Below are 72,089 nucleotides of genomic sequence, written 5' to 3'. Positions count from 1 at the left end.
GATGCAGAAAAAGCATTTGACAAGATCCAATACCCCTTTATGATGAAGGTTCTGGAAAAATTAGGAATCCATGGAACATTCCTCAATACAATAAAGGCTGTATATGACAAATCTACAGCCAGCATTATACTTAATGGTGAAACACTAAAGCCATTTCCTCTTAACTCAGGCATGAGACAAAGATGTCCACTCTCTCTACTTCTCTTTAGTATTAGAATGCCTCGCTACAGCAATAACACAAGATGCAAACATAAAAAGGATCCAAATATTGAAAGATGAGGTAAAACTCTCCCTCTTTGCAGATGACATGAATTGTATTTAAAGAATCCTGCGGACTCCATGCCCAAATTACTCAAAAGTTTGGCAAAGTAGCAGGGTATAAAATTAACCTTCAAAAATCAATGGCTTTTCTGTATGCCAACAATGAGAAAAATGTGGCTTAAATTGGAAAAGAACTCCATTTGTAATAGTCCCACAAAATACAAAATACCTAGGAATTGAATTAACCAAAGAAGTGAAGGAACTCTATGATGAAAACTTTAAAAACATGAAAAAGGAAATCAAAACAGAACTTACAAAGTAGAAAACCTCCCATGCTCCTGGATTGGAAGGATAAACATCATGAAAATGGCAATACTTCTCAAGGCTATCTACAAATTCAATGCAATACCTATCAATATTCCAAACTCATTTTTCAAGGAAATAAAAGAGGCAATACAAAAATTTATATGAAACAATGAAAGACCCGCATAGCAAAAACGATCCTTAACAGAAACAACAGTGCTGGAGGAATATCAATACCAAATTTCAAACTCTACTATAAAGCCATAGTAATCAAAACTGCTTGGTACTGGCACAAGAACAGACCTCAGAACCAATGGAATAGAATTGAAAACCCAGAAATGAGCCTACAGACTTATAACCATCTAATCTTCCATAAGGGAGCTAAAAAAAAATAGAATGGAAGAAAGACAGCCTCTTCAGTAAGTGGTGTTGGCAAAATTGGTTAACTACTTGTAGAAAACTAAAGCTAGATCCTTATATATCATCCTGCACCAGAATCAACTCCAAATGGATTAAAGTCCTCTGAGTCAAAGCAGACACTCTGAAAACATTACAGGATGGAATAGGAGAAATGCTAGGTCTCCTTGGCACAGGCTGAAATTTTCTTAATAGAAACCCAGAAACACTAATCAAAGAAAGGTTGGACAAATGGGATTGCATGAAATTGCAGAGCTTCTGCATGGCAAAGGACATAGCCAGCATGATCAATAGAAAGCCCACAGATTGGGACAAGATCTTCACTAGCCATACAATGGACAAGGTTGTCATATCTAAAATATACCTGGAACTCAAAAATTAAATCCCCCAACAACAAATCCTCAAAGAAACAACAGCCCAATGAATAAGTGGGCTAAAGACTTAAAGAGAAACTTCTCTGAAGAGGAAAGAAGTATGGCCAATAGACACATGAAGAAATGCTCAACTTCCTTAGCCATAAAAGAAATGCAAATCAAAACATTGAGATACCACCTCACCCCAGTTAGAATGGCTATAATCAAGAACTCTAATAACAACAGATGCTGCAGGGGATGTGGACAGAAGGGAATCCTACTGCATTGTTGGTGGGAATGTAAACTTGTTCATCCACTTTGGAAAGTAGTATGGAGGTTCCTCAAAAGACTCCACATAGAACTCCCCTATGACCCAGCAATCTCACTTTTGGGCATTTACCCAAATGATCACAAAAAAGACCACACTGAAGCTACCAGCACAACTATGTTTATTGCAGCATTATTTACCATAGCTATGGAACCAACCCAGATGCCCAACCATAGATGAATGGATCAACAAAATGTGGTATGCACACACAATTGAATTCTATGACTCCATCAGAAAGAATGACATTGCCCCATTTGTTAGGAAATTGAAAGACTTGGAAAATTATATTAAATGAAGTAAACCAGGCCCAAAGAAACATAGGTCCCATGGTTTCCCTTATTTGCAATAACTAGTATATGTCTGAGTCAAGCAGAAAAGGTCAGATAAGTTGATGTTAGGCAAAATGAACCCCAAGATAAGGCTTCAAATGTTTTTTTCTTTCTTGCGATTTTTTTTTTATAAAATGATTTCTTTGTTGCTTTGTATGTCCCTCCCACACAGTATAACCCCTTTTCACTGTATTTGATGATAGTATACTTTGTGGAAGGGAAGGGAAAAAACAAATTGTTTAAATCGGGATACAGGTGGACCCATTGCAACACTGAGATATATAAGATGTTATGTAGAAAAACAAATTTTACATCTTTGTGGGGGGAGGGGCCACAGGATGGGAGCAGGTGGGGGTGGGGAGATGGGAAGATGGGAAGGGATGGGAAGGGGAAACAAAGAAGGAGGCAACAATTCTTAATAAGAAATGTACTCATTACCTTGCCCATGTAATTGTAACCCCTCTGTTCGGTATTTTCACAATTAAAAAAAAAGATCATTAAACAAAAAGTCTGTTGTGTTTTTTTTCTTTTCTGCACTTCTGAAAATAAAGATAGATGGTCTTATTGATGGACTCCTGTTTTAAAGAGTGCTCAAGAAATGGGACTTAAAAAAGGTTGAGAGTGGCTTATATAACACCTGTTCACAAGTTTGGTGATATGATATCTTCATAGTCCAGGTAATTTCAGCATTGTAGCTTTCAAGTAGATAATTACTCTTGAACTATCTTTGAAAATGGTGTAATGGGTAAATATCAAATTAAATGAAGTCATATGAACTTCATTATAAAAATTGCAGACAAAGTCTACTATCTCAATGCTAATTATGTTGGTAATTTGCAAAGGAGATATAGGCCCTTAAATTTTCAACCTCAGTAATTTTGGATGTTGGCACCAAAGTTTATATTATTAGGAAGAATCCAATTAATCAGTTTTACATGGATAATATGGACAGTTTAATAATCTATAGTAACAGATCGTTGAATAGCATATGAGATGGAAATTTTTCTACAAATGATCAAATAGGTATATACTTATTTTATGATTTTCAGGCCAAATGGTGTCTGTTGCAACTACTTAACTCTACATTTATAATGAGAAAAAAGCCATGAACCATGTGCCCATCAATGTAAGGCCAATTCTAATTAAAATTTATTCTTAGGTACAAAACTGAGTTTCACTTAATTTTTATAAGCAACAAGTCATATTTTTAAAAATTTCAACTCAATTTCATTTTAATTCTAATGAGTATACCTTGATATTTTATATGTACATTACAAGTATATTTCATTGTTATAGCACATTGTTTGCACAGGTGTATTTGAAACAAATATATCATTTAATTATAGTCCCATACCTTTCCCTTCTCTCCTCTTTTATAAACAAAGTTTAGTGGGTTTCATCATGGTGTCTTCAAACATATATATATATATATATATATATGAATCTATACATATATTTATTTATATGAATGTATAAGTGCTCATCACCTCCCAGATAATGTACCCCTTATATTCACACAAGAAATATACTTTTGATTTTTTTATTCCAAACCATTTTTAAAAAGTCATAATAACTCTTACTTCATAAACTGCATAAAGGAAGTAGCTGTGACTCTTTGGATATTTATTCTCCTAAGTGGATCAAGTAATTTGCATAGAAATGAATGACTAAGGACTATTCAAGTCTAGACCCTTTACAATGAAAGATAATCTAAAACAATTAAAATTGTATAAAATAGCTTCTATTATAAAGTTCTATAAACCAAATTATTTTTATAATGTTTGAGTTTTTGGAGTTCTAATGAAATAATTAAGGAAAACAATTTAAAGAAGCATCAGTTATGTGAATTGCAAACCAACATTTATTTTCAATCACAGTTAGGTCCAGAGGTTTCAGTCGATGATTGTTTGGCCCCATCAGTGTAGCTTGAGAAAAGTAAGACTGCAAGGCATGACATGGATGGAGGAGGAAAGATGATCAACTCATTGTAGCAGAAAGCCAAGAGGGAAATAATGAGTAACTTAAACTCACATTACAAGCAAAGCCAATGACATATTGAATCAAATCCAAATCAAAGTTTGCAAGCCTTGGAGACATTTCTAAACCAGTATATATTGAGTCTATTTATCTATCTATAGTGTGTGATATATATATATATATATATATATATATATATACATATATCAAAAAAAGTTTTTTTGAGTAAATTAAGGAAAAATCAGCATCAACTGACTTAACTAATAAAATATCTAGATGAGCTTTGTGCAGCATATTTGTAATGCCAATCAGATGGTGGCAGATAAGAGAAAGATTGTAGTTCAAAGGTAGCTTAGCAATGTTATAGGATGATCTCTATCTTAAAAACAAAATGAATGTGTTGATATATGCCTGAGATTATAATTACCCTGGATGAAGATAAAGAAAAATTGAGTAAGGTTAGCATGAGAGAAGGTTAAGACCCTATCCTAAAGACAAGAAGTAAAAGGGCTGGGGAGGTAGCATCAGTGAGATCAGGTGTCAAGAAAATTGGCTCTTATTTCAGTCTCTAAGTCCAAAACATTTAAGATTCATTAACCAAAATTTCTCTTTTGCTTCCACCAAGAAAGAGTGAACCTAAGGTATATGGTATTTTTCAATATGGTAATTTTCAATATGATTCTTTTGCTCTGTTGTATATTATGTCTGTTCATGTCTATTGTTTTTGTTTATTTAGTGATACTTGAATTTGAGGTCATAACACTGTGCTTACTCACCCACTAAGAGCCAAACCTCTACCACTTAATTTTCTGGTTGTTTTTTAAATAGCTTCTTATTTTTCACCAGGGCGAGCTGGTCTATAAACATTTCCTGCCATAATTGCTATAACAAGCATCCTGCTACAACAAGAACATAAACTCAACAGCTTTGTCTCTTGGAAATGGAAGATCTCATGAACTATTTGCCTGGGCTAGCCTTGAACCATGATCCTCCTGAAGTAGCCTGTAGAATAGCTGGGATTACACTTACCACCAATAATTTACATCTACATTAGTTTCTTTAATATAGACAAAAGATGGGAGCACTTCATGATGTCAGGTTTGTCTCTTTCTTTTCCTCACATCTTTTTCATCCTCTATGATTATATTTAACTTCAAGTCTTCCTCTCTGATTCAAATGCTTGAGAAGTTCTATTCTGATTGGCTGGAAACAATCAAGAGTTTATTATGATACATTATAAACTGCCCAGATGGGTTCTGCTATGTTCTTATTTTGCAGCTCAATAGATATTTTCACCTAGAAAATAATTTGCTTCAAAATATGTTTACATTTTATAAGACCTGTCTGGAGAGTTCTACATATGAAAGACTTCTAGATATAATATATTCTAGCTACCACTTGCATAAAAATAACTGTTAATAATATTTTTAAGCTCTAGTAGTATTCAGTGCAGGTAGAAAGGGTAATATAAAAGAATATAAGAAATGAATAGAGGAAGAAAAAAAGAATACTTTCTGTTTAGGAGGAGAGGTTAATAGGAAAGGAGAAACAATTGTCAATAAAAAAATGGAAAAAAACCATTCAAAACAACATTTGCTTCATATAGTTTTATTGAGTTGCTGTTCTCAGCATGATTTTGCCTTTTATTTGGTGTTCTAACTGTATGTGAAATGGTTAACAGAAGGGAAACAGAGCAATCTAGTTTTGGTCCATTGTAAGCAATCTAAAAATGTGTAGCAATGTAGCATAACACTGACTCAGAACTAGGGTGGCAGCCACAATCTACATGGTGTCCACTGAGCATAACGCTTCTGTTTATTCAGACAAATAACTTAGGCCTGGAAAACAGATTGTCTTTCAAATGAATTTAGCAGAATGGAAGGTAATTGACAGTCCCAGAGATGAAATCCTTGTACTTGTTCACACCATGGGCATCTCATGTGTGATATTCTGTCTATAATACTGTCTCAAGCAATGGATGCAACAGCAATCTTAGCAATTTACAGTATTTAATGAATGGAAAATATTTGTCTTTTTCTGATGGTTTATAATCCAGGGTGCTTTTAAAATTCACATGTGCTTATAGACACACACACATGCACACACATGCACATGCACACACACACAGAAGGACATAGCAACCTTACAATTGCCTTACCTACTCTGTCAAAGTAATTTATTAATGTATGTATATGTAACATGAATTAATATTAATTTTATAATGACAGTTTTTGGTAATCTGAATCATTGTTTTAAGAATATGAAAGTTTTACTTGAAATTCCTGTTTTTGATGATACTTGAAAATATTGGAATAGCTTACTAACATGTACCAATAACTACATCTAAAAACTGACCTCTGCTTGTGTCCTTAAGTGATTTCATTTCTTTCCAATGGCAAATCACATTCTCTGAGCAAGAGCATTCACTGCCTTACAAGATTTGCTGCTTACATAGATAATTTGACCTAAAAGAAATACCACACACGCATAGCATGTATTACAGTTAACAATAGAAGAGTCTCTAGTGTAAACTAAACTCAATTCTATCCAGGGCAAACATGATTGGGATTGCTTTCTTTCAACAGTAGTACTGAATAGTTGTTCAGTGAGATTCATCTTGACCTATCCAGATATGCATTCAATATACCTTGATCAGACTTACACTTTTTGTCACTCTCCATTTGTCCTCTTTCCCTCTTTCCAAACCTATCTCAATAGGAGTTCTTATTTCATTTTGACCGTAATCAACTTCATGATTGGGATCTTTTGAGAGAAGACAGCAAAAGATTAAATAAGAAGTTCCCAGCAAATGAAAATATTAGAAGAAAATAGGGCCAAACAAGTTATGGAGAAAAAAGTAAAGGAAATATTGGAAACAAAAGTCACTCAAAAATGACTGAGTAGAAAATTACTGAAAATGACTAGGCCTTGTGGATGAGCTCAAACATTTTGAGGTCAGGCAGGTTTGTAAATTGTTATGCAAAGCCTCTCTATGGAACTTTCATTCTCTCTATTTGTGTGAATTAGGATAGGTAGAAGGCAAGTTGAACAAACTGAAGTTGTTTAGACTCCAGGCAAAATTTTTTTTCCTTCTGTGTTGTAGGTCACATTTCAAGTCTTCAATCCCTTTGTTAAAATTTAGTCAGAAGACCATTGATCAACATGGAGGCCAAGGAGAGTGAAGTGAAATAGGTATTTGGGATCCATGACCCATGTTTGTAAAAGGATTGCTTGTATACATTGGCAAGGGGGGGAGGAGAGAGAGAGAGAGAGAGAGAGAGAGAGAGAGAGAGAGAGAGAGAGAGAGAGAGAGAGAGAGAGAGAGAGAGAGAGAGAGAGAGAGAGAGAGAGAGAGAGAGAGAGAGAGAGAGAGAGGAGACAAGAAAAAGAGACATAAATGACATAAATGATAAGGGATTCTGAGGTTATAACAGTTCAAATGATTATAATTGCTCTCTCCATTTTTAGAGGTCTCTTTTTACTCAATCTCTGGACTTCTTTCTTTTCTTTTTTTAAGGAAAAGCATTTATGATCTAATTATAATGTAGAGAAATTTACTAATTAAAAAGAACATTACTGAATGTTGTTTCCACACAAAAGTCAAGGTGTCAAATAGTCATTTGAGAACATTTTGTTAAAAATTGGGTTCAATTAAAATCACTTTCTAAGATGTTTGCCTTGATAATATATTCAGACTTTTCTAGTCTCCCCAATTTAGCTTGAAAATATGCCAAAGGGATATAAATTTCCCCCATAAATTTCTGTTCCCACTTGAAATACAAATTATTTCAGAGCTGCATCATGCATGATATTTTAACTCTTTCACTTCTACCTGTTAAACTACACACAGGATAGGAACTGTGTCCATGCTTTTTTGGCTTTTCTAATACTTCATATAAAGTAGATGCATAGAAATTTGTTCAACAATGGAATGACTGAGTTGGCATTTCTGGGGTTTTTGTTGATCTTAGAATTATATGACTCATCTTTCATGTTAGTGCACAGATCTCTATCAGGTGCATGTCTGCAGACATGTAAACTCTCATGTCTTCTTTTTAAGCCACACTTTTAGCTAGGGAGAGAGTTTACTTATTTAATTCATTCTGGGGGAGTGAAGAGTTCTGATAGTTACAGCTATCCTTTTGAAGAGTATTTTAATTTATTATTTTTATTTTAAATATCTTTTTGTGTGATAAAGTATTTCTTTATTACAAACTATAAAGATAATTTTCTTCTTTGTCTGTTGAACTACTTTAAGGAAACTATGCAATTTTTTTTAACTTTTGCGACTAAGGTAAACATTTTACTCTTCCCTTATCTGGAACATAGAAAGTCTAAAAAATACATCTGGGTTAAAGAGTAGTATTTATTAGGTATTTTGTTCTTAGGAAGACAGATAAAATGATCATGAATTTTTGAAAGAAGGCATTTTCTTTTACTTTAGTTTTATACAAAAGGAAGTTATAGAAGATTGCTCTTTAGGAGAACTTATCACTGAGTACCAAACGTGTCACTTTCAATGTGAATGTGTGAAGTTATATAATTAGTAGATCTCATCTCTTACCCTCAAAAAATCATATGTGGAAAGGGGAAGTAGGAGGGACACACATGCATTAACTCATTCCAAAAATATTCATGCCAGATTGCATATAATTGCCAATAGTAATGCAGAGTAGTCTAATTCTTTCTAAGGAAATTTGAGAACACAGTAGATATATGAGTTGAGATTGAAGAGTATGTAGGAATTCACAAGAATGACAAGGGAAAAAGAGGTTAATGGGAAAAGAGAAGTACATGATTTTACAAGTAATGTACCTGGTGGTCTTGGTTACATAACCACCTAAAGCTGTAGCATTGGCCAGGTCAGCAGAGCCTATCGGCATTGTGCAGAAGCAATCGGCTACCATCTGGATGAATCAAGAACAATGGTGAGAAACACAACTAGAAAAGACACGTTGTCCAGGGTTTATGTGTGGAAGAACCAAAAGAAGTAAAAAAAAAACAGCAGGGGAGGGGGCTTTCCTAATATATGAAAAAATGATATTTCTTGGGTAGAGTAAGTTCCAGCAGGAGACCTTTGAATATACTGCAACTTAGGATAGAAAGAAACTTAAGAAACAAATCTTCATGCTGGATCAGTTGCTATGATTTAGGAGTGTGGGTGGAATCAAGCTGCTGAGGAGCCACTTGCAGGCACAAAGCAGAAGGAGGACAAAAGTCTTCCAGAAGAAGATTAAATTCCCAAAGGGTGATGGTTTGGAGGAATATGGCAGCATGTACCAGGAGCTGTGAATGAGTATTCGCTCAAATCTAAAATTGGAAGTAATGGAAAGACTATGATATCAGGGAATTATCATCTACCTGTGCTTCTGTTTATCATCTACCTATCATCTACAACTATACCACTTACTATTCTATCTTTCTGCTATCTATAATATATTTCCATCTACCTAATACCTAATTATTATATATCTAACATTAACTATATCTATCTATCTATAACCTATTATTTACTATTATCTATCATCTAGTTGGCATCATCTGCATCTATATTTACATCTATCTATATATCTATCTTAATCTAGTATCAATATATCTACCAATCAATCATCTATCTTTTTTTCCTTACTCTTCTCCATGGAACTAAAGAAGTTCCCCTCCAGTTCAGTGAGGACCATACCAGCGTGTCTGGTAATTATTTTACACATGACTGCCACTCTATTTGTAGTTAAAGTTTTCCATCACAGAAAGAAATCAATCTGTTGAGGAGTTACAGCTTTCCTAGGGCTATGATGATTGGGAAGGAGATAATGGGAAAGTGCATTCCATGCTTTCTTCCTGTGGTAGAGAGAATGGTCCTGGAATAACCCTTTTGTGCTGGGGTCATCCAGGAATGAACAGATGAATGAGGGTATAAGGACTGTAGTTTGGGGAAAATGCAAAAAAATGGAGTTCTCACTTTGTGACACACATCCACAGGAAAAAAATTCTCATCTGCATGGGCTCAGCATTCTGCTTCACTGGGCTGGAGTACAAGGAGAGAAGAAAAAAAAAACACATCGGAAGATGAAGGGAAAAAAACATGTCTCATATTCTGAACACCAGGCAAGGGAATCCTGCTGAATAATTCACTGATGATAATGCAAACAGGCTCCAACTGGCAAACCATTCCCTTTCATCCTAATGATTTATCTGAAAATTAGCATCTAACTCAAATCCAAATAGCAGTATTAATTTACAGAACTCAGAATGTGAATTGGCGGAGAGCATTTAAAATGTCTAACAAGAGAATAAAACTAAAATAGGGCGATTTAAACTTTTTAAAAAATCTATAAGTATCTGCCATTTATATTCAGTTCAACGTGAAAATTAGATTACCATGATAGATAGATGTTATTATGGTATAGATGGGAGGGCTCCACTCTGTTCCCTGAGAGCCGCTAATTGTATTGTTTCTATAAAAAATGGATACGTGTTGAATAGCTCTGTGCAGAAAGAAGAAAAAATAAATAAATTTCCACGGATCCACTATAAGTTCAACCTATCGACAAAGCCAACTAAAGACATTCAGTACTTATTCAATCTCTACAAGTCCCCATTCTAAAGGTGAAATTTCAACCACTTTCCAAAAATGATGATAAATTCATGTATCTAAATGATGAAATTATTTTACCACACTTAGTTCCTCCATGGAATCTCCACCTAAGTATTTTCTGTCAAAAGTGAGTGGCCAAAGCAGACTTGAATTATGTTACCAGGAATAAAGGGAAATGAGCGAGTAATGCATGAAAGGTTTGATACTATCTCGAATAAGTTTTTATGTTCTGACGTAGGAGACTGGTGTTTCTCCAAACCATACTGATGTGTGTGTGTGTTTCTGTGTGTGTGCATGTTAGAGACAAAGAAGAAGAAAGAACAATCACACACATATGTTGCATGCATAACATACTCAAAAATAATTTCAGATTCTATGATTTGGATAATTCTCTCTTGATTTACAATAAGGATGAAAAATAAGTAAATATGTACTATAAAAGGTAATAAACATTTCTAGGATATGTGTGTATCAATCAAATAAATTCACACAACTTCAAGATTTCACTTGAGCACACTTATGAAAATTCAATAGCTTTCCTGAAACCTCCCCATCCATTGCTGCATGCAAATTTGGCACAGAAATTTTCATGCAAAGCAGGCTCCCTAGTGATATTCTTGGCATCTAAAACTTTAATACCTAGTGGATTCCAAAATGGGACAACGTGTTAAAATAAGAAAGTCTGGCAAAAATAGGTTCAAATAATTGTAACATAAATTAACACAACAGATGTGGAGCATTATATGGAAATTAAAAATTGAAGCAGCCACTTCCCTATTTCATAGAAAAAAATAAACTTATTATGTTCCACTTTTTTCCCCATCTCGTTCCCATCTCCCCCTCCCCCTCTCCCTCCTCCCCCACCCCCCCACCCCCTCCCCTGCCAAAGTTAAAGTTCGTTTTTCGACATAAGGACTTATACATCTCATTGTTGCAATGGGTCCACCTGTATCCCTATTTAAATGATTTGTTTTTTCCCTTCCCCTCCACAAATTATACCAACATCAAATACAGTGAAAGCAGGGGTTATACCATGGGGGAGAGACATACAAAGCAACCAAGAAATCATCTTATAAATATGTTAGAAACAATCGCATGAAAGAAAAAAACATTTGAATCCTTATCTTGGGGCTCATGTCACCTAATTATGTTCCTAAGTAACTAAAATCATCCTCCTTTCCTCCTTCCTTTGCAGTTTTTATCACCAACGTACACCAACTAATTCTTCCCACATTGGAAGTCTGTATAACTTGAATCGCTTATTTGACTTTACAGTAAATTTACTTTTGAAATCTTTACTGCTGCAAGCATTATCTAAATATTGTCATTTGAATAGCCTTTAATCAAGCCATTCTAGATTACTTCATTTCCTCACTACAGTTATTTAGTAACATATTTTTGGGTGTAATCTAATTCTATGTTTCTTTTCACCTCAATTATAATCTGTAAAGGGAAGTGTATTTTTGATTTTTATTTTTCGTTGTTATGGTAGAGGTGATATTCAGAGGGGTTAAGTGACATAAGTGAGGTAATGAGTAAACTTCTGTTTGAACCACGTCTACCCTTACCTTGTTGGCTCCTAGGTTTTTCCCTTCTGTCACCACCCACAAGATGCACACTTCATTTTCCACATAGTGTCTAGTATCACTCTGGTATATGTCCAATCTCTGTTCCACTTTTCTGTGTCCCACTTACCCTTCCAAAGACACACAAACCAACAAATAAGACAAAAGGAAAAGAAAACAAAGACAGCAACTACAAAATCTCTTGTTTCCTTTTCTTAGAAGTCATTCCATAAAATATTATTTTATATGAACCTGTGCACATAGTTATTGAGCTTTTACCATCCACTCCTTTGCACATTCTCTTTGGCCTCAATATGTGAATGCCTAGCAACCTGTATAATTTATCATGTCCCAGTATATGTACATACACATACATATGTACATACATATGTGTGCTTACTTGTATACTTATAGGCACATTCTAACTACCTTAAATGAGGAAAACCATGTAGCCTATATTTCTTTGGCTATGGCTTACTTTGTTTAATATATTTTTTCCATTTCTTTATGAATGGTACAATATCATTCTTTCTGATGGATTAGAATTCCACTGTGCATCTATACCACATTTTCTTGATCCATTTACCATCCACTGAGGGGCAGCTGGGTTGATTTCATATCCTGGCAATGGTAAACAATACTGAAATGAACTTAGTTGTGCTTTAGTGTCGTGTCATTTGTGCTCCATTGGATAAATGCCCAGGAATGGACTTGAGGGTTCATAGGGTGGCTTTATATTTTGTCTTTTGAGGAACCTCCTTACTGCTTTCCAGAGTGCTTGAAGAACTTTATATTCCTACCAACATGGCCAATAGACACGAAGAAATGTTCAACATTGAGATTCCACCTCACTCCAGATACAATGGCCATTATCAAGAAAATGAACAATAACGAACGCTGGGGGAGATGCAGCCAAATGGAACCTCTATTACACTGTTGGAAGAGATTATGTTTTAAATTGCCTCTTCCACAAAGAGAATACAGTTTGTACTTTATTTTATTTATTTTTTATTTTGGGTCCGGTCCTGGGGCCTGAACTCTGGGCCTGGGCACTGTCCCTCAGCACTTCAGCTCAAGGCTAGCACTCTACCACTTGAGCCACAGCGCTACTTCTGGCTTTTTTCTTTTTGCTTATGTGGTGCTGGGGAATCGAACCCAGGTCCTCATGCATGCAAGGCAAGCACTCTACCACTGAGCCACCTTCCCAACCCTCAGTTTGTACTTTAATATGAGATGTTTTCCTTAAAAGATCAGAGAAAGGACTGTTACAGTTTCTCCTTGTTATTACCCCAGGTTTAACCCTAGTTCTTTCTGTTGGAGTGGGCTCTGTTCTGTGCCACTGTATCTTGTGGATACATTAGATGATTTAAAAACATTACAGGGATTCATAGCTAAGAGATTGTCTTGAAGATAAGATTGAAGCTGAAGTTTTGGATAATATTGGAATTATTCAAGTTACGAGAATTCGTGGACAAAGACAGAATTTGGCATGTGAGATGTACCTGGATATTTTGAGTGGAAGGTTATGGTTTAAATATGAAATGTTCCCCAAGAATATTAATGTATACAGACAGCACTCTTTAGGGGAGTTCTTACTACTGTAGGAGAAGATGACTGGCTGAAAGAGGTAGCTCATTGGAGTACAACTTTAGGGGAATGTATCTTATTCCAATCTCTTCTCTCTAACTCTGTCTTACCCCCTCCCTACTTCTCTCCTGCCCCTGCAGGTCATCAGATGAATAGCCTCTTTCTTATGCTTTCATCCCCACAGTGTTCTTCCTCACTTTGGCCTCAAAAACATATGGCTCATTGAACATAAACAGAACCTTCTAAATCCCTCCTCCATTAAGTAGTATACCTTAAGTATTTGGTCAGAGCAATATATGCTACCTAATATCTGTGTATCCATGGGGCAATTGGTTTCAGGGCCCCTGAAGAAACCAAAATATACAGGTGTTCAACTCCCTTGTATAAAATAGCCTAGCATGTTCTTATTTTTTCTAAAGAATAAAATTATCCAAGGATATTATCAGATTGTAATAATCTTGTGACAATTATAAGCTCGAATAATTTTAATTATATCACTTAGTCTTGATGTAGGTCCAAAAATGTGGATTCATTTTAGAGACTGGAAATGGAAATGCATAGCAAAATTAATCCTCTACTCAGGGTAATTATGTAACTTAAAATATACACAAAGATTGATCTCAATCCAAAACTCCAACATAGAAGGCAGTGTGTTGTGCCAGAGTGTAACATTTCATATCAATGACCACTCAAGAGCCATATAACCTGCCCGAATTCTCCTCAGACTATTTCCCTTCAGAAAAAAAAGAAGGTTTGCAATATGACGTGTTCTTGTTTATTTTCCTTCATTCTTCATAGTTGACAATGTCATTTCCTGGCATTTATTTGTAATTTTTCCTAGTGACTTCTTTTACCTGATTATGTTCAGCATTATGCTTTCATAAAAATAGATGGTTTTTTTAAGCTCTATACAATTTTATTTGAAATATTGTCCTATCTTTAATTTTTCACTGTATAAACATTTAAGAAACTAAAATAACAAAACTAGAAGTGATCTGTGGTTATATCACTGAGGCAAGACAATTATTCTCTTTCAATACTAATGTAGAATATATTTTATAGAATACATTTAATGTTTGACAATTAAAACTTATGAACTCTTAAATATCTGAAAACAATTTTAGATAGAAGACAATGAGATGGACAAGACGCTATGTTGAAAAACTAACTTTACAATTTAGGCAGTGAGGGGAGAGGGGAGGTATAGCTGAGGAGGTGGGAGGGAAGGGATGGAAGAAGAAAAAGAAAGGAGGAGGCAACAATGCTGGATAAGAAATGTACTCATTATCTAGCTCATGTAACTGTAATCACTTTGTACAGTATTTTCACAATAAAAACCTTAATTAAATAAAGAATATTATTGGTATGAAAATTGGAAGATACATGAAATTTGCAGTTCACTTTCTGATAGCTACCTAATGCACAAATGAAAAGGAAAATTGAGAATTTTTACAGTGATTAGGAAAAAAAAGATTGCAAAGGTTAATGCCTTGTTTATATTTTATGGAGTTCTGTTTCCATTAGATGAGTCACGATAGGTATATTTGAGTAATAGTCATCAAGAATCTAGAAATCAATATATTGTCTTTAAAATCTTAAGTTGATTATGCGTTCTTTGACTACAAAAACTTTTATACAATGAACTTTTAGTAGATGAACATTGTGGGTCTCCATTCAGTATTATTGCAATGTTTATATGGAAGTCTTACAGAATTTAAACCTAGCAACCAAAGGGGGCATCGCTGGAACTAAATTTTAAGAGGCTGGCAGAAAGAAAAAGTAAAGAAAATATCCCCCGGTATACAAAATGTTCAGTGAACTTCAAATCATTTTTCTGAGGGAAAAATGACCAAGCAGCATGACCCAGGAGAAAGAATACACCAAGCATCAAAATTGCTAATAGCTCTACAAAGTCCTGTGTCAGCCACATATCATGGCAGCAGTGAAATTCCTTGATTGTTCAGCTGTCCACTGCTTTCCTTAACATTGTCTGAATACACCCCCTCTCCTCTTCTGTTGGTAAATTCATTTATTGACCCATAACTCAGAAACCAATGACACATCCATTTTGAAAACAAAATCTGCAGTTGTTCAAGTGTTTGATATAGAATTCTGACATGCACATGTTCCTATATAAGTCATGTCTAGAAATCATTCATTATAGTAACATAGCAATTGCTATGCAAGTAGGTGTTATTTTGCATTGTTGAAAAACTGACAAGGAAATATCTATGCATGATTGATTCAGATACATTTTTTTCTAATGTTTACAATCCCTGCCAGTGGAGAGGGAATCTGTAGATATGTAAGTTAAGCTGAACTAGGAGACTATGGTCCTGACAAGCTAAATGTGATTTCCATTTGTTAGTTTTCAATCACCAAAAAATGTTAGCACTGAATAGTAAGGCAAAAAGCAGCTTTCATGCACACAGTCACACACAAAGATACATACACACTTGCATTCACACATGCATACCGGAAGTGACCTATGCATGTAGAAACTGGAAAAATAAAATATATAATAAAAATTGAACGGTGAGAGGTAACTTATAGGATGCATAAAGTTACTTGAAGATTTTTTTTTTTGATCATGAGCCTGAACCCTGGGCTTGGGTGCTGTCCCTCAGCTCTTCAACTCAAGGCTAGAGCTCTACCACTTGAGCCACAGCACCAGCTCCGTTTCTTGAAGGATTTTTTTTTTTGGTTCTGTCATGGGGCCTGAACTCTGGGCCTGGTTGCTGTCCCTCAGCTCTTCAGCTCAAGGCAAGCGCTCTACCACTTGAGCCACAACACCACTTCCAGCTTTTTTCTTTCTGCTTATGTGGTGCTGAGGAATTGAACCCAGGGCCTCATTCATGCCAGGCAAGTGCTCTACCACTGAGCCACCTTCCCAGCCCTTGAATAATTTATATGAATAACAAGGTATGATTGGGAGGTTTAAGAACCTGAATCTAGGTTCAGTTCTCAGAACCAAAAAAATAAAAAAAAATGAATCAAAACAGGAAAAGAAGTTAAATTCTACTGTTTCACTCATCCATTTAACATAGGTGTTTATATCAACTGTTAGTGCATGTACGTGCTCAATGTAGTCACAGTCACAGTCTAGCCCTCCTGACAATTCTATTGCTGTGGGAAGTAATAGTATGAGATGGACTGAATTAGGACCAGGGACCAAATCAGTGAAGAAGAAGGATATAAAGTGATATAGAAATGGGACCTTCAGACATACGATGTGCTCCCTGGGAAGTATTAAAATCCTTATCACCAAATTATTTCCATAGAAGCTTATCAGTGACTTAAGGAGATTTTTCAAAAAAAAAAGTAGATTGACAATATATTAAGCCACAGCTCCTTAAGGTGCTGCCCAGATTCAATTTCCAAATGGTTTAATAGTCTCAATAAAGATAATTGACATACAAGTACATTAAATAGTCTGAGAAGAAATTTACAATTAATTTGTCTGCTGAGCCAATTTTCACTCTGGAGCCTAGTGTCTCTCTGATTATTAAACAGAACCTATATGGTACAAGTTGCCAAGTTTTGTTTTGGAATGCCTTTACGACAGTCTTTACCATCAATCTACATTTCTTGATCTCATTGTTAATGTTATAAATGTTCCCCTTTTTGTGATTGCCAAATGGAGGAGGAGGAGGAGGAGGAGGAGGAGGAGGAGGAGGAGGAGGAGGAGGAGGAGGAGGAGGAGGAGGAGGAGGAGGAGGAGGAGGAGGAGGAGGAGGAGGAGGAGGAGGAGGAGGAGGAGGAGGAGGAGGAGGAGGAGGAGGAGGAGGAGGAGGAGGAGGAGGAGGAGGAGGAGGAGGAGGAGGAGGAAGGCAAGCAGTAGGATGATCAGGAAGCATGGCCATTTGTTACTGGTAAGCAGAATTTAGTGGTTTGTGGAAATCATCCAGGGCTGTGGGTTTAGAGGATTTGTTTTTCTTAACTATGTTTCATTGTACAGCATTTTCTTTAAATCAGAGCATTTGGATTTGATCTCCGGTGTACATTGTGCCATTATGTTTATGAATCTATTTAATTGAGGCCCCTGACAAATGACATCCAGCCTGACTTGTGACAATTACCAGAAAAACAGGCTGCAAGATATGTTTTGATAACTCTTCATAAGTGATAAATGTGGCTCAGAGTTGTGCTCGCATAGCACATCTGGTGCAACAAACTGTACAGCTGTTAACAGGTGTGAACACTTGTTTACTAGCATTACCGACATTTTGCTCATTTTAGTCAGCTTCCCAGGTTTACCACTGCTGCTAAATGAGTCCAACTTATCTCAATCACAGCATCACTACTGTCTGTGCTTCTTAGCTTTGCTTAATTTAGAAGAAATCAGCATGATGGAGCAGTGACTTTCTTGCAGTTCATCTGGGTTTGACCTTCCCAGATTGGAAATTTGATTTCCTGGGCACGTATCTGTTTACTCTGGAGCTTCTGCAAAAGCAGAGAGCCTCCCATCCAGGAATTTATTTACTGTAATCAGACCTCGCTTGAGGGAAATATTCATGAACTGGAGAATTGCCTGGATGTATCCAGAAAGTTCAGAGGAGAGAAACAATGGAGACTCTTTCCCTTGGAACATATGAGACTATGTTGGATCCTAACAAGATCCCTAGCATTTGTCAAATTTCAAAAACCCTCCCTCTACCTCTCTCTTTCCCTCTCCCTCTCCTTCCCTTCCTCCCCCCCCCCCCCATCTCTCTCTGGACTTACTTCCTTTCCAACAACTCCTGTAACTTGTAGAATTAGCATTTCATGTTCACTGCAAGAGTTAAACTTTACCTAAACTTTCTAGGGAAAATAATTATTCCCCAAGCATTTTGATGCTAGCTCCTGTAGCTGTGCTGTACATGTTGAAGGCACTGAAATGACTTGACAGTGTTTGAGTTGTGTATGACAAATGAGACAACCACAAGATTTTCTTCTATTACTGAGAGGCATTTCCTAGACTTGAATGTGAAAGCTAGTTGTGAGAATTTCCAAGACAAGATTTCCAAGAAAAACCCAGAAATACAGAAGTTCAGCCAATTTGTTCTCTACTAGGAGGGGTTCACAGAACAACTACTAGTAGAATTCGGGGGATAAAAATGTGAGTGATATAGAGGTGAGGACAGAGAGCATCTTCCCTCCTCAGGTATGATTGACAAGAAAAGAGCAATGCCAAGTGAAGTATGACTATGTGTATGTACTTGGCAAGCCTTGTGTGTGTGTGTGTGTGTGTGAGAGAGAGAGAGAGAGAGAGAGAGAGAGAGAGAGAGAGAGAGAGAGAGAGAGAGAGAGAGAGAGAGAGAGAGAGAGAGAGAGAGAGAGAGAGAGAGAGAGAGGCTGAGATCTGAAGATGGAAATGCAAAGTCATACTTGGTAGAAAAGTACTTTAGACTCAAAGATTGGACTATGGATGTGGATCGGGTAGTAGAGCTCCAACTCTAAGCAAAAAATTGAGCAAATGTGTAAAACATTGAGTTTGAATACCAAAACTTATATACAGAAGTAAAAAACGGAATATATACTAGGCATATCATGAATTCCTGTGCCACATATTTGATATACAAGTTTCAGCAAAAGCAGAAAAACCCTGCCCCATCATGCAAAGATAATATAAAACAATTATAACCATGTTTAGAGAGAACTGTTTTGAATACTTACATTAGACAAAGACTTGACAAACCAATGGTAACATTTATTTTAGCACTTACAGAAGGGTTAAATCCATGAGTAGGGAGTAAGGTTTCTTAACTGAAAGTGATCTTATTATCTTTAGGCCACTATCTTCTTGTCAGTGTTTACTAATCCCTTATGCACTATTATTTTCCAATATTATTACATTCACTGTAGATGATTAAGAAGATCAAAGTGATGTTAAAGGAACAATCATTTGCTTTTGTTCTTAAGCCAAATTTGGCTTTTTTCATGCTTTTATAATTAATAGCCTTGGCTCCGATTGTGGCTTTGCCTCTCCAGAATGTGTCAAACGTTGCTGTTGCTGGGAAGGAGACAGGATGGCCTCAGTTTGAGCAAACCACAATTGAGGATGGTAAGGTCCCCAGAGAGAGAAGCCATGCTAAGTGACCTCTTAGAACTGCAGAATTCCTTATGTAAAGTTACTTCTCCTTTGTCTTATAGTTAATATTAGAGAGTGGTGTTGTCAGCAGATAACTCTTTTCCCTTCCTGAAAGAAACTTAGACATAGTAAATAGGTGAAAAATAGAAAGAAATTAGAAGAGCTTGTCCAGATTCGAAATGAGCTTCAAATCAGAAGGTAATGGGAAGAAGATTCCCAGGTAGTAGGCTGAGATTCTGTTAAACTGATTATTTGAAAATCAAATAGTTTTTCAGCAATGTAGAACAGTAAAAACAAATCATCCATCTCCCTTTCATTCTCTCACTCTCTCTCTTTCTCTACACACACACACACACACACACACACACACACACACACACACACAAACACACACATTTCCCATGTAAATTTTCCCAAATATCCCACTGCACTCTTTCCTCCTTCCAAGTTACTAAAAGAAGATTGTAAAATTAAGGGCTGTTGCTCCAATTTAACCCATAATTTAAAGGCTAAAATTTTAGTGCCCCACCTCAGAGAAAATGAGCAAATATTTTATGTTAAAGAAAATGAAATGTATGCATTTGCTCTGCTCAATTTTTTGCTTAAGGTTAGAGCCCTACCACCTGATCCACATCCCTAGTCCAACCTTTGTTTTCTTGATAACTGGAGTAGTTTTCTACCCAGAATGACTTTGCATTTCCATCTTCAGATCTCAATCTACTGAATTACAGATGGGCACTGCACACACACACACACACACACACACACACACACACACACACACACACACACACACACACACACACACGGCTTGCCAAGTATTTTATATAAATAACAGTCAAGCAAAAAGTCAATATGATATTTTATCTGTCAAGATGGGTGTAGAATCATCTATGACCTTCATCTTTTCATAAAGATTTTCTTGTTTAGGTGTCTTTTAGATAACCTAATCTCATCTGTACTACATTACCAATTGAATGCCTGATAAATATCTCTGGAAACGAGACAACTGATCCCTTAGAAGCATATAAAATGGCTTCATTGAAGAAACTCTTCATTGGGCCATTTTTTTCAAATACAAGATTACCATAAAGGAAAAGGCAAATATGTGGAAAATAGTATGGTATTGCTAATATTCAGGCAACTCAATTTTAAGGAAGCATGTAAAGAAAACCAGTAGGGAGAAAGGCAAGGACAAAGGCATTTAATTAACATATGGCAATATCCAATAAATTGATTGATTACAGAGTTTATAACTACATTAAGTCAGCACCATCTTAACTTACTTTAAATTACATCATTCCTTCTTTTTTCTTTTTTCTTTTCCTTTGTCAGTCATAGGGCTGAACTCAAAGCCTGGGTGCTGTTGGTGAGCTCTTTTGCTCAAGGCTAGTGCTCTACCGCTTTGAACAACACTATCACGTTTGGTTTTCTGGTGGTTAATTGTACATAAGAATCTCATGACTTTTCTGCCTGGGCTGGCTTTGAACTGCGATCCTCAGATCTCAGCCTCCTGAGTAACTAGGATTACAGGCGTGAGCCAACAGCACTCAGAGACAGATGATACCATTATTATGGGAGGATTTAGCTAGATTTTATGTAGAGGTCATGAACAATTTAAAAAATATAGGTAATCTATTTATAAAGCATTATTATTTCTAAAATAGTTACTTCATACCATTTAGAATTCCAATCATATATACATGTTATCTAATTTAATATGCTTTAAAAGTTCATGAGAGGAGATTGGTTATATTCCCATTTTATAAGTTCAGAAACTGAATTTGCACAAGTGTTCCACTGTTAAGAGGACATGCTTTTTCACTACTATGCTATCTGGAAATATAAGAGATTTTTCAAAATAGTAGGGCTAGAATATGTTGGTTGTATTATTTCTCCAAATTACTCAAATGCCCACAATTTCTACAACATTGTGTCTGGTGTGTTAATAACTTGCCTAAGGCCATATTGAAAAGCTAAGCTTGCTGGGTGATGCCAAAAGTTATTAAGAACTTTAATAAACTGATTTCACTGAAGGGCTCAGGGCTGTGATGTTTCAGAGTTTTGCTTTTTGAGACACACACTTTTTCTCTACCTAAGAAATAATGTAGTATTTTACATGACGTCTGTCTAGAAAAATAGTCCAAACCATGACCAACCATCTTTCCTTGCTTGAAACAAAGGAATCTTGAGGAACTCACATTTTGTACATTTAAAAGAAGAGCTTGTGTGTCTTGAAATCTTTACTTACTCACATGACTGCAACATAGCAGACTGGCTCCTCTGCCCACTGAATTCTTACTAGACCCCTACTTGTTTAAATCTATGACTGGCCCATCCGAGAAGTGAATGAAAATAAGAGTACATATTATCATTAACAAAAATCCTAAAAATGTCTTTTCCTTATGTCCCATGATATTTTTCCTCTTTGATTAAAAGAAAAATATACTAGATACCCTCAAAAGTTAATACTGAAAATATTGTAGTCCATTTTAAGTTTTTCTCTATTTGGAAATCACAGACAACTCAAATAAATTTTTATATTATAGGAAATTACTTAGTATTATAGGAAATTTTACTTTCAAAATATTAGATACTTTCTCAGAGCTAGTAAAATCAGTCATTTACTCAGTTAGTAATATACATCCTTTGTGTTTGATTTCTTGTGTTTTACAGAACACTGTGCAGGTTGAGGAAGATTAGCTTTTGCTTAAGTCACAAGAGAACTGAAAATATTTATTATGTTCTAAACATCAAGCCAAAGCACTTAGTGAGAGAAAAGGATGTCTCTGTTCTACACAGACACTTAGAGGTTCAGAATGATATGGGACCTACCAACTTAGAAAATTGCCACCATATAGCCTCCATTGTTGCTAGAGCACAGGAAGAATGAGGAAAAATGTATACTCATGCAAAGTACCTGAAATTGAAGAAACCAATCTTCTTCTTCCTGCCACCTATTGACCAGAACAACTCACATGATCTTGAGCATTGCTATACATAGAAAAAAATGAATTTTAGACAAAAGCATACGACATGTTAGACATACTACGACATTATCTGGCAGTTGCATAATGTTTAAAATATGGGCTTTGAATCTGGCAGCTGTAGATAGATTTGCCAAGATGTTGCTATTTACTTGCATGTATAAATTAATTTTTATAACCCTTCTGCTTTCTATCTTCTTAAGTGAAGATAATTTTATGTTTTTTACAGGGTTCCATGGTCTGGGATGGAGTGATACCCATAAAAGTGTTTATCACAGAATCTGCCACATAGTAAGAGCTCCATTCCATTAACTAATTAAAAATTCATTTGGCAATATTTATGGCCAGCGAGAAATTGTACCACAGTCATGTAATTTTGGTGTATCAGAAAAGGAAGATATGTTTATCACCATAAAAATATTTGAGTGTCCCTTTTGCGTTAAGTGTATCCTCAAGTCTTAGAACAATGAACAACAGAGCCAACTTAACTTTAAAGACAGAATAAACAAAGCAACATGGAAAACTTATGTCTTCTTAGCAGAGCAACGTGCTATGAAGCAAATATTCTTCTCAGAAATCCACTGTAAGTCACATTCATAATTTTGAAGGTACAAAATAGTCTTCCTTCTCTGATAGCAATAAGTTTATGTGACATAAATGTGAGAATTAGGTTCATTTGTCCATATGCCTGAAAAAAATGTACTACCTTTGTAAAATTATATGATTTGTTGTCCTTATAGGTTAATAAATTGCATAGTTATTAACTACAAAATGTGCCAGTTGAGATCAACTATGGCATGGTCAGTTTGTGTTAAGTTCTTCATTACAATTCAAGTCAGAGCTATTAAGCTTGGCTAGATTCCTCTATTCTAAAATAAATCTAAACAATAGTAATGAGTGAAAATATAGTGAAAGAACCTGAGGTCTTAAATAGTGATGTTTTCTACAGTTATAGATTGAGTTATACAAACTTTATAATTAGTCTTTTAGAAGAAAAGCCAGGTCAAATTTCAGTTCAATTAACCTCTTGACTGTCTCATTAATCAAAACTTACCTTCAGTGATTTTTTTATTCTAGGCATTATGTGCTCTGAACTACACCACATTCATTAAGTTCCTTGAAGTTCACTAGAACAATATCATAGCAGTCAAGTTTTGCTGGGCTCTATTCCTTCCGTTGGTTTGCATTGTATTTCCTCGCATTTCAGGATGTTTATGAGGAAAGAATAGCCTACTAATTTCATGGTGTGCATCTTTCTGTTTTGTAGTTCACTGCCTTAAAAATACTGCATACACACAAAAGAGAAGTTAGTTTAAATTTAAAATATGTAAGTCATGGTAGCTAAGCAGCTCAGAGATTGTATCAATGCTATTACGTTCACTGACAGATTTGGAGGGGAGGGGAAGAATCAGATCAGCAAAGTGAAATCGCCTGCCTTTCACTCTCCCATAACATTTATATATTCAGTTAGATATGACTGCAACAGTAATTGCAGAACTTTCTCAATCTGTCCATCACTTTACTCACTAGTAGCTGCAAGCATAGAAATGACACATCCATAGAAGTCATGATAATTGAATAAAAAATGTGTTGTGTTATATTGCATTGTGGGTAAAACGTGCAAATTATCAAGAAATAAATAATTAAATGATCTCAAATCAGAATAAATTAGCTAGTTTTTTGAAACTTTGTTTAAAGACACAACCTCACTGCACTCACTGATATAAGAACATGCTTTGTTTTAATAAAGACAAACTTGGTAGATCAGAGATTAATATTTAGAAAGGTTTAAAGCTGGGAAAATGAGCATATAGGTTAAGGCATGATAGATGATAACGTTCATGATATATGCCATCTTTACCACTGTATTGTTGTAATTATTTTGCTATAAAAGTGTAGCAGAGAATAGGACAGAGATAAACATCATGTTGCAAATAGTGACAAAGATGAACAAATGTGATGGTGTTTGTGTCTATAATTAAAAGCCTCATACAAATCTATAGTTATAGATTTCATTAACTTATAGAATTATGTCATGGTAAATGTATATATGCACATATAGCACAAATTTTCGCCATTTATAATTTTGCTCTGATGACATCTGGTGTAATATTTGGTAGTTAGGGACTCAGTGACTATTTCAAATTAAAGACTAAATAAAATAATAAAATATTATAGTACTTAATTCTTTACATGTGTTAGGTTTTCCCATTAATTCTTTACATGTGTTAGGTTTTCCCAAAGCTTTTCATGATTTTTAGGCTTAAATGCTTGTTTTATCTGAATTCAACAACCAGCCCCTCCGCCTAGCATAAAACTGGAACTTTACCATCTTCATTCTCCCAGGCTAAGTATTCCTTGCTAGAATGTACAGAAATTCTTAGAGCTGCTAGAATTTTCCACAACTTTCTCAACACAGTGACCTACTTAACCCTTCATATATGTGCCATTCTCCATATCTATAACTAAATTTTTAAAGGACTGATGTTCCCTATTTTCTACTGGACATGTCTTTCAGACTGATTTTCTTTCCTGTGTATATTACCAATCAGATCATGCAGATACTGTTAGTTGTCAAATTATGTTTCAATTCTATCTTATTCTGTTTTTACTTATTTCATTACCCTCATCAAACCCATCCGCTTTATGATGTGTTCCTGCTCTGTGGTATGTGGCCTGCGGCCTGCATTCCCTCCCCCTGCAAAATGTCTTGCTTGAATTTACCCTAATTTAAGTCACTTCTACGCAATTTTATCTTAAGTATGTTCTTTTGTGTGTGTGTGTGTGTGTGTGTGTGTGTGTGTGAGTGTGTTTGTTGTTGTTGTTGTTGTTTTTGGTTGGTTGCAGGGCTTGACTCTGGGCTTGGGTGCTATCCCTGCGTTTTTCAGCTCAAGGTGAGCGCTCTACCACTTGAGCTACAGCGCCACTTCCAGTTTTCTGGTGGTTTATTGGAGATAAGAGTCGCACAGACTTTCCTGCCAGGGCTGCCTTTGAACCGTGATCCTCAGATCTCAGCCTCCTGAGTAGTTAGGATTATAGGCGTCAGCCATGGGCACCCGGCTTTAAGTATATTCTTAATCATAAAATTTATAGAAATTGCTGGGAAGGTGACTCAGTGGTAGAGCACTCGCCTTGCATGCCTGAGGCCCTGGGTTCGATTCTTCAGAACCACATAAGCAGAAAAAGCTGGAAGTGGCGCTGTGGCTCAAGTGGTAGAGCACAAGCCTTGAGCTGAAGAGCTGAGGGACAGCGCCCAGGCCAGAGTTCAAGCCCCACCATCACCACCAACAACAAAAAATTATAGAAATTTTCTGTTTAGGATCAAGCACTACCTATTGTGCAGATTGATAAAAAGGAACTGAACTCATTTTTGAGCTACTACACCACTCATCTGGGGATGATTTTAATTAATATTTTTAATGAATGTAAATTACATACTAATTTAATTCTTTATATTGGTCGGTTAAATATACCATATATTAAAAATAAATACTCTATATTTTATTTTTATAATTTCAAATTACAAAAAGAATCATTATATTTATGTATTTGTTTTATAAAACATCTGTCATAGCTGAGTTTGTCATTTGGGGGGTTATAGTAATGACAGCTTAGTATTTTTTGATAAAGTGAGTCCTAATCAATTTTTAAAATTTTACTTGTTTCTTTTTATCAGCACATTTAGAGAACTGATTGGTGGTTCATAATTTTCTTATTCACTCACTTCTATATTTTCCAAGTAACTTGTCATGTTAATAAATTATAGTAAACAAATGGCCATGTGCCTTTAAAACTGTCCTGAAACAGAGAGTGGAATTTTCTATATACTCTTTCTCTCTCCCTTTTATTTCTAGTCATTTGAAGATCTGAATAATGGGAGAATCATTACATGGAAGGACATTGAATTCAGGAAAGACTACCTACAGTAGATCCATTCCATTCTCCAGTCTGTATTGGGACATGAGATGGATGTGAAAAACTTGGACACCTGAAATTTGAAAGAACACTTGGGAAAATCTAAACAAAGAATGTTAATATATTACATAATTTCTCTGTTGGAACAAGACTGTAAAGAAGACAGAGACATAGAGAAAGCTAGGTATTCTTGAAAGACCTTGCATGTGCTTCTGTTAAATAGTGGTACATGAAGCATTCACCTTGGAGAAAGATTAGTATCTTCCCCAACACTTTTGGACAACACAATTGGTGGTAGACTTCTTGAAGGACAGGGCACTTGTTAAAAAAATAAGAACTAGATGACACTTAAAATCATAGCTACTCAGGAGGCTGAGATATGAAGACTGAAGTTCAAAGCTAGACTAATAAAGCCAGTAAAGTCCTTCCTACTTTTATCTCCAATTAACCATCAAAAAAATTGCAAGTGGAGCTGTGGCTCAAGTGGTAGAGCATTGTAATCAAGCAAAAGCATGTGGATCCTGGACATGACACAAAAGAAAATTTAAAAAAAGAAGCTGGACCCGCAAGAATGAATGAATGGATGGATGAACAAATAAATAAATAAATAAATAAATAAATAAATAAATAAATAAATAAATAAATAAATAAATAAATATGAAATGTCCATATTGGGAGTGAGACATAGCTGGGCGAGTATCAGACAAGGAGGATTTTAAATCTGGACTTTTTCTATCATATATAAACACTCAATAAATGATCCTAGCCTAAAATTATACTTAACCAGCTAGTAGGTGATGAAATATTTTGCTGGACATGCTTGGTGAGATTTGACCATTGACTTAAATGCTCTTACCAAACCCCTAAAGATAAACTTCTAAGCTCTGGTGCTTCAGAATGTAATCTTATATTTATAAAAAAGTGAAAATGAGATGATCACAATAGTATTATTATTTGAAGGGTTTATTTGCTAATAGATACTCATATAAGAAAGATGACAAGTTAACATAGAGACAGCCCCACCCACAGGCTAATAAGAAAAGATTGGGAGAAGTCCTCCCCTTATAACTCAAAAGCTGCTCATTCTGCCAACAAACCTTGATTTCAAGCATCTAGAATTGTGAACTGGGAGACAACAGAGATCTGTTGCATGATGTTCATTCTGGGATATTTTGTTTCAGCAGCCCCGTCAAACTGATGCCCATTTACTATTTCTAAAGCTTTCAGCAATGAATGTGGAATATAAACTGTAGCAAGGCAATTGGGAACCAATAATTTCTGACAAGATGATCTATCTTCAGCTCTTGGTATTTTCAGAGACTGGACTCTAGTTTAACTCAAACCTTTTGATATCCTGAGGAGGGAAAGGCTACAAATGAAAGACTAGTCTTAATGACCCTCAGCATTCTTCTGAGAATAACAAGAAAGAACTTTGTCTCCATGGTGAAGGCCCATATTTCTGTGAGCATTTACAATGGGGGAGAAATTGATGCTCTGGTCAAGAGAGCAAGTCACAAATGCACTGTCAATATCATATGTATATTTTACATGAGGAAACTAATGCCTCCAGTAAGTGTTTTGCTTTTTGGAATTACAGAAAAAGATTTAAAGAGAGAACATATAAATATTTCACAATTAAAATGTTTATAATAAGTGGAATGTTTTTTGCATTGCAATGTTTCAGTTATTACTTTCTAAAATTTCGGTGCACGGTATTGACCATGGAAACCATATTGATAGATCACCACAGCAGTATTAGACAGAATTTTGGCTTTCTTGAAGGGGTTCATATCTTCAGGAGTCAAGGGAAGAAATTCACAGGATATAAACCAGGTAGTAAAAGCTAGCACTGAGAAAGCCCCAGCCTAGAAATGATCAACTAAGATTTCTTTTATAGACTTATAATCTGTCACAGTAAACAACACTACTTCTTAGGTAGATTCATTTATGGTATTTTTATCCACATTATTCTGAAATATAGCTATCGGTACTTATTTTATTTATTTATTTCAATGAATCAGACCAAGTTCTATATTCTATTTTAAGCATATGTGACTGAATATATATAGATATAGATAGATAGATAAATATAGGTAGATAGATAGATATGAAGCCAAGAAGACTCTCATGTAGGAAATACTATTCCTTCTTTCTGCTGTAATTATTTGACTTTACCGCTGCCCTTTAACTTCCTCCTTATTTCCCAGAATCTGAGGCATGACAAAACTCTGCCATTGCACCTATGTCAGCCTGTGGCTTTGCACTCCATTTTTATTTCTGTGACTATCCAACCCCTTTTCTCTAAATGGTAACGCCACTCCAACTTTCAACTCTGCTTTAAACCCCTTTGTTTGGAGATGTGCTAAATACTTGGCTCTTCCTGAGGAGGAAAGTTTTACTAGTCATTCTTCCCAAGAAACAGCTTCTACAGTGACCTACAAACCCACTGAAGGGATATCTGTGATCACCTTCTAGGTCAGAATAGCATCCGTGTTTTATTTCCTGTTTCCTGGGATATACATTGGAAAACTCTACGCAAGTCATTCTGAAATGTTTACTTAAATTTCCTCAGTGAGCACCTGAAAGTCTACTAGAACAAGAATCATATGACATATTTACAAAGTCAATATGATCATCTACTCCAGAAAGTTCAACCTGACGAACAACAAAAAAAAAAAAGGAAAAAAGGAAGAGGACAATTCACATACTTCAGGAGTGTTTTCATCAGTACTATTTTTCAATGTATCTCTCATCTTAATTTCTACTACTAATATATTCTACCCCCATTCCTATGTCACTTAAAATTCACATCCCCATGTTTTACTTATTCTGACATGTCTCCCTCTTATAGTCACATAACTGTTTTCTGTGGTCAGTATTCTTACCATTACCCATTGAGATCCTTGCTTTCTTGGCAGATAAACTTAAGCGTACCATAATCTTTCTCAGAATTGAGCGTCGTTCATCTCACTGTTACAAATGACAATATATCATAAAATTGTCATGCTACTTTATTAAGAATGAATTCATTCTACACAATAACAACTAATAAAATGTTCTTACATGAACTACCTTTTGTGGTTTCACAAATTACTTTGAGTACTTCTTTAAGCAAGTTAAAACATGTAGAGTCTTTTAATAAAAGCAATAACAAGATAGTATGAGCATTCAGTGTTCAAAACAATAAGGTCAAGGAGAATAACTCAGGTTCCACATAGATAATATTGATGAAAATAAAGGAAAAAGCAGCTTCTCATTTAGGTTTTAATACAGTTAAATATAAAAAGCCAAAAGAATAGTTTCTAATTGAGATGTGTGTCATATCAAACAGTAAGGAAGATTTTAATATAGTGAAATACCTTCATTGTATAGTGTGTGTGTGAGTGTGTGTGTGTGTGTGTGTGTGTGTGTGTGTGTGTGTGTGTGTGTGTGTGTGTGATATTTTTCATGAAGGAAGCTTTACAAATCCATAGCTTCTATCTTGGTTTACTACATATGACTAAAACCATAGTATCTTAATAAATTAATCAGGGGATAAGAACTTTTCTTCATGGTGACAGTAGAAGAAGTGTATGCCTAAAATCCAAGTCGTTTTCAGGCAGAGGCAATGGTTGGAAATTATAGGCTAGTATGGTATACACAGTGGATTCCAGGCCAGCTTGGGCTATGAAAGATGAACCCTGTAATTAAAAAAAATGTTGAAAGGGATGGTATTTATCCAGGCACATTGTATTTATAAACTACTATTTTGAATGGCAACTCCTTCATGCAGCTATTTTAAATAATAGAAATATAATCAAACAGAACACACACAAAAAAAAGAGCAAATAAAACGTAAAACAACAAAATAAAAAAAAAAACAAGGTTTAGACTTGGCACAGTGACTCACAAGGTACAAACAAGGAATATGTACAATCATCATAGTTTATGGTCAGTTCTGTTCCCCCTCCCCCAATAAAAGTATTTAGTTCTGGGCACTGGTGACTCATGCCTGTAATCCTAGCTACTCAAGAGGCTGAGACCTGAGGATCACAGGTCAAAGCCAACCTGGGAAAGTTCATGAGAATCTAATCTCCAATAAACCCACCAGAAAACCTGACGTGACACTGTGGCTTAAGTGGCAGAGGGGAAGAGCTGAGGGACAGTGCCCAGGCCCAGATTTCAAGCCTCATGACTGACAAAAAAAGTATTTAGTGTTAATCTCAAAAAAGAAAAAAAAACACTGAAATATTATGGTTTGTGACTTTAAGCTCTGTTATGCAGAGGCAGAGAGAGGAGGATTCTGACCCAAAGATGGCCCAGGCTCAAGATTCTACCGGAACAAAACAAATCACAGCTAAAAATTCGAAGTATGGATCTGTTTGTAGAGTGCTTGTCTAACAAGTAAGGTTTAAACCTCGATAATAGAAACAATAAACAATATAAATAAATTAAAACAAATGCATGCAAATATGGTGGCAAAATAGTTGCCTATGAAGGCCCTCAGTTCAATCTCAGCCTGAAAATAAACAAATGAATAAAGAAGGAAAATAAAATATTTTCTCTAAAACCATAAGTTTATTTGCTAGAAAGTTTTATTATTGTGATTCTGGAGGGTAAAGTGAAGCTAGCTTATGTTAATTTATACATAAAAATATTCTGTATGTAAAGATAAATACATGAATCAAAGGCAAGTTGTTTATTGCCTCTCCCCTATATGTCGAGGAGAGCTTTCTCCATGTTGTTTATTAAAATCATAAATGAAATCTATGTACATTTTTAATTTCAATGAATAGGCACTCAATGTAAATGGTCAAGTATTCCTTTAGTATATTTTTCTTCCTTGGCTCCTAGGCCACTGTTTCTATTTTTTTTCTTCTGTGTTTTTCTCTTCATTTGCTCACACCACTGGTGGCTATTTTGCTGCTTTCTCTAGAATTTATTCTCATCATTAATACTGCTTCACATGAGATGACAGTTGAGGACATAATCCAGGACATTCTTCCTCCATTTCTGTTTTATTCTTCCTCAGTCACTTGACTTCAAAAGGCACTTATATGTGAAACCTGCAAACTTATATCTTCTCATCTTTTTCTCTTGATCTCTTGATTCTATCTCACTATCTACCTTGATATCTCTATCTGTATATGAATGCCTTCTAAAACTCAGCATGTCCCAAATTGAATTTGTATAATTATCGTCAAGCTTTCTCTTCTGATACACCATAAAGAAACAACCTGTGAAAAGAAATAACCACCACCACAAAAACACTGTTCTTGTCCTAACTCAGGCTCAAGCAACAGTGCTTTCTTTGCTTTTGTTCTATCCATCAAACCATTCACCATCCACTATCAAGTCTCTTGGCTCTATTATTAACTTACAAACAAGTAAGGATTGATTTTTTTCTTTGTCTTTCGTGTTCCCAAAACTTTATTTAACTTGAAAATAAACTCTGAGATTTGCAGCCTAGCCTGTCTGGTAGTAGCCACTTTGATTCCCCCAGAACTTCAGGGGCACTTCAGCTTGCACATATTGATACTGAACTTGGGGCAGGGACAAGGATGCAGCATGCTGGCAAGAATATTCCCACAAATGCCAGGTCCTGATTGATCTTGAGCAGAATCTGGGTCCTTTAGTCATTCTAAGATGTTGCTGAAAAGAATTTTTTTCCCTCTCATTCTTATTATTATCCACTAAGACTGTTTTATCTAGCTCCTGAGGATTGTTCAGAGGTAGCAATGACAGGAGGAAGTGAAGATTAGGCCAAGCTGAGCATGCATTTATTTGGTGCAGTAGTTTCCCCTGAGGTCAAGGGTGAGAAATTAGAGATCTGACACTCTCTGCAAGTACAGCCTGGCCAAACCTGTTGAAGAGAGCACTTTTTCTCCTAAACGATCAAAAGACAAATAAAAGGCAAATTTAGTTCAAGCAAGATTGAACACAAAACAAGGTGTATGCAGGGAGTGTGTGTGTTAACGTGAGGATTTTTCTTTCTCTTCTGTCTAATAAAAAATTGTTGTATGATAGGATAACATCATCAATAACAACAGCCAAAACCTGTTTCCAGAAGTGTAGGAAGAAAGCAGCAGAATGGCACAATAGGCAATAGTAAAAATTTTCAGTTTTAAAAACTATTTCTCATATCTAATTATTCCAGATAAATATTACTTCTGCATTGGACTTTGTAGACTTTGTAGCCACAATTCCTTCTTTAAAAAAAAAAAACTTTATCTTTAATTGTACAAAACAATTTTAACAGCATTGGTGAGTTTAATGTCACCTCTTTTATTCTTCTCCCTCCTATCTTCAGACCCCATGGATCACCTCCACTTACCTGGCTCTATTTTCACATATGTAGATTGAATATTACAAGTGCTCTTGTGTTTACTCTTTCTTTCGTCGTGGGGCCTGAACTCTGGGCCTGGGCGCTGTCCCTCAGCTCTTCAGCTCAAGGCTAGTGCTCTACCACTTGAGCCACAGTGCAACTTCCGGCTTTTTTCTTTTTGCTTATGTGGTGCTGAGGAATCGAACCCAGGGCCTCATGCATGCAAGGCAAGTGCTCTACCACTGAGCCACCTTCCCAGCCCCTCTTTCTTCATTTAAAAAAAAAAAATTTACTTCTGTCTATTGACCTCACACCTCCCAACATGGGTTCTGGCTTTCTGGTAATCATTTTATAAGACTTGTTTAATAACACTTTATTTTTATTGATAGCTCACGATACCCACCTCTCCTGCAATGCCTTGCTTTCTCCTTATACAATGTGCCCATTGGTCATTAAGTATGAGCCTCCCAACTCTGCTGGCTTGCCCCTTTCTCCTTCCACCCAATATACCAAAGGCAAGCAAACATTTTCACCTGAATTCCAGGTCGTGCCCCTCTTCAACTCAAAACCAGGCAGTCACTTCCTGTCTCAGTCAGAGACAAGGCCAAAGCCCTTAACAGAGGCCCAAACAACTCTTGATCCACATAGCATTCTGACTTACATCTGCTCTCCCACTCCCTTTGCTGCCTCAACATCAGTCAGTCCCGTTGATGTGTCAGAGGATCTGGAAACATTACAGTCATGTACTTCTCTCTTCCTGGGTCCTTCTTCCTCTAAAATATTTCCTAAGATATCTCTAAACTCAACTTTTTTTCCTGACTTCCTTAGGCAATATAACTATGTAAAATGCCATGTCCACAGCAACTTCCTGGTCTTCCTATCTAAAAAGAAATACTCACTTCCCCTAAGGTATCTATTCTTCACAGCTGTTTTGTTTATGGTGTACCATTGCCTTTATTCTAGTGACTACTAGCTTATTTTTTGCCTTTGTCCTCTCACTACCCAATAAAGCAAGACTCTGTCCACTTTCTTCACTTACAGTGGTCTGTTATTTGTATTTAATTCGTGACTGGTATATACTTGGCCTTTGATTAATATTTGATGCAATTATAATGAGTAAATGTCTGCATAATTTATGCTTCCTATAATCTTGCCATTTAGAGTGTAGGAAGAGAAACCTCGAAGTCCTCAGGTATTGTTTTGGTTTTAAGCACCATAGACCGCGAAGAAACTGATGGAGTCACATCATGACGTCTTTCTTTATGTAAGGTAGTTTTGAAAACATTATCAAAGGGATCATTTGACAGTAAGATGAGGGGATATTTAAGTAGTAATATGATAAAAAAATATGCACTATAGTAGTAGAAATACATGTTATGGATATTGACACATATATTTTGAAAAGTTTACTGAATGATTTTCTGGAGCTTGTTTCACTTTTAGATTTTATGTGAATGCTTAGTTGTGTGGAAGAAACCCCAAGATTGTTTAAAACAACAACAACAAAAGTATATGCAATGACAGATCAGAACTCAATGTTTATGCGTGGTGGGAGTGGTAGCATGCTTCCAGGAAGGAAAATTTTAACATAATAATACTATGAATCCATTTGTTGTAAATACATTTAACTTTTTAGGAATGAAATCTGTGGGGACATACTACCCTAGTGTGAGTTGTGTGTGTGTGTGTGTGTGTGTGTGTGTGTGTGTGTGTGTGTGTGTATATATATATATATATATATATATCCTGTATATCCATAAAAAGGGAGTGATTACTTTATGAGACAATATGAGCAGGAATAGGAAGAGTATGTGTTTATTCATCCTTGCTTGCCAGAATTCCTTTTCCTGCCTCGTAGCAAACTGAATATAGAAAATTGCACTTCAGGGCCATAAGAATGTAAATATGAGAGACTGGAGAAGGAGAAAACAGATGGAAAGGAAAGGGGAGGGGTGGAAGTAAATGGAAGGGTGAGGATGACACCTGTTTTTCAGCATAATGATCATTATGTTATCACATGTTGTGCCAGAAGCTTTATTTTAAATATCCCTGTCTGCTACCTTCTGGGTTCAATAAATAGTTTTGAATATACATGCCATTCAAATTACTTTCCATCAGTCAAAGACTGCAGTTAAATTTGCTGAACAGCTTTGGGCTCTTCCTGGAAAGCAGTGAAGGATAAGAACAGGAAAGGTAATACCATTCAGGAGCATTCAGTGCTCCTCCTCAAGGTAAAGTGTCCTGTTGTACCTTAATCAATGCTCCCTGATAGGACAACCTACCAGTAGTGTTAAAAAAAAATTAGAAAGAAGTAAATTCTAGGATAAGCATAACTTTGAGTAATTTAAGAGGTAATGTCTTAAGAGCTGTAGTGAGTTTCACTACGAGACCATGGATTAATCATTGTATTAAAATTTCTGGATAAAGGTAATTATTATGCTGGCTTAATTTCCTTGCAAATATGGAGGTAACTAAATTGTGCTGGTCCAGATAGTTATGGAGATATGAAACATTGCTGATAGTCATAAGGTCCATCAACTATCTAACAAGGTTTTCTAACAAGCATTTAGTAATTAATAAATATTCATTCACTTCACTTCTTTAAATATTATGCAAATACAGTTTTGTTGCATATACCAGTTGGTTGCTACTTTCTCTTGATATATGTGTATTTTACAATGACCATATTAATGGTGGGAAGATGTTAATATCTGATTATATTAACATTTACGATTCTAAACTAAAACATGCCTTAATGTAACAGCTAAGTTTAGAATATCAATAATATACGTGGGATTTAAAATACAATTTTCAATGATTAATGCAGTAATAGCATTTTATCATGATATTTAGTTGGAATTAGCACTCCACACTATCTTGTTTATATAAGTGTAACTTATATACAAAATGGAAATCATGTTGCTAATTAAATGATTAAGTGCTTTTAAGACATTACGATTATTCTTTGCTTGAAGGAAATAATTATAAAATCTAGCTAAAATATCAAAAGCTGATACCAAGGCAGTGATCAGAAGTCAAGCTGATAGGGGAATAATACAAGAAAAACTCTGTTGGTAACTATAATTGGAACCATTACATGGTAATGCAAAGGGTGGGTGACTGTTGGTAGAAGTAGTAAACTAGAAAACGAAAGCCAGAAAATCTGCAATGCAAGTAGATGAGAGAGTTAATGGGAAGAACTAGATAAATTGATCCCCTATTCTACCTTTAACCATTGAGCTATGCAGACACAAAGCTGGTATAACACAAGGAACCTGAAGACAAAACACTGGGTCTTAGAACACTTTAAACATTCAGATATTAAGTAGGCTTAAAGTCAGTGAATAAACTTATAGGCAGTAAACAGGAATAGTATGAAGGTTGTTAGTATTAAATTCATATAAAGTTAACTTCAAGCAAAATGTGTCATTGAAGGATGATTACATAAAAAAGAACAGATAAACTGACCAGAAAGACACATGAATTGCAAAGTTGTAAGTGCCAAATAATAAAGCTTCAAATAAACAAAGTGAAAATAAACAAATATACCAAAACCAAAACCAAAAATAAAAAGCTTTCACTATATTTGATGTCAGTATAACTTGTGGAGGAGATGGGGAAAAACCAGTTGTTTAAGGATACAGTTGTTTAAGGATACAGGTGGACCTGTTGCAACAATGAGAAGTACAAGTTGTCATGTCCAAAACGAGCTTTACAACGTTGGTGCAGAGAGGGGGAAGGATTGGGGGGGAGGGGGGAGGCTGGGAAGGGATGTGAAGGGTAAACAAAGGAGGAGGCTGCAATGCTTGGTAAGAAATGTACGCATTGTCCTGCCCATGTAATTGTAACTCCTCTGTACAGTATGTTCACAAATAAAATAAAATTAAATTTAAAAAAAGGGAGGTTAGTTATTCTGTAATGGTTTAGCCAGATATTTTTATGATATTTACTCAAAGATTAGTCGAACAACTAGACAAAAATGATTTACAGATATTGATATTGGATATTGATGTCTATACTCCATGAATTAAATGACAATCACATCTAACTGAAACTGGCAACTGATAGGTTCCCCAACTATGTGTAATGCTTTTAAAGATTAATCATTTGGGCTGGGAAGGTGGCTCAGTGGTAGAGTGCTTGCCTTGCATGCATGAGGCCCTGGGCTCAATTCCTCAGCACTACCTAACCAGAAAAAAGTGGAAATTGGGAAGGTGGCTCAGGGGTAGTGTGCTTGCTTTGCATGCTTGAGGCCCTGGGTTTGATTCCTCACCACCACATAAGCAGAAAAAGCTGGAAATGGCACTGTGGCTCAAGTGGTAGAGCACTAACCTTGAGCTGAACAGCTCAGAGACAGTGCCCAGGCCCAGAGTTCAGTCTCCATGATGGACAAAAAAAAAGATTAATCATTTATATCCCATAATAAACTATTAGAAAAATTAAGTGGTAGAAACCATTGGGAAAATGTTTTCTTCTAAAATGAATCTAATTAGAAATCAATAACAAAAGCATATTATGAAAGTCTTAAATATTTAGGAAATACTATACTTTTAAATATTTAATAGATCAAAAAGAAAATTGCTAAGTAACACTAAATTAGATTGCAAAATATTTAACAGATAAAAAATGCAAGGATTTAGCAAAGACCAGTTTTAAAAGTAAAAAAAAATGTTTAAATTTCTTCATTAAAATGGAAGATGTGAAGGGCTAGGAAGGTGGCTCAGTGGTAGAGCGCTTGCCTTGCATGCATGAGGCCCTGGGTTCGATTCCTCAGCACCACAAAAGCAGAAAAAAAGCCGAAGTGATGCTGTGGCTCAAGTGGTAGAGCGCTAGCCTTGAGCTGAAGAGCTGAGGGACAGCGCCCAGGCCCAGAGTTCAGGCCCACAACCGGACCCAAAAACAAAAAATGGAAGATGTGAAATCTGATTTCAGGTTGTATCTTGCACAGAAATAGGACAAACTAAATCCCAATTTAAGTGTGGCGATGACTTAGGGTATCTGGAGAAATAAGTTAAAATTTGGAATGGGATGTGTGTGTACTTTTAACCACTGGTCTTGAGATGAATAGAGAATAGATTAAAGAGAGAATATGTAATAAAGGGAGGCAGAATGGAGGAACCAAATCAGAGTAGGGAAACAACTTTTTGTTAATGATTCTACTATGAGTAAAAGAAATCCAGGGAGAAAATAATGGGAAGTAAGCCTTGAGAAAAATCTCATAAATCTTCCAGGAAGTTCTCTCCATTACAGACCCAATGAAGAGGTTTGGGAGGTCTTCCCGTCCCCAGTTTTTCCCTCTATAGAAATGCTGTAGGATTTTGTCTTCTGTTTCCAGTGAAGGACTCTACAGGCACCACAGAGTTCAAGTGGTTCAAATGAGCCAACAGATAGCTATTTATAAGCAGCAGACTTTGTAAGTCTCAGTGGTGCTGTTGCTAAATTTGCCAATAGTTCCTGAAGAATACAAGAGATATGTTGATACAAGAGCTATGTCACCAGGCCACTGTCAGGAGATAGTTTTCCAGCATATAAATCTTTTTGTCTAGAAAATTGTGCTCGATGTGGTGATTATATGAAAGACTTTCTAGGTGATCATTTGGTTGGTAGCTTTCCAAATTCTAGATGTAACGTATTATTTTGTGAGTCTTTCCATTTCCTTACAAATGGGGCAATGTCATTCTTTCTGATGGAAGTGTGTATATATGTCACATTTTCTTTATCCATTCATTTACTGAGGGGCATCTGGGTTGGTTCCATATCTTAGATATGGTAAATAATGCTACAATAAATATGGTTGTGCTGGTTGCTTTAGTATGGCCTTGTTTATGATCATTTGGGTAAATGTCCAAAAGTGGGATTGCTGGGTTATAGGGGAGCTCTATGTGTAGTCTTTTGAGGAATCTCCATACTACTTTCCAAAGTGGTTGAACAAGTTTACACTCCCACCAACAATGCAGTAGGGTTCCCTTCTGGCCACATCCCCTCCAACATCTATTGTTATTAGAGTTCTTGATAATGGCCATTCTAACTGGGGTGTAAGCCAGACCCAAAGAAATATAGATCCATTGATTCCCTCATTTGTAATAATTAGTCTATGTCTAGGATAGTTCTAGCACCTGAGCAGAATAGTTCAATAGCTATGTACATATGACATATAAAATGATGCTAAGCAAAATGAACTCCAAGACATGGAAACAAGAAGTTGCTCTTTGTTGTTGTTGTTTTTAATGTAGTATGTGCTTTCTTTTTTCTTTTGTGGTTTTTTTCCCTCTATGGCTTCTCCCTTGTCACTGTATTTGATTTTGGTACCCTGGGTATTGTATATATGCTTATCTGAATTAGGGAAGCTAAGGAGAACAACAAAATGATGAGACAAAGGACAAAGGGCGAACCAATGCCACAGTGATACTCACAAGAGAACGTGCTGGAAATGAACTGTATAGCTTGGGACAGGAAAGTGAGAGAGAAATGAGGGAGGGAGTAAGAAATTGACACATGTAAATGTAACCCCTCTGCACATCACCCTAACAATAAAAATTAAATTTAAAAAATTAAAAAAAATATTAAAAAGTCTTATTTTGGCCAAGTACAATTGATAGGCTTGGGAAGGTGAACTTTGCTGTACATGTTGAAAGATCTTGTGTGGCTGTAGAGTTCAACCGTTAATTTTTTAAAATTTACCTAGCTACTTTCAGGGTCTGGACCCAAGTTCAATACCAGAATGAAAATGTTTCTAATCTTCATAAAAACTCCAGAAAAATTTGCTCCTTTTGGTTGCAAATTCAGAAGGTGTGAGAGTGAGAAAATGCAGGTCTCTTGGACAAATACCTTAATCTTCCCCTTGAGCTGGCATCATTATAAAAGGCTTGCTGTTCAACTTCAAGTGAGACTGGGAAGGAGAGCTCATGCCAGCCATGGCTCTCCAGGAGGCACAAAGACAGCCATGAGAAAACAAAACCATTTCCAAAGATCACAGACTTTGAGTTAAGAGAACACAAAGAAAAACACCAAGATGTGTGAATGTGCTGAACTGAGATGGCTCTGCTGGCTTCATGTAGGGAGTGTGAGCCTTTCTGATGGCCACATTCCACTGCACAGACCAAACACCTCAGTACCCATTAACAACTACAGTCCTTTGGGTTTCTAACACAGTTGGTTTTTCAGTTATGTGTTAACCGTCGTGTAATGAGTGAAGTAGAGGAAAAAAACAAAAACATTAAGGGTGAGAAAGTCTAAGAAGTCAACTTATAAAACACAATGACACTAATTTGAAGTCGAAGCTAATATATATATGCATTTATATGCAACTGTACACATATACATTCATATGCACATACAAACATATAAATGCATATAAATGCTTGCAAATGTGCATAAACATGGAAACATGTATTCTTGTAATTATGACCTGACTACAGATTCCATTCATTGTGTGAAGACATTGCTGTATGTTTGCCCCCAGAATCCCTATGGACTAGAAACTGCTAGAGGGGATGTCTTGTTTAAAAATATAGGGTTCTCAGCAAATGAACCCCATGTTTCCTCATCATTCACCCTCATACTCCCTCTTCAATGTTGCCCCGTAGACTCTTATTTCTATTGGCTATTTATGCTTTACAACAACCTTAGAAGGACTAACAGCTTTGATCCAGTGCAATACTGTCCATACTGAAGGTCTTTCAACATCATGAAATTTACCTTTCCCACTGAAAAATTTTCATACATGGTGAGCAATGCAATTCATAAAGGGTCTATTTATGAGAGGATTCCCGTATACTGATAGTTGCTAACATAATTTCTTTTGAGGAGAAATTTTGCTTTGAAGAACTCACATATTTACACAGATGTAGAGCTTTCTTATATTAGTGTTCATATTTCTCTGCCTTTTCTATGATTTCTCTTTTCTCTTCCAGTCTCTCTGGTGGTAGATATTTCTCCTCTTCTACTTAAGCTCACTCTTTATTACAAAAATGTTATCCTCATGTTGACCAAAGCTCTACAAAACACACACTGAAAAGTATATTCCAATTGAAAGTAAAGCTTCTGAGTCTAAATTCCTATGCTAATGTGGCTAGCATTAAAATAAATCCATTGTATCTCTTGACAATTGGTTCACCATGATATATACTGATTTTTTGGAATTCCAAATCAGCAGCTAATAAATGAAAAGGAAAAAATAGCATGCTACAATTTCACTTTTGCAATTTTTGTTCTTGAGCAGAGGCATTAAAGTTATGCTTCCTGATCACAATTCCTTATTACAAAAATATCCCCAATTTCTTTTCTTCTCTTGTCTCTGTCCCTGTCTCTTTTTCTTTATGCTTTTGCCTGTTTTTCTCTATATACATGCATTTTTTATTCATTATCTTTTCCTTTCTTTGATATTCAGTACTAAAAGTATTCCCGATATACTTAAAAAGAATTAGGGCAGGATGTTGGAAAACAGCCTAAGTAAAATATTACTATTTACATTTCCTTGAACTCACTTTAGAAAATTATGTCACTGGTCATTTCAACTTAGACAGTTTAATATGTTTTCATTTTCATTTTTATTAATGTATAAAAGAGAACTTACTTGAAGTAATCAAAAAAAAGTCAAAAAGTGGTTCCTTTTGGTCTTTACTGAGACATTTCTTCCAAATCCAAGGGCAAGGAAAGTACTCTTTCTTTAGTTTACTCATTAAATGACCCAATACAGATAAGGAGTTAAGGAAGTATGTAATGCCAGAGTATACACAAGCTTTCAAGTAAGTTCAAAGAACTTTAATCAATGCTAAGGAATAGTGAAATACTTAGAAAAGGTATAGTCATAAATGTTAGAACGACATAATTTTATACAGATGGAATTATTTTGGTTCTTTAGGTTTTTTTCTACTGCTTTTGAAATATCTTTTACCACCAGTTCTTTCTGCTCCAGGTCATTTAGTCATGGTCATTAAACACACAAAGAAAAATGTGTCAATTAGGAGCTGTGGTACACAGAGTATTTTATTAATAGAGAAACTAAATTATAATGTTTCTATTCTGTTTTAGCTATTATTGAATCACATTAAGGAGAACTGACACTTTGTAATTTTTGACTATGTAGTAAGTAAAGATTTTCTCTCTCAGAAATAAAGAAATTATTTCTTTTTACTTAGACAAGGAAAGATTCTAAAGCTTATTCACAATTTAAGCATTTCAAATGTCAGTGGAAAGGAAATAGGAAGTCATAGTCACACTTTTAAATTAGAGTTGGCTATATAGGTAAATATTTAAGGGCTTCAATTTTGATTACCAGTATGAAAAATAATCTTGAATTATGGAAGTTCAACTGGTTGGACTATCGGCATGGAACTTGAGAAAAAATTTTAGAGAATACGTAGGAAGAGGAAGTAATAATTTAAAAAAGGCCATCAGGTTAGGGAAGGGTTTGTGAGAATATGTAGCAATTCTGCAGAATTAAATATTGTTGAGAAATAAAGTATCCTCAGACCTTATAATTGAAACATTTATGAAATGCTATCCAAGCATTGTCTAGTCCTGCACCTCTTCTGAAATTACCATCAGTGTTACTATATCTCTCGCTTAGTACACACACACACACACACACACACACACACACACACACACACACACACACAACCCATTAAATAATATTTAAACTTGCCAAAGATTCATAGAAATGAAAAAAATCTAACAATATTGATATATGAATTAACTGTGCCTCATTATATTTTATCCTATTGTCTGAACATTTTAACATGAAAGTCTAACTTGGGACCTCATCAATTATCTGTTATGGTCACTATCATCAATAGCTTATTTAGTTTTATAAAATCAGATATATAAAATGTATTTCTCCATTTTCCACAAAATTAAACCTCCTGATGTTTTTTGTCTACCTGTGTAAATATAGTTATATATGTATAAATATATATGTACACATAATCTTGAATGAAGAAGAGATACATTTCTAGACTTTGACTAAAACAAGTTAGATCAATTGGGATGACTCTGACAGTGTTCACAGAAATTAGAGAAATATGAGCAGTAAACTAAATTCTATCCCATAAAATATTTCAGGAGTGAAACACAGACTCACTTGAGAAAGGTAAGAAAAAAACTTTAATATTATCTTACTTGAAGTATCTTAATTAAGCATGATTTACAGTTTTGCATAACTTCTATAAACTGGCAGAGAATGGAATGTCAGAGAACATGGACCCTCAATAATGGCTCTGCCAGTGCTAGGAAGTTGGCTCAGTGGTAGAGTGCTTGCCTCACATACATGAGGCCCTGGGTTCAATTCCTTAGAACAATATAAGCAGAAAAAAACCGGAAGCGGCACTGTAGCGCAAGTGGTAGGGCACTAGTCTTAAGCTGAAGAGCTGAGGGACAGCGCCCAGGCCCATGGTTCAGCCCCCATGACTGACAAAAAAAATAATGTCTTTGCCAATCTATCTCCTGGGTAACCCCATTCATACCTATCTATGTGAGTTCAAGAGCCTTGAACTTAATCAAGGTAATGGTGACCCATGCTCATTATTCACTTAGAAAGCCACCCTGGGAACAGGGTGTTAGCATTGTTAGCATTTCCTTCATTGCTTTGTTGCAGGGTAAAATATGTTATGTTACCATTTACATGTGTAAATTAATTATTTCATGTAAAATAGAAGTATCAAGCATATACTTAATGACATTGCAATAATGGAATTTTTTTTCTGATGATTGATAATGCATGAAGAATTTCAACAGTTACCAAATCTGTGGTTTTCCCCTCCTGTGTTTCCTCCTGTCTTCTGCACTTGACCATGATAAATTATTTCTAAAACTCAAAGAGGACCATGTTGATTGCTCCCTTGTGTTTCATCTATGATGTGATTTAGATCTACAGTATGCTGCAAAGGTCTATGTATTAAAGGGTTGATCCCTGCCCTATTGCACAATTGAAGATAACTTCTGTAAGACATGAGATTAGGTCTGTCCCCTCAGATTGGATGATGGGAATCTGATATCTTAGTCTCTCCTCTTTTGCTTCCCATGTGCTGTGAATTTAGCCACTTTGATCTAACCTCATCCTCTCCATCCTGATGCAATGCTTCTCCATATGTACAACAGTCAATGGAGTCAAAAAGCTACCAACTGAAGCCTCTGAAATCGAAGGGCAAAATCAATCCTTCCTCTGGTTAAGTTGGATAAGCTTATGTATTTTACTGCAATGACAGAAGTATCATTAACATAATCCATGAGTTAAACTTCAACATACCTTCTCAAAATCATAAAACCTTTATTTCCAAGTAAATGACTAACTCTGTAACCTCCCTTTGTGTCATTTGCCCTTCTACTCTTAGCATGGGTTCCTGTGTCTGCATTTACCCAGCAAAGTCATTTCCTTTGCCATTTCCTGTTCCTCCCATTTGCAATGCTCATCTCAATATGTAGATTCGGTACATCTTCCCAATTCACAAAAGACTATCTTTACCACTACATTTATTGGGAATGGTACAACAATGTAAAATACATTCTGGAATGATGTGAATCAGTGCATTAATTGCCTTGTATGCTTATTATATTTTGCCTATGAGACACCTAAGATTATTCTTTCACCGATTATGAAAAGAAAAAAAATATTATTGACCATAGACAGCATGTGTTGTTATAAATCTCTTGAGTTCTGTCTCCTAACTGAAACATTGTATCCTTTTACATTAAAAACTGACTACAGAATCTTAACATCATCTGAAATGTTAGAGACAAACTGATATAACTTCCTTGATCAATAGATGCTGAAATTAAGAAACAGGAATTAAGTGACTTGTCAGAGAAAATATTGGTGAGGATGCCAGAAGATTCTCTAAAAACTGTAATATCTCAGAAACATGTTAAGGATATTTCAATTAAAGTGTACTCATTTGTCCAATATGTTGTCAGCAATGTTGGCAAGTTACAGAAAAATCCATAGCAATGGTTCAATAAGAGACAGAGCTATCACTTTTATGACAAAATTATTTTCAACTAATATTCATTGGCCACCTCTGTTGTGCCAAGTGATTCACATACATTACTTCTGTTAAGTTTTTTGAACCATGTGAGCTAATTCTGATACTGTATTTTGTGCCTAAGAAACTTGAGGCAGAGAAATCAAGTAGAATTTCTGTCAAAAGAAAAATAAGCCTGGATGATCTGTTTCTAGATACAGACTGTCTTAAACTTCAACTAAAACAGACACAAAAGACACAAAAGCAAACAGAAGCTAATCCTATTTCCTATCCATAAAACATTCTATCTTGAGAAATAATAGATCATTTGATTGATAAAGGAGGATAATATTTTACAATGAAAACTATAAATATCAAGACAGAATTCATCATGTAATGATTATTGATTTGTACATAATTAAGAGTTGATTCCCAACTTCAACAGGCAAATGGAAGGGGCTGTGGAAATCAAACAATCTGTATTTCAGTGGAAGATAAAAATCAAACTAATAAGGAAAAAATTGAGTGTGTTTGGAAATAAATTCAGAATAGATCCTTGAAAAAGGGAGTTTAGAAAAATTGGTGCTTGTGGCAAAAACTTACAAATGGAATTCTGTAGAGTTTATCCCAATTTCAGTAGACAAGAGGGTGCTGTGAATACTTTAGAAGTCTCTCAAAACTGGGCAAACGTAGGGCTAATGTGGCTCTGGTAGATACAGAATGTATTAATTCTAGGAGTGATTAGAACTAGGGAGATGATTAATCCAACATTTTATTGGTGATAAAAAAATGCAGTATTAGTAGTTAAAAGAGAAAGCCCTAAGCTTGCTATAGGAATATTAAAGCAGCTGAAATATGATGCAAATCTCAGTGCAGATAATTTGATGCTGTCACTATCTGTATTTTGAAGCTTATCTGGATCCAAGGGTTGAAAATAAGTGCTCAGAAAATAGCACAGGAAACACTCATTTGTTTCCTGTAATCACAAAACTATGATATGCAGTGGTGTGCCAAGCACATGGGTAGTTGGTGCTACTGCCCAGAACCTGCCAACCACATGGAAAAAGTTGCAAAACACAGTTAAATGTGCCGTGTGGATCTTCTGGGAAATTTCCATATGTATTTGTTATAAAGGAGCTGCCATGCTATGTGTCAGGTAGCTACCTGTGGCAGGTAGCTTTTTGCATACAGTGCTTTTTGTAAAGACATGCTTGTTCTAAACAGTTTTCTTCCACATGGCAAATGATATTCTCTAGTGTCCTTTATGCGAGTGATGACTAAACTTTTATTAACAATTTAGAACATTTGGAAGAAAAATATCAAATATATAGAGATCTATATCATCTATCTATCTATATCTATCTATCTATCTATCTATCTATCTATCTATCTATCTATCTATCTATCTATCAATCTATCTATCTATCTATCTACCTACCTACCTATCTCTATATATAGAGAGATTATACAGAGAGAGTGTGAACGTATCCTGAATGTTGCATTTATACTCTATACAGTTCTCCACAGGGTCCCTCCCTTCCCTCAACATGTTACTGTACTGTTTCTCCAGTGTAGATTAAATGATTGCATTTCTCTTACCTCCTTGGATCAAACTTAATTCACTTAATATTGGCTTACTGTGACTATTTTGCAGCCATACTAGCTGTGAGTCTCAACACCACAGCTGAAGGAACAGGCACACACCTTGGAAACTCCTCTCCCTACTGTAATTTCTTCCCATTTTAATGATGGCATTGAAAGTCAGGAGACAACTCTGGGGATTTTACTATGTGATTCCAAAATGTTTTAATGACAGACCACATGGAAAACAGAGAGGGGGTGGGCATGTGGAGAAAGGAACACAAATATTTCTTGACTTCAAAGCAAATGGTAAAGAATAAATAGGTTGCTTGTAGCTATCACATACATATATTTATTACCTTTTTAAAAATGTCCAGAGGTAGTAAAATGTACGTGGAAGGGGCTGTTTGGGAGTCTAAGATGTGTTGTGCTCATTCTCACAACTATTCAAAAATGCTTTTATGCTGAGAACACTGAGTATACATTCATTGAGTCTTTCTCTTGGTTAAACCAGAAAAACACTCATTTAACAAATTCAAACAATTATGTGTTTGTGTATTTGTGTGTGTATGTTACAAAATGTAGCTTTTTGCCTTCTTACTGTTAGTGGAACTACTTTTATTAATGTTTAAGCATTTTGTGTACATAAATATGGATATGTTAAATTATAATTTTGTTTTGGTCTTTTAAACAAATTACCATCAGCTTCATACTGGTCTATAACTTGTTATTTTATGTAACATTATTGCTCTTGATGTTCTTCTCAATCAGAATCAAATTCAATTTTTATGATGGCTGATCATCTTTTCATGATGAATAGATCTCTCTCTTCCTCTCTCTCTCTTTTGATTTCTCTTACACACACTTTTCTATTTTGTTCATCTCACTGGCAATATTTCCCAGAGTTTCCTGTACTTACATATACATGTATGTGCATTGTGTAAAAAATAGAACTCTATACATGATTTCAAATTTTGAATCCTTTTCCTCTATTCATATAATGAAGGAGGCAAGCACACACATACTTTGTCTGAATCCCCTTTTTAGACAAATATTTAGAAATTTTATAGCTAGAACACCAAACATGATAAGGAATATTTCTTACTCATGAATCAACTCTGTACATTTTCCTATACATACCTTTATCTACTTAGCTCTGAAAATTCACTGAAATATTTAAATATTCTCTTCACATTCTATATCAGCATTCATGATTAGATTTTTTTTGTGGTCTGGTATCTTTCACATCTAGACATTCATCAACATGCCGTAGATGTTATTTTATATTTCTCTTTTCTTGAAACAATTTTTAGCAGCAGCCTCTCTCCCTAGTAAAGAACAAAGCCACAGTGGAAATGACAGCTTCTCCAGCAGCCTTTTAAGTACCTTCCTACGCGCTTGGTTTGTTTGTTCTCTTTAGAAAATCAGAGAGCACAAAACATGGGCTACGCCTGACAAGATGCTGAGTTAAACTCATTTTTAGTAGGCATCATGCTGTGGATGGCAGTTTTGTAGTCAGAAGAGTGAGTTGAAACAAAGGGGAGAAGGGGAAGAGTGCTGCTAAAGTTTAATATTGTCTTTGCAAACTCATTTGAGTCTTAAAAGAAGTAACTCCTATGAATGACATCATTGTCTCTTTGCAGAATGGGTGGATAAAATGCCACAAGGTTGAAGTGACATAGTTTCATGAAAAGAAAATGACCCATTTTGTAGTAAATATTAAAGAGTTTACTTTTGCTTATAGTTATGGGAACTCTCAGAGCTTAATATACCCAATTAAAAAAAATAAGGTGCCAGGTGCTGGTGGCTCATGCCTGTAATTCTAGCTATTCAGGAGGTTGATACTTGAGTATTATGGTTCAAAGCCAGCCCAGGCAGGAAAGTCCATGAAACTCTTATCTCCAATAAAGCACCAAAAACAAAACAAAAGACCTGGAAGTGGCACTGTGGCTCAAGTTGTAGAGCACTAGACTTGAGCTGAAGAGCTGAGGTAAAGCACCCAGTCCCAGAGTTCAAGCCCCACAACCAACCAATAATAATAATAATGATGATGATGATGATGATGATGATGATGATGATGATGTAACTGTAATTTGTGTAGGGGTGTGTAAGTGTGTTTGTGTGTGTGTGTGTGTGTGTGTGTGTGTGTGTGTGTGTGTGTGTGTGCCAGTACTGGGAACTCAGGGTCTGTACACTGTCCCTTAGCTCTTCCGTTCAAGGCTAAGACTCTCTCTACCACATAAGCCATAGCTCTATTTCTAACTTTTTAGTGGTTAATTGGACATAAAATTCTCACAAATTTTCATGGCTAGAGTGGCTTTGAACAGCTTTCTCAGATCTTAACTTCCTGGATCCAGGCTACTTTATTTTTATTAGAATAACTTTTTAGAGTAAATTAGCTTAAGAGAAATGAACTTTTTTTCTAGAGTTATTTTGAGAGTTCATGTAGCCAAAGTGTATATAACAACACTTTAAGACATCAATTTCTAAAGATAAGAATACCTGATGTCTATATTTTTCATTACATGAAAACTTCTTTTAAAAGTCCAAATCATCTGTTTTTGTACATATAAACCCTCAACTATTATTGCTTTCTTAGATGTAGTTTTATGGCCACATAATGCTATGTCAATAAATTGCAATGGCTATTTATACTGTGAAGCTATCAAAAAGGAGAAAAAACAATCGAATCAAATCAATTATTCTAATGGGCAAAAATAAACTATTTCAAGCTAAAACTGCATTTATTTCTGATGATGGATAATCATAAAAATCAGTTTGCTAGTGCTTTGTGATGTCCAACATTATCTATCTTATTTGATGTCTTGTTTATTTCGCGATTATTATGTAGCCTCTGCCAAGTCTAGCCAGGCAGGGGAGACATTATTTATGCAGCCTACCTAAATATCTTTGAGGCTAGAGTCATTTAAATGTAGTTAAACTTTACTAGTTCTTGAATCACAAAATTTAGTGCAAAGGTACAATTGTATATAGGCTGATATTTCCAGTAACAGTTAGGAAAGTACACAAACAAGACATTATTTTCTCCCTTTCATATTTGAATATTCTATCTATGTCCCAATACACTGGGAGAAGATCAATTATGATCTTCTATACATCATAAATATTATATACGAGAGGGCTCAGAGACTTGTCTTCAATACTGAAATGATGCCAAACTAGATACATACAATTTTGCCTTTTACATTCCAACAACTTGAATAGTTCCATAAAAGGAGCAGTTTACCTAAATACTTGAGTATCTGGAGGCATGTCTATTATTTACAATTCACCTACCCAACAAGTCATTAATAATTTCCAGAAAATACTTGTAGTTTTTTTTTTAACATAGGAAGTCCAAAGTAAATTATGATTCAGAAAAGCCATTTGGCTCAAGTGAAATTTTATGCAATTAAACCCCTGCAGTAAATATGTTGGCAAATTATCTAAACTGTTCCATTGCTTTGGGACCATTGCCAAACCAAAGTAAGATGGAAAGAAATTCAGCTTTCTAAAGTGACTGCTTCTTCTACTATTGAATTTAGCCAATATGACTGTGGGCTGCTTGATTGAGCTATAAGTCTAGAGCATACAGAATGGTAGTTTTTTTTTTTTTTAAGTATTGGGAAGCACCCAGGTTTTGAGTTCAAGCACTATGACTGACAAAAAAAAGGTATTAAAATTAAAACAAAGGCACAGTTTTTCTCAGTGTAATTGTTCTATGATATGGCTGTTTACTAAGATTCAGTGAGAAATTTCACTTTGGATGCTCTAGGACCAATTAGAGAAAAGAGTCCCTTAGTGTGGATGAAATGTGTAGCAGAATAGGCTGTGCCGACTGCATTATTTCATCTCTTTGAGGGCAGTTATTTTTGTCATCACAACCTGCTTCCCTGTCCATGTTAGACCTGTATCTTAAGTTAGGCTCTATTTAGGTGTCTGTCACATTGTCTGTTGTGCATCTTTCTGATGCTGAGCTTTAAATTACTACACCCACAACGCTGATCCTTTGCCAAGCATTTGGTTATTATTTTCATGCAGTAAATTATTTAGTAGTGTCTGATTCATATATCTTCAAACCCAATTTTATTTTTAACTAATACTTGAAATCTCTTTTATTTTCAGTAAAGAGGCTCCCCACCTTCTTCTTCCGGAATACACCCTCCCTTTCCCACATGCTGAGGTGTCACAGACTTCTGCCTTCCCTTGGTTTATCATGTTTGAGCTTTCTCCTATATTGAGTCCTTAATTCTTGTTCGCTTATGTCTTAAAATCTCCATTCTGAATCTCATGGCCTCTCTCTCTCTCTCTTTTTCTTTCTCTCTCCCTCCCACACACACACTCTCTCTCTGTTTTCATTTATGTCTACTTGTAACCATGTTCATGCCCTGGATATACCTGAATCATGTTTCTTTCAAAGAGCAATACTGGTGGTGATTCCTCCAAAATAATTTCCTTTCTATTTCCTCTGACGCACATCTTCTCTGTCAACATCCTAAACTACAGTAGTGCATTGATTGACTGGTAAACTTCATTTGATGCATCACTGTCATGTGGAGTCTGTAGATTTCATTAGGTCATGTATTCTAAAGATTATTCCCTGGATTTTGACCTCTGAAGATGTTTTATATCCATCATTATGAAATCATAGATTAGTTTCATTATCCATACCAATTTATCTCTCCATATCACATAGTTTCTAGCAATCACTGATCGTTTTATGGTATACACAATTTTGTGGGTTTTTTTCAAACTAATGTGTTTGGAATTATACACTACAACTTGTTCAACTTAGCCGTACTCACTAAACTCTTCTCAATGTCTTTCATCACTTGGTTGCTCGTTTCTTTTTTAGCACTGAATAATATTCCAATTCTTTTGAACATAAGGTAAGATTTAACATGTCAGAGCTTAATTTTTCATTGATTTACTGGGTGATGGTTTTAAAATTGCTTTCACATTTTGACAACTTTAAAATTATAATGAGTATCTGTATACACATTTATATTTCATCTGTATACATGTCATTGAGTACAATGGCTCCATTGTATATGTTTGATTTTGTAGGAAATTGACAAAGTATCTCCAAATTTAGTGTACTCCATTAATTCCTACCCACAGCTAATAAGAGTCCCTATTGTTATGTATATCCTCCTACATCTGGGGTTATCAATACTCAGAGTTTTTAATATTATAATAGGTGTAAAGTAGTAAAGTTTTTTTAAATTTGCATTTCCTTGCTGACCAGAATATGTATTCAAATGCTAATATGACATGTGCATATTTGCTGGTTAAATTGTCTGAGTTTGACTTCCTAAACTGAAATCCTGGATTTTGAGTTTGGTTTCTGTAAGAATTTCTTGTATATTTTTGATAACAGTTTTAAGCAGATAAATCTCTATTAAGCATTTTATCTCAGTTGTTACTGCTATGTTCTTAATGTGTTGGTATTGCTTTATGCAGAGCATATATTTTAGTATTGATGAACTCAATCTTATTGATTCTTTCCTGAATCATGCCTTTAATGCTGTATATAAGTCATCATCAGACCCAAGGTTGTCTAGAAATTATCTTACGTTATGAGTTTTTTCCTTTTGCATTTACATTTCGATTTCTGATCTATTTTAAAAAATATTCTTGTCGGGCACTGGTGGCTCATGCCTATAATCCTAACTACTCAGGAGGCTGATATCTAAGGATCATGGTTTAAAGCCAACCCTGGGCAGGAAAATCTGAGAGACTCTTATCTCTAGTCAATCACCAGAAAACCAGAAGTTGCCCTGTGGCTCAAGTTGTAGAGCACTAGCCTTGAGTTGAAGAGCTGAGGAACAGTGCCCATGCCCAGAGTTCAAGTCCCACCACCTACAAAAATGAATTAAAAAAAATACAATACAATATTCTTTTGGGCTGGGGTATAGTTTTTACTGAGAGCTTTTGTCTATGGCATATGCATGCATTTGCCAGTTATATTTCTGGAGGCTTTAATTTAGCAAGAATAGATAAGAAAAAACTATAAAGCCTTTGAAGTCCTGTTCTCCTAGGAAGAAAGCCCTCCAATTGTGAGCATGAGGGAAGAGTAAAACTTGTATTATTGACAGAAGCAGCATGAAAAGATGGTTCTACCTCACCAATTTGAGAAAGAGAAGCAAGGGATTAGTCTTCATTCAAGTACCAAAAACTCACACCAAAGTTTTTCAGATTGTCATAAGTAGATGGCCCTTGTCATTTAGTATAATTAGATTGAGATTATTTCTAGAGGTTTTATTTCTCTTGATGCTGTAGATATTACAGTGACACCATAGTACCGAGTGTCAGGTCAGCACACTTACAATTTCATCTTGTTAACCAATTTCCTCCTGTACTCTTCTGTGATACACGAGACTTGGTTGCAAGGTGTCTTCCATGTAACTATAAAGGAATTGCTTGTCGAGTTTTTAACATGAATTTCACTATTCATTTGGAAATTTCAGCAAGAATATCTCTGGACACTGGCAATGGATATTTCAGAGCAATCAATATCATACTTTCCTAAGTACTTTAAATCCCATCAAAGAAAGACAGCCATAATAAAATAACAGTGGATTTGCAAAGATATAGCCCTGTGTGTGTGTGTGTGTGTGTGTGTGTGTGCATCATGTATCAATATACATGTTTACACATGAGTGTGAGTTATTTATAGAAAAATATGTAGAGGTATCATAAATGAGAGTGAGTGAGATTTCTAATGATGTTTCTGAACTTTAGAATCTTCTATACCAAGTCTTGTATCTGGGTATTTGAAATGAGAAATGTTTCTTAAAACACAGAGATGATTTAAATTTAGAGTTGCAGCACATTGGCTTTATTGTTAGATCTGCAACTCACTGTCCTTGTTAATTTAGGCAGGTCTTGTAATACTTATGTGCTCCCTTAGGTGCAAAATAAGATTAATTAAATCTGAATTAATCTAAACAGGGCAATTAAAGGATTAAAAGCTATATGTAAACATATCATATAAATTCAAAACATCATATATAACATGTACTTAAGATTAATCTGTAAGACACAAAACAAATCATCCTGGATTATAGATTTATTATTATATATTAATATGTTATTATAATTATCTTGTTGTTGAGCAGTCTTTCTAAGCAAGCAGAATTTTATCAGTGAAAATTCAATTGTCATGAACTTTCTAGCTTTAATTCTGTCAACAGCAATAAAATATATGTAAATGCAGTTTCATTATACATTTCCATAAAATATGCTTTTAAATTCCACTCTCAGTTCTTTTTAAACAGAAATTAGACTAAAATCTGAAGTTAACACATTTTTATAGAAATGATTTCTCATTTGAAAAAAATGTACAGGAAATGAATTTGCTTTAGAAATGTTTATCTAAATTAAATTATGTGTTGGAGGTTGTGCTCATAGTTTAGTTTAACTATTCATTTCTGTTTTTAACAGAAGTGCTTATTTCACTTCCTTATAAGATTATAGTTTATCTATAATAATAAATACATATTAGGTTACATCAGTGTTAAGACACTGCTAGGAAAGATGGGACGATTTTAGAGCCTGAATTCAGAATAGATGATAAATGCAGCTGTATCAAATATCTCTTGTAGCAGAGCCTTACAGAATCACAGAATGAAAATGATCAGTAAAGGCTAAGTTTTCCTGAAAAGCTGTTGGTAAAGAATGACACAAGGAAGCATGAATATGGCATTACTTACATGGGTAGGATGAATACAATTATGGAGTCAGAGCACAGGGTCGGTACTCTCCATTGGATATTAAAATGTAGTCTTATGGATGTATTTTTCCAGGGACAGTACTGAGTTTCTACTACATAGCCATTACTCCTCTCTTGGGCCTATGGCTCAAAGCTTATAGAGGATGGGTTGTACCTGAAAGCTACCTGCAGTCAATTAGGAACAGTCAACCAAGGAAATGTAAAGGGGATGGTAGAATACTGTAATAGCTTGACAGGAATTTCCAAAGAGGAAGGTGCTAATTTCTTACAGAGCAATAAGAAAAGCTCTATAAAAGAAGCAATGCTTGAGCTGATTTTGTATGTGTTGGGTGTGTGTGTGGGTGTGTGTGTGTGTGCCAGTAATGGAGCTTGAAGTCAGGGGCCAGGTCCTGTCTTCAGCAATTTCGCTCAAGGCTAGTAGAGTTCTACAACACGAGTTGCTCTTCTCTATACAATGTTGTAGTTTGCATCCTGTAGCAGATTGCTCTATTTTTCCAACCTATGGATATGGAAGAAAATAATATATGCATATACATCCAATACCAATTATTGATAAAATGTTATGCATTTCCCAACATTTTTAATGCTATTCAACAGACTGGAAAATAAGTCAATCCTATGTAGCCAAGATATTAGAAAATATTTCAAGCTCTAAAAGGTTTGTTTTCCAGCTTAAGGATTTTTCTGTATTATTGAAATACAATGTGATTGAAAGTTATTATATATTGATATTAGAGAATAATTGTCCAGAAAACAAATTCTAAAATCAGACATCTATTTGTGTGAGAAAGTATATAAAAAGCACAAAAGGAACAGAGTGTTATAGGATCCAGAGAACAATATTTTATCACCGTCTGGGGGTAGAGGACACAAACCTCATCCAAAGTTCAATTCACAATTCAACAGATACTTTAATAAAGCTCAAATTTTTTTTTGCTTCTGAAATACCTGTAAATTCTGATGTTGGTGATTACCTATATAAATATTCATGTTGCTAGCCACTTCATATCAAGTGACTATTTTTTTTCCTCTTTTTTTCTAGTAAACTTCAGTGAAAGTTGAAACCTACTTGTACTGGGGATTATTCTTTGGATAAATAGGTAGGATTTTCATTTTTGCTTTAGCTGAATGAGGCTTGCCATTCTGGCCCCACATTCCTCTAGGAGAGTCTGAATCACTGCTTGTAAGGCTTCTTTCTCTAAAAGTTGTTAAAGTAATTTTCCATTTATAAAGAGCTGGATCTGAAATAAAAATTATTCTCTATTCAACATGTGTCCACCTATTAGAAATGCATGCTTTTCTCCATTAAAAAATACTCAACTACACAAATCAAGGAAAGCTCTAATAACAGTTCCAAATATACATGGTGGGATATGAACAGGGCAGGAAGGAACCTGGGAAAGTAAAAGAGACTCTTGAGGTTCATGCCCAAAGAAGTTTTCAATCACACTTTAAAATTAAGTGTCTCAAATCAAGATTTAATTTACAGTTTAAGATTTAATAACGCAGTCATTGCATGTTAATTAAACAGCAATGGATCACTTACCAACCTGTTTAATGAGGTGTAACAACCATTGCATATAAAACATACCGACATTATTATTACATTGCCATTAAGCTTCAATAAATCTGTTTGAATAATTATTGGTATTTAAGTACTATAAAATTGCTAGCATAACTAGGCGTACCTACTTACTTTAATAAAACAGGAATTTTATTGTAGGAATAATTAAATCCCCAAGACTTCATTCCCCCTTTTTTGTGTGTGATCAAATCCTCCTTAAAACAGTTAAATTTGTGGTTCCAGTTAATGAAAAATAAAGGAAGGAAGAATTCAGCCTTCAGTGAAAGAACTCTTGCTATTCAGTTTTAGAAGTTGATCTTTCTGTAAAGGCCAACCTCCTCTTTCATTAATTAATCATTATAATTAGAAGAATAGTCTTTCTACTATTTTGTAGACTAGAGTGGCATGAATCTTTCCTCCCATACATTGACCAGGCCCTATCTAAGACCTTGAACAAAAGTATAGAAAGTCAGTTGGGAAGACTGTGCAAGTATCAAGGGATAGGCTTCTCTGCTGACCAAAGCACACACAGATCAGGGACTTTGGTGGATGTGTCACTAGGCCACTCATATCATGAGGGAGGTATGAAACTCTGAAAAACATATCTGTTATTTCTAGTAAAAAGTAATTATGATGTCATATGAGGCACTCTCTAAAGCTATATGGATAGACAGAACTGAATAGAGCATGAACAAGACTGTTGGGGCTGTTTAACTGCTTGTAGGATAGTAGTCTGTATCAATGACATAAAAAGTATTATAGTACTCCTATCAGGGTTTTGGATTTAAACTTATCAATGTAATATGTGTTCCATTTTCCAGAATTTTAACTAAGTGTATGGTGGTACTCGGGTGAGTAGTGATAGGTGGTGAGAATGTTACCAAAAGCCACAGGCAGGATTTGGGGTTCACCAGAGCTGCATATCAGGCTGAATAAAGACAAATGAAGAAAAACTGTAATGTGTATTAGGACTTCAAGGAGACCTTCTATCAAACTGTTAATTTGGCAATACAGTATTGTCGAGTCAAGTATTCATAACCAGCTGTAATATGAATCTTTGTTACTGATTTCTCTCTTATCTGATGCTTTTCACAAGTCATCCAGCACTGCTACCTTTTACAGATCTGTGAGTCGCCATTTCACCATAGACAGATTAACAATAACAAACAACAGTTATATCCAACAAGCAATGGCAAGGTATTCAGCCTTCAAAAAGAAGGAGATCTAGATATAGGGTGCATGCATGAACATGGAGGATAGTAAGCGAAATAAGCCATCTCTGAAGGACAAATACACAATTCTATTAAAGAAGACATCAAAATTGGTCAAATATAAAACTTTTACAGACTTTTGAAGGGTGAGGTAGCTGACACTGAGGCTGGAAGAACTGTGCCTGTCCATGGCGTTGGGCTCTGCAGTAAACACACATCTGTGCATGTTAGCAGAACTCATCTCGCAGTGCTAAGTGTTGTGGGATCTTCAAAAGGAAGAAATGTGTCAAACTGCTGAAGCATGAACCAAACAACACAGAAAGGGGGAGAGTCTATTTCAGGTGTTCATTATATACCAAATGTTCAGGAAGTGTAAACTCGTAGAAGTAGAAGAGTCAGCGAAGAGTAAGAATTCTGAGTATAGTATCAATTTGCTCTTGTAATAAGAAATGGCGTAAGGAGAGGAGTATGAAGTATACAATTCAAAGCGGGGGGGGAGAGTTTGTGAGAGGACAACCGTGGCATACTGAAAATAAATAAATAAATCATGCATCTTTGAACATGTGGGTTTCGAGAGATAATCTGTGTGCTTATTAAGGTAGAATCAATTTTTTTCTCAAACAATTCTGTTACCAAACAAGAAAGATTTTAAATTTTCTACTAAAAGGAACTTTGAGCAATGGTAATGAGAAAACCCAGTGGTACTGAGAAAACAGAAGCCGGTCTGAATGACCTATTCATCATATTGCTGTTCATTATCAGCATAGGAGTTACAATTCGGAAGATCCAGTAGCTTCTACATTCAATTTCTGGTATGGAGAATTAAGATTCTGAAAACAGGAAAAACACATATCTACTTCAGGTTTTTTTATGAAGATTCCTTGTATGTTTATGATCTTGTAAAGTGTTCTGAATTACTTGCATTCATTTAAAAATAATAATCCACCTAGTTGACCTGCTAAAATTATTTCCAAGTCTTGGTAGCTTATCACCATTAAATATGTCATTTTTGTTTCCATTAAATGTGTACTGTGGATTCATATTGGCTGATTCCCTGAAATCTTCCCTCTGTAGCTCAGGGTAATAGAGGAACTTCCATATCACAATCTAACTTTGTATCAGAAAAGGAAGAAATCATAGAAAATCACCCTGTAACATAATAAGGCTTCTGCTCAGAATAGCAAAAGCGTTTCCTTTGTAAACCAAGTTCTAAAGCAAGTATGACCATACTGTAAATGGTAAGTATAGTCCTTCTACAGAAAGAGACATACAGTGAAGGGCAATGTAGAAAGAAGCAATGACAATTTCAAAACTAAAATATTAATCCAGAGAAAAAATAATATATGTCAATGTAAATTAGTAAAAATAAATCTGTAATTACCATAGCAGTAAACTGATGAAAGTAACCCTTTCAATGACCATCAATAAGGAAAACGAAAGACATGGAAAAAATTACATTAAGGGAAGTAAGACAGACCCAAAGAAACATAGGTTGTATGTTTTCCCTCTTGTATAGTAATTAGAATGTGCGATATAAATCTACAAGTAAACATGAGGGATAGTAAAAGAAAAAAAAATTATACTTGGACATACGCTAAAAAGGACTCTTTGAGACCAAAGGAAAGGACCCTTAGGAGAGGATCACAGCGACTCAATAGCTATGCGCATATGACCATATAAAATGATACTTACCTAAATGAACTCCAATAAATGAAAGCAGAAACTTTTATTTTACTATTTGTGAGTTTCTTGTCTTTTGCTTTTTGTTTTTTCCCTTTTGTCTCTGTTTTGGTTTTCTGTATCTTTTGACTTGTATATAAGTTTATCTGATTTGAGGAGAATAAGGGGAAGCACAAAAATGGTGGGACAAAGGATGAACTAATTATGATACTCACTAGACACTGTGGTGAAAATGACCCATTCAATTTGTGGGGAAGGGGGATCGGGTAGGGAATAAACAGAAAACGAAGGAAGAGATGATAGTGTTCAAAAAGAAATGTACTCATTCCCTGATTTATGTAAATACAACTCTTTTGTACATCATGTTGATTAAAAAAGAAAAAGCCTAAAACAAATATAGATAATATGTCTGAAATTACATTAATAAAATGTACCAATTACTAAAGAAAATTTTCTATAGTAGAAGGAAAGTATAAGGAAAGTCTAAAGAAAATCTTCATGAAATTAATATAAATATTACTAACACTTGGCATTGAAAAAGTTTAAATTATGTCAAAACCAATACAGTTACAATATACACAAAGAGGATACCCACTTATCTCCCTCATATGCTGATTTTTAAAATAAAATTTTGGTAAGTTTAATAATAAAAGAAATTAAAACATTTTCTTACATACACATTGGTAGATATTAGGTAATAGATAACAGAGATATATTCCCAATATAAACTTGTATAGTCTTTCATTTCATTAACTAGATTATACACTCAATTTAAGCATATGTTGACATTTGTATTGATTATAATTAATTCAAATGTAAACTCAAATGCATTACAATAAAAATGATAGCAATGCCTTCTGCTCTCAGATCTCAATGTAATGAAACTAGAAAATAATGGCTAAATGTAAATTTTTATTTATGTAAAATAAATTGGTGAATTAATTATATTTATTTAGAAATGCTTACAAACAATATGATCATAAAGCAAAATTGAGAAGTGATCCTTTGGAATCAAATAACTGACAAAGTAAAATTACAGTAAAAATACAAACTTTAAAAATAATGGTACTGTTCACATATATTAGTTTATAGTAGAGTCCAGTAGTGAAAAGAATTTGCACTTGTGTGCTGAGAATGATCACTGCATGTTATCTCTAAGGAGGAAGGACATTAAAATGTAATTGGACATCAAAGTTGTGCACACCATACAAATGGAAATGCAACCCATAGAACCTACGCAGGAGGACCAGAGGAAACAGAGGAAACACGCGTGAAAGTTCATTTTAGATCTCCTAGAATAATTTTTGTAGATGACCTAATCAATCCATTGTAATTTCAATATATTGCCATTCCAAACTATTCTTAGAGCGTTTAGCACACTGGATTTACCAAGCATCCTACTTTAGCACTAGCTGATTTGAATCTTACAAAGATCTACCTCAGTGCAAAGTTGGTTAAGAAAGCCTAGCTTATAATAAAGTGACATTCAATACATTACATTGAATACCTGCACCACTACCCCAAAATGCAGCATGTAAATATCCTGGATTGTTTACCCTCATGATTTGTTGGCTTATTAGAATTTGTGGATAAATATCTCCGCCTAGATTATCATGACATAGTACTAGTCTGAGTGCTTTGATCTCTTTATTGCAAACCACAACAGAAGAATAGTAGAAAGTAGAGAACATACACTTAATACAAATTTATGTGGCCAGCAGTTCAGGAGGACAGGAAGTCCCTCATCAAGGGGCTTGTCCCTGCTGTGTTATTCACTGCTTAAAGCAGCACATGGCAACAGCATCCTGAGCAAGAAAGCAGGCAGAGAGCCAAGCTTTTAGGCCAAAGCCATTCCTGTGATAACTAAACTCCTGCTGAGGTCATAATGTCTATGTAGTCATGAATATAAGGTAATGTCTTCATGACCTAATCACTTATTTGGGGGATGGGGGTGTTGGTTGGTCCTGGGTCTTGAACCTGGGTACTGTTTCTGAGCCCTTTTGCTCAAGGAGTCTACTCATCACTTTGAGCCACAGTGCCAACACCATTTTTCTGATGGTTAATTGGAAATAGGAGGTTCACTGGAGTTTGCCCCTGCTGCCACACTCCCCTGCTTGTTGACTTGGAACCCCAATGATTCTCAGATTTCAGCCTCCCGAGAGTAGCTAGGGTTACAGGCATGACCCACCACAGCCCAGCCTCACCTCTTCTTCTTTTTCTTCTTTTAAAATTTAATTTTATTGTCAAGGTGATGTACAGAGGGGTTTCAACTACATAAATAAGGTTATGAGTACATTTCTTGTCAACCTTGTTACTCCTTCCCTCAATCTTCTCCTACTTTCCCTCCCCCCAAGTTGTAAAGATCACTTCTAATGTATTAACTTGTGTATATCGCTGTTACATTGGTTCTCCCCTTGTCCCTTGTCTCACTACTCTGCCAAGGAAATGTAATCCAGTGCACCAGGAAAAATCTAAATTCAAAATCTGGAGTATAGTTTATACTGCATGCATAATGTTCCTATGCTAGTGTCAAGTCAAAAAGTCCTAAATTGAATCATTAAATTTGAGAGCATCAATAAAAATTCAAAAATATTTTAAAATAACAGAAAAAGCCTTAAATAAATAATTTATAAATATTACAAAATTTTCATTAAGTATACCCTTAATCAGTAGTTGGATTTAATGGCTAGATCTGCATGAATCATGTATAAAATTATGGAACAATGTGTAGTGAAAATAAGCAGGTAGGAGAATGTTAACAGTGAAAGAGTATGGGAACATTTGCAAAAAAAATTAAAAACGTACGAACAGTGTTGCTGATTGTACATTTGCATTCTGAGATTAAAGCAAAACAAATTAATAGCAGTTACAATTTCATATACTTTGTTGGAGAGGTGTTTTTTTAACAGCATTCTTCTCCTTATTATAACTCCTTAAAAAACATATAATGAAAATATGCAAATCAAATGTTGCATTGTAATAAGCGTGGTTCTCCAGGATGATTGATAAATGGTTGCCTGTCATTTTACTCTCTTGATCTTTCTATCATACATGATAAAGTTGTAAAATAAAATAATTAAGTTGTAGCTGGACGTGGAGAGAATTTAGCATTGATTTCCTGGTACAATGTTCTGTGCATGGATTGACTCAGTGCTTGTAGCTGTTTGTCTTTTGCCCTATTTGTGATCTGGACCTCACTTTCAAGGTTCTCTCATGCATACCGGGAAGCTTTAATCCATGTCTAACTGGACACCTCCTTTAAGGAAGTATTTCCATTAAGGACATTCCTGTGATATCTAAATGCAGAACATTGTCTATAATATTTTGGGAATTGATTTACTATAGTGTGGATCCTACTTGGACCAATTTTCAGTTCACTTCTTATTTAAGTTCCTGCAAGCCCTACTGGCCCCTCTTCATAAATGGAATTCTGTTGATCTTTCATTTTGAGATGCTTGCAGGCCCTGGGAAGTCTCTGTTTATCAAGTTAGGATTTGTTCTTCCTTGATTTGTGGTAATTTAATATTTGAGCAGGAATTTAAGTCTTGGTCCATATACTTGAACTGAATTAATTTTACTTATTAATAAAATTATCACTGATGTCTTATTCACCCAAGAAAAAGTCAATTATATTTTTATAACTGAACTGAATAGATTCTAAATTTAACGCAGAAATTTTATAATTTTTGCTATTTTTTCCTTCCAAAACAAGGTGATCATTAACAGTCTAGGATGGTTGGGATCCTTTATACCACAAAATTAACATCTAATGTGTGTTGATAAAGATTGTTATATATTTTTCACACCCTTTAAAAAAGTTTCAATTCAGGTGATAAATTATATTCAGCCTACTTAAGGACATTCAGATACTTATCCCTTAGCATATTGTGAAACCCTCAGAAAACAAGTCTAGTTAAAATGACTATCGCTTCTGCCCTCTCTAGTGGGTTACTTAAAATACTGCATGAAGAGAGGCTGGTGGGTGCTTTCTCATTATCTTTCTCTCTGGTGTGGTAGATTGGAGTGGGAGAGAAGGAAGAAAATAAGCTAAGTTCAAGCACTAATCTGAAAGCTGGTTTAGTCATCTTTATTCTGAGGTTACATATTGAAGTACATTTACTTGTTGATTTCCAGACCAGCTCCTTTCTCCTGTTCTGTTGTGTTTCTCATGGAGTTCTTCTCAGGGCAGGCTAGACCTCAGTATGATACTGGTGCCCAAAACTAAAAGCATCTCTGGGATTAGACATGTTTAAATGATGATGTGGGTCAGGTGAAGCAGTCTAATCCCTCTGAGTGATTTCTGAAGAGGTTCTTAGATCCTAAAGTGTTTATGATATTTGATAGTTAGAAGGATATTTAGCATTTCTCTACCTTCCACTCTCACTGTAGAAGAGCAGGAAGTAAACACAGATATCCTGTTAGCAACAATGACACCATGTCATGATGAGCACACAAAGCTGAGTTAGACACTTCTGCAAGGTCGTTGGGCCATAATGCTGGTAAAGACTGGTCAAGATTGGTCAGTGCTGGTCTGGGACTGTCTCTTTGGTTCATCAGATGGTAAATATTCTCTATAAGCTGATGATTTTCAAAATTATGTGAATATAAAACATTCAAATATAATATGCATATTATATTTAATTTATAAAGAATATATCATAGTATTATGTAGATGCACAATTTCTTGTGTTTTTTCCTTGTGAAAACCCTATTACAACTCTGCAAAATGATTCTTTCCTCATGGTAGTTATTTAATTTTAGGCCTAGATAAGTCAATAATTTTTTTTTGGTTTCTATTATTTATTTATTTTTATTTTCAGGTTGATAAATCGAGGGGTTACAGTTACATAAATAAGGTAATGAATACATTTCTTGTCTAACTTGTTACCCCTTCCCTCATGTTCCTCTTACTTGCCCCCCAAAACCCCACCCTCCAAGTTGTACAGCTCATTTCCAACATGTTGTCTTGTGTATATCACTAATGCAATGGTTTTCCCCTTGTCTTTTGTCTCACCATTCGGTTACTCCACTTCCCTTCCCTAATTCAAATAAACGTATATACATTGCTAGGGTACTAAAAATCAAATACAGTGACATCAGAGGATATACCATCGTGGGAAGAACCTACAAAGGAAACAAAAAAAATCACATAGTACATTAAAAACAACAACAAAGAAAAATCTCTTGTGTCCATGTCTTGGAGTTCAGTTTGCTTAGCCTCATCTTATATAGTCATATGTACATAATTATTCAGCTATTCTGCTCATCTGCTAAAATTATTCTGGATGTATACTGATTATTTCAAATAAGGGAAATCATGGGACCTATGTTTCTTTGGGTCTGGCTTACTTCACTTAATGTGATTATTTTTCCAAGTCTTTCCATTTCCTTACAAATGCAGCAGTATCATTCTTTCTGATATGTAACATATTTTCTTGATCCATTCATCTATGGAGGGGCATCTGGGTTGGTTCCATATCTTAGCTACGGTGAATAATGCTGTGATAACAATAGTTGTGCTAATAGCTTTAGTATGGCCTTGTTTGTTATCATTTTGGGTAAATACCCAGGAGTGCGACTGCTGGGTCATAGGCTTTATATGGTGTCTTTTGAGAAACCTCCATACTGCTTTCCAGAGTGGTTAAACAAGTTTACACTCCCACCAACAATGCAGTAGGGTTTCCTTTTGGCTCATCCCCTCCAGCATCTGTTGTTATTAGATTTCTTGATCATAGCCATTCTAACTAAGGTGAAGTAGAATCTCAATGTTGTTTTAATTTGCATTTCCTTTATGGCCAGAGAAGTTGAACATTTCTTCATATGTCTATTGGCCATTCTTAAGTCTTTAGCCTACTGATTAATGGGGTGGTTGTGTCTATGAGCATTCGTTTTTGGGGATATAGATTTTTGAGTACTAAGTATATTTTAGATATGAGGCCCTGGTCTGTTGTATGGCTAGTGAAGATATTCTCTACATCCTGGGGCTTTCTGTTGATCTTGCAAGTTATGTCCTTTGCCATGCAGAAGTTCTGCAGTTTAATGCAATCCCATTTGTTCAACTTTTAATAAAATGTTTTAAGTAAGGAGAGTGTTATCTTACTTGATAGTTTAATTTTGTTTCTGAAATTGCATAAAGAATTAAATAATTCAGTAGAAAGGATAAATTCATAAGAATTCATAATTACTCTGTCTGTTGGCCACTAAAATTCAGCAAATAAGCATGGTATATGATGCTGTTGAAAATTTAAAGATAATTTTAAAATTGGACTATTCTTTCTTTCATGGCTCCAAAATTATCTTCAATAAAATATAACTATTAGGGATAATTTCCTATTGTGAAAACTGTGTATATCGTTTGGGTAAGGTGTCAATAATTTTAACTTGTTACAATATAAAAAATAAGCACCGCAGGTAGGGCGTTAACTGTTTTAAAATTTTAATCGATAATAAATTATATTTATAGTGTAGAACAGGTTGTTTTGAAAATTGTATACCCTGTGGATGACTAAATTGAACTAATTAACATATGCATTAACTACATGCATAATTTCTGTGGTATAAATTCCTTGCTTCTACTTTGAGCCATTTTAAAGAACTGTATTAATTTTATTGTTTGCTAAAACATTAAATCATCATGGAAGCATTTGTATGTTACTTTTGTTTCTTTATAAAAAGTAATAATGTAAATGAGATTTTTAGTATTGCTAAAATGTATATTGTTATAAGTGAGAATATTAACATAAGATATTTAAAAATATGTACATAATTTAGATATACTTCACATGTGCCAATATAAGACTAAATTCAGCTCATATATTTCCATAGTTAAAATAATAATTTTGCCAATCACAAGACATGATAAATGTATGTATTTTCTTTCTTACTTGAATCTGTACAATACTGCCAGGCAAAGGTGGCTCATGCATTTAATAATAGCTATTCAGGAAGTTGAGATACAGAGGATTGTAGTTTGAAGCTAGATTGGGAAGAAAAGTCTGTGAGGATTTAGGTAAAAAATAACTAGTACAATGCTAGCCTGATGATAGGGCTCAAGTGATAAAGTTCTAGGCATCCAAGCTAAACACCATCAATTTTAAATCCCAATCCATCAGGAAAATGAAAATAAAAAGAATGAAACCTATTTGCTATCTATGTAGTTCAACAAAGAAATAGACCATTAGATGCTTTAGAAATAGCATTGTCATAAAAATTCTTCACAATTGCTTCGTACCTTTAAATATTTTGCTTTTAAAGATGTTTTACTTTGTAGACATTTATTTAAAGGTGTCTACCTTGTAGACATCTCCATCAGTGTACGGTTGAGACAATTCCATGTGGAAATATGCTGAGGGTGCGTACTTTGAGTCACATCATTTGCTTATGACAAGTAGTTGTTTGAAATACTCTTTTTTGGATGGGCTTCGGAGTGTTACAAACTAAGAACAGATGGAAGCAAATGTCGCATTCTTTAATTTCTCCACCTACAGCACTGGCCGTCAGAATGCTAGTGCCTCAGACTCAGCGGCTACACAGGCGGGAGTTTAGAATTCAACACCTGCTCTGTTCTGCAGTGAGCTGCACACCTGGGATTGTCTGGCTTTATCATCATTTATTAATTACTTAATCAATAAGCTCTGTAAATGGTGACCATAATTATGCTAGAAGGTCACTGAAAGCAAGGACAGCAAGGTCCCAGAGCAAGAAGGTCTACACTCGAATCTATTTATCTAAAGCTGTATGACAAGTTGCTATTTTTTTAAATCTCTGTCTTGAATTTGAAATTAACATCTAGTTGAAAAGTTTGTGCTGAAAAATGAGCCAAAACAAAGGAATTTGCTTCTCTCCCCTTTGAGTTCATCTTCACTGCATTTGAAATGGATGAGTGGGATACATGTATCTTAAGGGAATGTCACTAGCTCTGAGAAGCTTCTCTCAGCAGTATCTTAGTCAGCATCATGCTGATGTTTTGTACTTCTAAACACTCCATAGGCAACAAAGTGTTTGCAAAACTGTTTTCTGGAGAGAAAAATCCATAAATCAGATCCAAACCCATTGTGTAGATCGTCCTTACTTGTGGAAGACGACTCCATACACCCCGGTGTCACTCCGCTGTCTGAACTTCTGTTTATGACACATGGATTTTCTAAAATAGTTGATAGGACCTTGAATTTTGACACATGCACATTAGGTATGCTATGGATACATGACATATACTTTGAATGTTTGCAGAGAAAACATCATTGTCTTCAACTATTTTACTCTTTTATTGTATTTGTTTCTAAGTAGATTTACCTGCTGGGCAATTTATGCAAAATAAAATGTGAATTTAAGTGAATTTTAGGGCTTTTACAAAATTTATCACAAACTGAATGTGAGATCAAACTCCACATATCCTAAAATTGAGCTACATTAGTTAATAAAGCAGCAACTCTAGGCATGGGACTAAGAATTTAAAATGAGACTAAGCCAAGTGCTGGTGGTACATGACTTTAATCCTAGCTGCTTAGGAGTCTGAACTGAGGATTTTGTTTCAAAATTAGGCCAAGCAGGAAAGTTCACAGTACTCTTATTTCCAGGTAATCACCAAAAAGAAAAAAAGAAACAACAAAGAAGTGGCACTGTGGCTGAAGTGGTAAGAGTATAAGAGTACTAGTCTTGGACATAAAAGTTCAGGGGCAGTAGCAAGTCCTTGAGTTCAAGCAGCAACTCACCCTCCCCCCCAGAAATGTACTAATGCATTATGGACCATAACATACATATGTGAGTTCCTATATGTTTTTTTTTACAATAGCATGTTTTCAAATCAGTATCATTAATCTTCCCATTTGATTCTCATTTTCAATGTTATTTTAAAATAGTCTAATCATCTACTCTCTAATATAAATTTTAAAATATACTGGCCATTTTACATGAAAAATTCCACTGAGTTTTACAAGTAGATTGAACTGAATCTGGAGACCAATAGGAAAAGCTGATATTTCAGCAATATGAAATACTCTAAGTAATGAATACGTTGAAATCCCCTCAATAAAATCTCTCAAGAATTACTTTTAAATTAAGATAAAATGTACATGCATTTATTTTTTAACATACACAGTACAGTCAGTGGCTTTTGTAATGCACAGTGATGTAATCATATGTGCTATAAATATCCTCCAAAGAAATCATTCAGTTAGTCCTTCAGCCACTTCATCTCATAGCAATGTATACATATTATTAATTATTTTCTACCCGTTGGATGTTCTGTGAATTTTATGGATTCTTCCTTCTCCTAAGCTAATATTTAAAATGTTCATTGGTCTAGTTACATATTTCAGTACTTTATTGTTATGGCTGAATAATACTCAGTTGAATACTTATATTACATATTAATTTTATATTTTATATAATTTTCTATATCTATCATTTTAGTTTGTTACTACTATATATTACACTGTTATGCATATTCATGCACAACATTGTACATGAACATGTTTTTAATTTTCAAGAGGATTAATGTATTAATAGTATTAATGATTCACATGGCAACTCAAACTATAGAATTTTCTATATTGGTGGTGCTGGGGTTTGGAACTCAGAGCCTAAGGTTGGGTAGGCAGTCACTAAGTCATGGCGGAAGCGAAGAGGTGGAGTCATACAGACATTGGCTGGGGCTGGAATGAAACTACCATATTGATCCTACAACTCCTAGTGTTTCTCAAAGCAAAGGGAACAAACACACCCTTCTGTGCCCAGCTTTGGCTTGAGAAGGAGTTCCACAAGTACTTTTGCCTATGTGGACTGGAACTGTGGTGCTTCAGTTCTCAGCCTCCTAAGGAAGGATTATAGGCATAAATCCATGGGGCCCAGCTAATCTATTCTATTAATTTTATGAGCTGTAAGGACTGGTTGTTGATTTCAACAATTCTTTGTATTCTGAAGTCTAGCCCCTTATCAGATACAAAGTTAGAAAATATTCTGTGGATTGTCTTTTTAGTATTGCAATGTAATTTGAAACACCAAATATTAAAATTTTGTGTACTTTTATTTATCTAACTTTTTCTTGTGTTAGTTATCCTTTGTTTCCATTCAGAAATTATTGTCCAAACCCCATGTTTTATATTTTTACCTGATACATTTCAGGTTTTAATAAACTTTAATTTTCTATAGATAATATAGTGGACTGCAAATTAATTGCTTTACATGTGTATATACAATTTTAAAAAGTTATTGGAGAGATTTTGTTGTTGTTGTTGTCACTCCCACTTTTCTTTTGTGCCTGTATCACAGCCTGAAGTGAAGGCATTGCTCTCTTGCTTTGTGTTTTTGCTCAAGGTTGGTGCTATAACACATTGGCTAGCTCCACTTCCAGCTTTTGGCAGGTTAATTAGAAATAAATATCTCTCAGAATTGTCTGCCTGGGGTTAGGTTCCAAGTGAGATCCTCAGATCTCACATGCCTGAGGGGCTAGGAACATAGGCCACCCACAACTGGTTTTGTTTTTCGTTATTGAATATCTGAAAGAATTCTGGAACATGAACTTGCGATTGATGGGTCTAATATGCATATTCTCAACCTTGTAGTGTTTCAAAGATAATTCTTGGTGTCTTGCAGTTCTAGATGAATGTTTATTTCAACATATCTGTTTCTGTTTAAATAAAGGCATGTAGCACTTTGATTATAGGGATTTCACCTACTCTGTAGATCAATGTGGAAAATATTGCCATTTAAACAATATTATCTTATAAGTAATAAGCACACAATGTTTTTCTATAGTCATTTAATTTTTTTCAACAGTATTGTTAAACTTGGTTTATACTGTATAAATGGGTACACCTTTGTTAAGTTCAATCTTAAGGTATTTATTCCCTTTGATTCAATTCTTTTAATGAATTATTCTTTGAATTGTCCATTGATAATATGCAAAAATACATTTTTGGATAAGAACTTTCTGTTTAATACTATATAAGTGAAATCCACCCTGAGAATTTCTTAAATATTCTTCTATCTGTCATTAGTAATTTCATTGCTGTCAGAGAATCTATTATTTCTGATTTCAACTCTTTTAAATTTATTCATTATAGTTGTATGAGAAAATATGTTTTCTATCAAAGACAATGGCTCACATGCACTTAAGAAAATGTATTTCCATTGATGATCTATAGATGTTTATTAATTCAAGATGGATTTTGTTCTACTCACTTGTTAATATTTTGTATTTTTTCTGAACATTTTTTGAAATATGGTATTGAAGCCTTCTGCTATTATTGTTAAGCTATATATTATTTCTTTTAATTTGGTAATTCATTCAGACATTTTGGAGATCAGTTATTAAAGGCATATTATATTTTTCATATTTTATATGGTTGATGTTCTTACAAGGATAAAATGTTCTTGTTTACATCTACTATCAATCTATTTATCCCCTAATTTTTTACTCAGCTTCCTTCCAGTGACTTTATGGTATATGTAATACTATAAGCATTTTTTACTTTTACAATTACTAGATAATCTTCAGACAATATCAGTTTTGTTTTGCTTTTCTAAATGATTCTTATTTATGTTTCTTGTTTATTTTTAATGATTAAAATTTCCCAATTATAATCTGAGTAGAATTCAAGTTTCTTGCCCAGGATACTTCAAACCATGATCCTCAGATCACAACCTCCTGAGTAGCTAGGATTAAAGTCGTGAGACACTGGCAAAAGACTCAATTCATTTTATAGTTATTTCTTGAAGCACTCATCCCTTAAGAAGATCAACAATTAATATTTACTTGGAAAGTAGCAAGTTGATTTTAGATTGTATCCTACATTGCACGTGTGTCTTTAAAGCATCTGTGGAGGAGAGGGAATTGAGAATGAAAATTAAGTTAGCTAACCTGAGTCCTGGATGTCTTTGAACCCATGAGGATATTGCTAATGAGATCATGAACCTAAAGCAGTACACTGGTGAATATTTAGGAGAGCAAATTGAAAAGACTGAATGAAAATATTCTTCAGGAAGTTCAAAAAAGAATTCAGTAGAGAATAAACAAGGACACATAATCTAGTCCAACAAATACGTTAAAACATTCCTTTAAATATTTATAGCTAAAACTTTTAAAAGCAAATCCTAAAGATAATGTCAATATAAATAAATAAATGAAAAAATAAAATGAATAAAGTTTGACAGGCTATTTTCTTATTTTGGTGTTTTGTGGGGTTTGTGTCTGTAGACTGAATAGCCACTTGCAAGTACAAATGGTAGAGCCATGTTACTATAAATATTTAAATGGTTTATGTTTCTCAAGGCAGAATGAACAATTTATATAATAGCATTAAGGGCATTTCTTATTTAACAAGTGCGTGCAAAAATGAAAGAGTGCATTTGAGGAAGAAAACAAGTTCATATCCTAATGTGATGTTGCTGCTGCCTTCTAATGTGTTTCCTATGGGCATTTTCTGATAGTAAACCTGAACTATAAACACATGCCTGTGTCTTTCCTCTTTCCATTGAGTACTGCATCTCCAGATTTTCACCATGCTTTCATTATTTATTGGTGAACTTTCAATACCATTAACAGCTGATTTCATAGTTTTGGGAAACCAGAGTACTTCAGAAACCTATTCTGCACCCCAGGACAGTTTTAGGCTTTTCTATTATGTTTCTTACAAAAGTGCACATTAAATACAGAAAAGGAGCCTAAGTACAAGTATTAATCCTTTGCATGCAAAAGGCAATTAAGAAATGCTGGTTGGATTGACTAGTCTACAAGAGGCAATCTAGTTTTTGAAAGACGTCAGTGGTAGAAGGAATCAGATGAGAGTTGTGGTGGGTAGTCAAGTTTATAAAGTTCATTGACCTGTCTATATCTTAATTCCTTTGTCTTCAATATAAAGAACTATGTCACTCCAAAAATTATGTTTGCCATTCAGAAGAACCCAAGTGTTGGTACCTTATAGATATAGCCATAATAATATATGTCTCAGCTCTTAAACAGTCAGATTGTCCATATATAAAGCTCTACATGACTTGTCCCAAGTCTACCAATAATGGTTGTGTTTCTCATAAATTTCTAGAATGTTATATCCTGGCTATTCTTTGGTTTCTTCCATGCCTTGTCTTATTGTCTGATATGGAAGTTCATGCAAAGGTTATTATTACTGTGATAAAATGGCTGATCTCCCATATCTACCTCCTGAATCTGTAGCTAGCAATGATTTCTGAAGATTTTAGTGAAACATTGCTTTGGGTCATTTATTTGAACAAGTATCAGATCATTATTTTTCCTCTAGAGGAATTAAAAATAAAGTTTTCCTAAGAAACTTGAAATTAATTGGATTGACAAAGTCATTCTAGAATAACATAATTTACCAAAAAATCCTCTTATTTCTCTATTACAAAAA

This window comes from Dipodomys merriami, unplaced genomic scaffold (assembly GCF_024711535.1).
Source record: "Dipodomys merriami isolate MVZ:Mamm:240054 unplaced genomic scaffold, mDipMer1.0.p SCAF_1, whole genome shotgun sequence".
NCBI lineage: Eukaryota > Metazoa > Chordata > Mammalia > Rodentia > Heteromyidae > Dipodomys > Dipodomys merriami.
This window is presented reverse-complemented; position numbering follows the sequence as displayed.